The 72089-nt window shown below is 35.6% G+C and overlaps 2 protein-coding genes, 2 long non-coding RNA genes and 1 other non-coding gene across 6 annotated transcripts in view; 3 read left to right on the top strand and 2 right to left on the bottom strand.

Annotated features, from left to right (window-relative positions):
• LOC142161821 (uncharacterized) overlaps nt 1–5462 on the bottom strand; it is a 12948-nt gene extending 7486 nt beyond the window's left edge. The window contains exons 1-3 of one of the 2 annotated variants that reach the window (XR_012693476.1): nt 4987–5462; nt 597–764; nt 1–69 (exon numbers count right to left, since the gene is read on the bottom strand). The exon at nt 1–69 is cut by the window's left edge and continues 1412 nt beyond it. This is a non-coding gene — a long non-coding RNA (uncharacterized LOC142161821). The remainder of the gene's footprint in view (nt 70–596; nt 765–4986) is intronic. The other variant, XR_012693477.1, reaches the window with a different exon arrangement.
• A 20117-nt stretch (nt 5463–25579) lies between these two features.
• LOC107759613 (COP9 signalosome complex subunit 8) lies at nt 25580–29072 on the top strand. The gene is made up of 5 exons (XM_016577588.2): nt 25580–25739; nt 25851–25930; nt 26045–26226; nt 28147–28254; nt 28647–29072. The coding sequence occupies exons 1-5, from the start codon at nt 25656–25658 to the stop codon at nt 28784–28786; spliced, it is 594 nt and encodes a 197-aa protein (XP_016433074.1). The 5' UTR covers nt 25580–25655; the 3' UTR covers nt 28787–29072.
• Nucleotides 29073–29403: 331 nt separating this feature from the next.
• On the bottom strand, nt 29404–31182 carry LOC142182564 (F-box/FBD/LRR-repeat protein At1g13570-like). Its single transcript, XM_075256782.1, has 3 exons — nt 30345–31182; nt 30084–30248; nt 29404–29974 (listed from the first exon to the last, which is right to left on the bottom strand). Exons 1-3 carry the CDS (start codon nt 31158–31160, stop codon nt 29651–29653), a joined length of 1305 nt encoding a protein of 434 aa, XP_075112883.1. The 5' UTR covers nt 31161–31182; the 3' UTR covers nt 29404–29650.
• A 3057-nt stretch (nt 31183–34239) lies between these two features.
• LOC142182563 (uncharacterized) lies at nt 34240–51301 on the top strand. Its single transcript, XR_012711373.1, has 3 exons — nt 34240–34606; nt 36151–36274; nt 50627–51301. It is a non-coding gene; the product is annotated as an uncharacterized LOC142182563 (long non-coding RNA).
• A 3345-nt stretch (nt 51302–54646) lies between these two features.
• On the top strand, nt 54647–54749 carry LOC142162504 (U6 spliceosomal RNA). The gene has a single exon (XR_012693764.1). It is a non-coding gene; the product is annotated as a U6 spliceosomal RNA (small nuclear RNA).
• The last annotated feature ends 17340 nt before the right edge of the window (nt 54750–72089 follow it).

Genomic DNA, 72089 nt, shown 5'->3' with positions numbered 1-72089 from the left:
CCAGCCTCTGACGGCTGCAGTTGGGGGCGCGAGTGCCTGATCATCTCGGGTAGCACGTGTCCTCACCATCTGTGAGGGAATAGAAGACAAAAGTTTAGAATGATGATGTCAAAATATCACACGACAAGAAAATCAAATGAAGTGGAATTTTTCTAACAGTTACATAGCCTCTCATAGATAAGTACGGGCATCTTCGTACCGATCATCGAGACTCTAATAAACCGGCTTGTGATCCATGACTCCTATAAATCTAGAGCTCTAATACCAACTTGTCACGACCCCGGTTTGCCCTCAATGAACCATTGTGACAACACCTAGTCTCTACGACTAGGTAAGCCTAATTTGCGGAAGTAAACAATTTAAAATAGAAATAAAGCAGTAACAATGTTTAAATGTGCCGCTCGACATACATCATGTTTAACTCTCAATACCAAACATAAATCCAAGACCCTAAAACCCATGAATCACAAGCTAAGATCAATACTACATAGCTCTAACTCCAGAATGTCTAATAAGAACAGGAAGGTACATAAGGGCTAAATACTAAAAGCAGGAATAAAAAGGGACTTCTCGGTCTGCGAATGCGGTAGATGTACCTCGAAGTCTCTAGAGCGGTCGCCTCCCTCAAGGATAGTAGACCTGATCAGCGGTACCTGGATATGCACATGATAAACATGCGCAGAAGAGGCAAGAGTACACCACAGCGGTACTCAGTAAGTTCCAAGCCTAACCTCGATTGGGTAGTGACGAGGAAGGTCAGGGACCTACTAAAGTTAAATAAAATATAAAGATCAACAGTATAGAACGAAATAGTATAAATAAGTACAGCAGTAAAATAACACAGGATTAAAGAACAACAACAATTATACAGAACACAGTAAACATGGAAAGGAAATACAACTCAGCACCAATAGTAACAATCGGGGATCTCCTAGGATACCGTCCTATAGTCCCATCTTTACATATCCAGTGAATCTCCCGGGATACCATCCCGCAGTCTATCATATATATGTCCAAAGGATCTCCCGGGATCCTATGCCGTAGTCAAAATCATAGTGCGATCGGAATCTCCTAGGATCCTGTCCCGTAGTCCAACTCATAGTGCGCGGGGATCTACCGGAAATTCCATTCCATAGTCCCAAATGTAAATACCCAATACTGGGGGAATCTACTGGGTGCATTCCCGTAGTTCCATATAACTGTGCAGGTGGATCTACCAGGAATCTAACTCATAGTCCCAAAGTAAATGTGCAGGGGGATCTACCGGGAATCTAACCCTTAGTCCCAAAGTAAATAGACAAGGGGGAGCTACCGGAATCCCACATCTGTAGTCCCAAAATAAATACACAACAATAGCAGAAAGGTATACAGAAATGGCAAAAGTTCATATTAAGGCAATAAGTGATTCTAGCCTAGCATGCTGCACAGACAGGTTGAATCAATTAAAGCAATTAAGTCACTTAGACATGCTTTCCTAAGCTAACAACAGACTTAATAGTGTAAGAAATAAAAATAGGAAAGGAAACATACTAGTAATCACTTAAGAAAACCTGATTTCCAACAATTAGCACAAGTACATACTCGTCACCTCATGTATAAGGCATTTTAATACCACATATACCAATCCTAAGGGGAAGGTCCCCACGCAAGGTTAGACAAGCCACTTACCTCGAACTGACTCAAAAATCAACCCAACACCACGTCTTTTCCATGAGTACTCGACTCCAAATGGCCTAAATCTATTCAATTCAATTGCATAATATAAATAACCCTTCAAGTAACTGATTCTACAACTAAATTCTAAGCTAATACGCGAAATTATATAAAATGACCAAAACGCCCCTCGGTCCCACTTCTAAGAATCAGGTGAAATTTACATTTTCAGAAACCTCGTACTCTCATGAGTTTATACATAACAAGAACACTAAAATCGGAGTCCAAATGACCCTTCAAATACTTATTTAAATGTCTCTTAAACTCAAGCCCTAATTACCCATTTTCCCAAATTTCTCACCACTAATTAGGTCTTTAATCACATAAAAACGAGTTATGAAGTCAAGGATGTTACCTCCAAGTGACTCCTCTTTGTTTTCCTCAAAAATATCTCTTAAAAGCTTCAAACCCGGATGAAAATGGTGAAAGGATCCCTCAAATTCGCGAAGGCAACTATTTATATGTTCCGCCCAGTGATTTTCCGCATTTGCGGCCTTAGGACGCATCTGCGGTCTCACTTCTGCGGAACAAGTGTCGCATCTGTGACTTTCACTTAAGGACCCAGCTTTCGCATCTGCAGAACTCTAACTGCAGGAGCGGTTCTGCTTCTGCGGACATCTCACCGCATCTACGGTTCCTGGGGGAAATCCCAAATTTCGCTTCTGCAGTCCTCTTTGCCGCTTTTGCGGCTCCGCATCTGTGGTCCCCAAACCGTAGATGCAAAAATACCAGAAGAACAACTGTTACAGCAATTTCAACTCCAAAATTTCCTCCGTTAACCATCTGAATTCATCCCGAGGCCCCCAGGATCTCAACCAAAGGCATCAACATATCCTAAAACCTTATTCAAACTTGTACAAATCTTCAAAACACTTCAAACAACATCAAAACAACCAAAACACATTGGATTCAAGCCTAAGTTTCTAAAATCTTCCGAATTTCTCTTTCGATCAAGAACCCAACCAAAACACGTCCGAATGACCTAAAATTTGCACACACATCCCAAATGACATAACGGAACTACTGCAACTCTTAGAATTACATTCTGACCCTTGGATCAAAATTTCATTATCGAATTGGAAACTTCCAAAATTCAACTTTCGACATTTCAAGCCTAAATTAGCTACGGACCTCCAAAATACAATTCGAACACGCTTCTAACCCCAAAATCACCCAACGGAGCTAACAGAACCATCAAATTTCCATTCCGAGGTCGTCTTCATATTGTTCCGACTACGGTCAACTTTCCAACACTTAAGCTCTCATTTAGGGATTAAGTGTCCCGAAACTCAAAACCGAACATCCCGGCAAATCACATTAGCAGAAATAAACTTGGGAAAAGCAGTTAATAGGGGATCGGGGCATTAATTCTTGAGACGACCGGCCGGATCATCACACAGGTGCTACTTTGAGGAGGTTGTTGACATTGCCCGCAAGATTAAGTCAGTTCGTTGCCAGGAGCGAGAGGACAGGGAGGCCAAGAGGCCTCGGGGATCTGGCAGCTTTGGAAGTGCTCCTTCAAGAGGTCAGTTTCAGCACGACAGTGGCCGTCCATTCAAGCAGACTCAGTCAGCTCGCCCAAGTTATCGTGGGGCATCATTCGGCCATGGTTCTCACAGTTCTTATTAGGGCCATTCATCACTTAGTGCCCTTCCAGCCCAGAGTTCGTCCCGTACTCCATCAGTTCAGGGTTCTTCCATGCCAGGTCCTTCTATTGGTCATTCCGGTGCAAGGGGTTCCTTTTAGTCCCTGTCTCTAGTACAGGGGAGTTGTTATGAGTGTGGAGAGTTTGAGCATATAAGGAGGTAGTGTCCTCATCTTCTTGAGGGTCCGTCTCAGTAGTGGGGTCAGCCCTCGACTGTCACACCTCCTTTTTCTACCTGAAGGGTATATAAGGGAGTTTTTCCAATTAAAGTGACAATAATCGAAATGAGATTATTTTATTAAATTTCAGAGTCGCCACTTGGAATATTTAGGGTGTCCCAAATCACCGGTTTACTTTTAAAAAATCCCAATTCGAGGTTACTTTTAAACCAGAAATTTTAGATAAGGAATTCTGTTAACCCGCAAGAAGGTGTTAGGCATTCCCTGATTCCGTGGTTCGAGCACGGTCGCTTAAACTATTAATAATTGGCCAATTATCTGATTTACTACATGTTTTAAACCTATTGTGCATTTTTAGCTTTATAACCGCTTTTTAATTATTTTAACTGCTTTTAGAATTTTTGAAATTATTTCTTGAACAAGTTAAGATTGTCGTACACTTGCCATTTTGGAACACATCGCAAACCACGCTACATGAAATGCACCCACGATTCGCGACATGTTTATTTTAATATTATTAAAAGTTGTTATGATCGGGTCACATGAAATGCATAACCGAATTTGGAAAATTAGGCATATGTCACGGGAACCGTACCCATAATCACGATGGTTTATTAATTGCGCCTAAAGCAAGCTACGACATTCAAGAATTATTTATTTTCCTAAATTTTGAGATTATATGGAAACTAAAAGTTTGAGGTATATTATATGGGTTTCTTTTCCCCGTAACAAGCAAAAGAACAAGAAAGGAGAATCTTTGCTTGTGAGAATATTGTTCAGGCTATAGACTGCAATCTCCACATAGGCCTATGATTTTGCATAGGAGACGTAAAGCCTTACACTTTATATTAACAACTATGAAGGAGGATAAATATTGTTTCTTCCATCCTCACACTAGACTAGGGAATGCAATCTTCTTATTGCCAAAAAACAGAATCGTTCGCTGATGCCATAATATTACGGCACCGAACTTAGAAACAACATCAAATTTCAACTAATAACTTTTTTGCAGTTTTTTCAAAGGCAAACCTTTATAACACGAAATTCACCAACAAAGTAATAAACCATAAGGATCTAAAAAAATAACAGCTTTACTATAATTAATTAGTAATTCTTCAAAAACCATATCAAAATAGTATTGAAATCTATGAACAGAGAGGTCTTAAAAAATTGTCCAAATCTTAAAATACATAGAAAGTAGCAACAAAGAATTACCTAAAACAATCTGAAAAGGGCACTACTCTTTCGTTAGCTCAAACGAAGAAGGAGCCTATTTCAAAGTTAAAGATCATGCTGATGCAACTTTATTTCGAAAAGCAAAGAAGAAAACAGAAAATCGAACAAATACTCTCCCAGCATCTATTACAACAGAAAATCGAACAAATACTCTCCCAGCATCTATAACAAAATAAACTGCAAACCAAAGAATGCATAGGGTTAGAATTAGACCTCAAACAACCGCAACTTTCAATATATGTAGTTTCACTTGGTTCACAAAGCAAATGAATGATTGTTCTGAAAACTGCTCAAAAACCGAAACCGGAGCTCGAACAGAAAAACCTCACCTAGATCTCAAGCAGAATCGTGTACGACGACCTCGACTCAACTCCCAACGCTTCTGTTATATAATGAAAAGGGGGCTGTTTGGAGCTGCTTTTGGGAGGGTTCTTAGGTGACGTTTTGGGTTGATTCAAGGTGGTTTAAAGGGTAATTTTGGAGCTAAAAATGGTAGTGTTTTTGGAGGAAGAAGTAGATAAGTGGCGGTTGTGTGTTAATGTGTGCTGCGACGTTAAGATTTTTGGTTCAGGGGAGGGGATGGGGGTTCTGCCGCTGCTCCTATTTAGAATAAGAGTGAGAGATCTTTTATATTAGGGTTTTTATTTTTGGCTTCCAAAAATCTGATGGTTCTCCTTCAAAATGTAGTGTGTATCGTGCTTGGAAAAGAAGTTAGGATTTTTAGAAAAGTGTAGGGTCCCCACAATATAAAAAATGAGATCTCCAAGAATTTGTCTGTGAGAAATCATGACAAAATTAAAAAAAAAAGTCCACGTTTCTTCCTTCTTTTCTTGATATATTTTCCCTTTGCTTTTTTATTTTGCTTTTCTGTTATCTTTCCTTTTTCTTCAATTGTTTCTTTTATTATGAAGATGAATTAAAAAAATATCTTTATAAGATACATGTATAGTTAAGCTAATACAATATTAGGAGGAATCATAAAGTTACTATATTAATGAAATTTAAATACTACTCAATATATACTACAACCTACAACTTTAAAATTAAACTAAGTAAATATATTTTTTTTGAATTTTTTTTTCTTATATTTTATAAAAATAAAATAAAACTAAATAGACAAAGTACCAATAAGCTAAAATAATATTTTTTTTATAGTTTTCATTTTAAGATAAAATAAAGCTGAAAGGTCAAAATAGGCAAATTAACAATATTAGAACTAAAAGAAATATTTAAGCACTGAAATGGTATAAATTTCTAGGAAGAGTAAAAAATTACATGTCTACAACTGCCCCTCTTTGAATGGAAACACGAAGAGTTTTCAGACAAAAAATGACGGGACATGTTTTTTGACCTGACCCTTAATTAGAGAGACCAAAAACTAAAATAAAAGAGAATGTGACCGAGCTCTGGTATCTGAGCTGCCTACATATCCTTGGCTATAAAGGAATCAGGCCATGTGTAGTTTAGAAGTGAATGAGGTGATGGAGTGTGTGGAGAGGAAGAGAGAGTCGAGTGAGATACCGTTCCGCCGAGGTTCCGGTCTGCGGTCCTGTTATTACATCAAAATTGAAAAGACTAACTAAGCCTATCAGCTACGAGTTACAAGATTCCTATCTATGAGTCTTCTGAAGCTTGATCTTGAGTCTTGAATGGTTCTTCATGCGGACTTTAGACTTGAACCTTGGCGCTTGCTAGCTGTAGGTGCTAGTTCATTCTTCTTCACGTTTTGGATCTAGATCGGACATGTAGCACTCATGACCTCAACCACGTCTTAAGCAGTTCACATTTTTTTCTGCTTCTGCATTTTGGATTTACATTTTTTTCTTTTTTTTTTTTCTTTTTTTTTTTGGATTGAGACTACTTTTGTTGGTCATCTCGGATTGTTGACTCGCATTCTTGCTGCGAGCTTCTGCTACTTCTAACTTGAATTGAATTCTGAAATAACTTTCCTTGTTCTCTAGGTGGGCACCTGCTACTGACTTGAAACTTGAAATAATTTCGAAACGAATTCCCTTGTTCTCCAGGTGGGCGCCTGCTAATACAACAAAACAGACAAAACAAAAGAAACTTTTCTGTCCCAGTTTGGTACTGGAAACATCTATGAGTGTTAATCGAATCTTGTTATCCAAAAGAGTTCTATGAATTTAAAAGCTAAATCCCATTATCCAGGAGGGTCCTGAAAACTAAAATTAAATCTCATCTTAAGAGTGAAAATTTGAAAGCTAAATTCTATTTCTTAAAGGTAAAACTTACGCTAAATCTCATTGTCTACGAGGGTCCCGAAAACTTAAAACTACATCCCATTATCCAGGAGGGTCCTGAAAAACTTTAAAATTAAATCCTATTATCCAGGAGGTCCTGATTTCAAGACAACTAAAGATTGATAACTTAAGAAAACTAAAATTGACCCTATTTTTCAAATCAAGACTTCCTTTTCTTTCTTATTATTTTTTTTGAATTATTATCCTCGGAGAAAATTCATCGGACTAAATTTTTATCCTAGGAGAAAGTTTATCAGACTAGGTTTTCTATCTTAGAAGAAAATTCATCAGACTAAGATTTTTATCCTAGGAGAAAGTTTATTAGACTAGGTCTTCTATCTTAAGAGAAAGATTCATCAGACTAAGATTTCGATCCCAGGAGAAAATTCATCAGACTAAGATTTATATTGGGAGAAAAATTCATCAGACTAGGACTTTTATCCCAAAAGGCAAAATGTGACAAGCAAATGGCAAAATTGTATGCACACGAGCAAGATAGAAAGAGGCAAAGATTTGAGAAACTTCCCTTTGTCGGCTCTTCTCTTATTTTCATTTTCCCTTTTTTTTTTAAACCACTTTCCTTGCCCTGCTTTGTTCCTGTTCAAACAAAGAAAATTTTGTCAGTTTTAAAAGTGGTGGTCGGTTTGTGGCCTTAAGTCTTGAGCATCTTGGCTTTTGCTCGATCAGCTTGAGTCGGTCTCAAGAGACTTTTATTCTGCACCAACTCTGATTGTGTCGCACTCAGTACCATTTGTGTTTGAGGCTCAATCAACCTTATCCCAACTGGAGATCTCTGCTCAGGTGACTTTTTTTGATAACTTAAATGACTTCCTACTTTTTGAGCAATTTGTCTGTCAGAGAGAATCACAAGTTATCTTTGCTTGCGCCAAGTAGGCTGACAATAGTTTTTTTGGGGGGGAGCGTTTGCTTGAATCCTAAAGGCATGTTGAAAGTAACAACTGAGTGCGCTGGCCAAATTTATTTTGTGCAACTGAAAAACTGGTAGCAGATTTTGAAATCTTTTCTTGCTTGTTTTGACAAGGATTGACTCGGAGTGAAGGACGCAATGATGCAAAGAAACAAGTATTAACAAGAAATGCCCCTGTCGGAAGGACAGAAGGAAGAGTTTTTTTCCTTTTCTCTTTTTTTTCTTTTCTCTTTTTTCAATAACTAGCCTTAATGGTCATGACATGCATTTTGGACTCAACGGCCTGATCTATCAAACTAATCCAATCTTCCCTTTCGCCATTCTTATGACCTTTGAAGTCAGGCTTGTGCGTGCCAATCCTTTGCATCATCTTCACGACTCACTTTCGACTAGTGGTGCCCCGAGGGGTTTTCACCAATAAATCTCTCTCATTTGTTCATCTCTACTTACCGTCACCTTATAGTGCCCGTGAGGGTTTTCACTAGCAAGACTCTCTCATTTTTTTTGTTTTTCTTTTCTTTTGCCTTCTTGTGTGAGTAACCTAACAGTGTTCTATGTCGCGTGACAACTATTGCTCATTGCATGCTTCTCTTGGCATTCTTGAAGGCATATCAGGAGGTCTTTATTTGGAAGGATTTTGGATAGGGTTGGGAAAAAAAGACGTCATGAAGACTTAAAATAGACTCAAAATAAAGGGGGTTGTGGACTTACAACTCTTGAAATCGACTCTTTCAAAAGTGAAATAAAATCTCTATCCTAGTTTTAGCTATTGGGGATTTTTTTTGGGATTTCTCTTTTTTTTTGTTGCTTTTCTCCCTTTTTTTTCTTTTTTTTTATTTGAATTCTTATTTGGTTGGATCGAACTGTGAGGCTGCCTACGTATTCTTTTTTTAAAGGAATCAGGTCTAACGTAGTTCAAACATTTGACCTAACTATAATTTTTCTTTCTATTCCTCTGTCCTTTTTTTCCTTTTCTTTTTCTTCTTTTTTTTCTTTTTTTTTTCTTTTTGTTTGCCCTAGCTTCTATCTTTTGAGGGCATGGACTTTCGACCGTTCTTTTCTTCTCTCTTTTTTTAATTTGAACTTTTTAAGAATTTTCCCATTTTTTACTCTTGGGACATGAACTTTTTTTCCTTTTCTTTTTCTTTTTTTCTTTTTTTATTTTTTTACTCTTGACTCTAAACTTGATTCCAAAAGAGGGCTGTCAAAGAAATAATACAGGATCAAAGGGGTAGCAAAGGATATAAAATATTTGGATAGCAGAAAAAGGGCCTCCTAGCCTCGATAACGCCAAACATAGTATCCTTTTGCGATCACAGCATTGATGAACATGCCTATCTTCTTGGTGTGTCGTGGTCGAAAGACACTTTCCATCCATTAATGTCAAACTTTCGACCAAGATTCAATTAATTCAATATCTTCAAGCCCGATCTTCACAATGATTTGAAGGTGAATTTACTCGATCTTAATTCCAAAGTATTTCAACTCTTTATTCATCCTCAAACATGTCTTGTTCTCAGTTATCCAATTCAAGCTTAAATTAATTTTCTAAGATCTAGCCAAAATTTTTGCATGCATGTCATATCACTAAAACTAGTAGGAAAAGAACTGAGCATGGAATGACACAAAAGTAAAAACTCTATTTTATTGAGTACACAACAAGACAGACAACCTAAATTCCGAGTTACAACCCTAAAATAACCCGGCTAATGAAAATAGCAACAAAACATGCAGACAAGACTCACACGAACAAAATAGAGGGATAGAAGGGTTCGACTCAATGAAACGAATAAAATCTGGATCACAACCCTGAAATAATGCAGATAATAGAAAAAACATCAAAACAAGCTACCAAGATTCCTTCCTAGTGAGGGGGGAACGACTTTTCAATTGCTAAGCTTGATATTTAGCCACAAATTTGCTCATCAGAATCACCATGGCCTTCTCCAATTTCAGTCGACAAGTTCCCGAGAGGTTTCTCATTCTCCATGTCACCATGCATCATCCCCACAAAGTGTGCATCATCGTATGCAGGTAAAGGATTCTGCGTGATATTCTGGGTGTCACTGTCTTGGATTACAATCAGTTTTTCCTGAACCATCTTTTCTATTTCTCTTTTCAAATCCCGACAACTTTTAATATTGTGCCCTTGGGCATTGGAATGGTATTCACATCTTTTATAAGGGTCAAAGCTTCTTGCATATGGGTCCACATGATTTGGAGGAATGGGCTTGCTTCAGATGTGGTGATTACAGGTATTGTCTCAGTCTACCGCAGAGATGCCTCTGTGTTATTTGTTCCCGGTTCCACTTTTTCATATGTGTCATCATATTTTTCTCGTTATTTAGATACACCTTGTGAGTCTCTTATTTCATCTGTTCGTGTATCTACTCTGGTGGGCGATACTATTGTTGTGGACTGTATGTACTGGTCGTATGTGGTGATTAATTGGGGGTCTGGAGACCCGAGTGGATCTATTGTTGCTTTGTATGATGGAATTTGATGTGATATTAGGCATGAATTGGCTATCTCCGTGTTGTGATATACTAGACTGTCATGCTAAGACAGTGACGTTGGCTATGTCGGGTGTACCACGGATGGAGTGGCGAGGTTCTACTAATTTTTTCCCCAGTAGGGTGATTTCGTTTATGAAGGCCCGCGGATAGTTGGGAAAGGTTGTATTTCATACTTAGCCTTTGTGAGGGATGTCAGTGCAGAAACTCCTAGTATTGATTTTGTTCCCAGTTGTGAGGGATTTTCCCGATGTGTTTCCTGCAGACCTGTCGGGCATGCCACCGGACATGGATATTGATTTTGGTATTGATCTGGTGTCGGGCACTCAACCCATCTCTATTCCACCATATCATATGGCACCAGTGGAGTTGAAGGAGTTGAAGGAGTAGCTTCAGGAACTCCTTGATAAGGGGTTTATTCGGCCTAATGGGTCACCTTGGGGTGCGCCTGTTCTATTTGTGAAGAAGAAGGATGGCACGATGATTTGTTACAATTAAGAACAAGGTGATTGGTTACAATTAAGAACAAGTATCCCCTGCCTCATATTGATGACTGGTTTGACTAGCTTCAGGGAGCGAGAGTGTTCTCCCAGATTGATCTCCGTTCAGGTTATCACCAATTGAAGATCAGGGGCTCGAATATTCTTAAGACAACTTTCAGGACTCGATATGGTCATTATGAGTTCTTGGTGATGTCTTTTGGGTTGACCAATGCCCCAGCAGTAGTCATGCATTTGATGAACAAAATGTGTTGGCCTTATCTCGACTCGTTTCTCATAGTTTTCGTTGATGATATTCTGGTGTATTTGCGTAGTCAGGAGGAGCACGCAGAGCATTTGAGAGTTGTGTTGCAGAGATTGAGGGAGGAGAAGCTTTATGCAAAGTTCTCCAAGTGTGAGTTTTGGCTCAGTCCAATGGCTTTCTTGGGGCACGTGGTGTCCAGCGAGGGTATTCAGGTTTATCCAAAGAAGATAGAGGCGGTTCAGAGTTGGCCCAGACCGTCCTCAGCCATAGAGATTCGCAGCTTTCTTGGTTTGGCGGGCTATTACCGCTTTGTTTAGGGATTTTCATCTACCGCATCGCCCTTGACCAAGTTGACTCAAAAGGGTACTCCATTCAGGTGGTCGGATGAGTGTGAGGAGAGCTTTTAGAAGCTCAAGACTGCCTTGATCACATCTCCAGTGTTAGTTTTGCCATCAGCTTCAGGTTCATATACCATGTATTATGATGCTTTGAGGGTTGGTATTGGGTATGTATTGATGCATGAGGGTAGAGTTATTGCTTATGCTTCTCGTCAGTTGAAGCCCCATGAGAAGAACTACCCTGTTCATGATTTGGAGTTGGCTGCCATTGTTCACGTGTTGAAGATCTGGAGGAATTGTATGGTGTGTCTTATGAGGTGTTTACTAATCATCTTAGCCTCCAGCACTTGTTCAAGTAGAAGGATCTCAATTTGAGGCAGCGGAGATGGTTGGAGCTGCTAAAGGACTATGATATCACTATCTTGTACCATCCGGGGAAGGCCAATGTGGTGGCTAATGCCTTGAGTAGGAAGGAGGTGAGTATGGGGACTTTAGCATATATTCCAGTTAGGGAGAGACCTCTTGAAGTTGATGTTTAGGCCTTGGCCAATCGGTTCATGAGGTTGGATATTTCGGAGCCTAGTCGGGTATTGGCTTGAGTGATTTTTCGATCTTCCTGATTTGATCGCATCAGAGAGCGCCAGTATGATGATCCTCATTTGCTTATCCTTAAGGACAGAGTTCAGTAAGATGATGCCAGAGATGTGACTATTGGTGATGACAGAGTATTGAGGATGCATGGCCGGATATGTATGCCCAATGTGGATGGGCTTCAGGAATTGATTCTAGAGGAGGCCTATAGCTCGCGCTATTCCATTCATCTGGGTGCCACGAAGAAGTATCAGGATCTGAGACAATATTATTGGTGGAGAAGAATTAAGAAAGACATTGTGGGATTTGTGGCTCAGTGTTTCAATTGTCAGCAGGTAAAATATGAGCATCAGAGACCGGGTGGCTTGCTTCAGTGAATGGATATTCCAGAGTGGAAGTGGGAGCAGATCACCATGGACTTTGTAGTTGGGCTCCCACGGACTTTAAATAAGTTCGATGCTATTTGGGTGATTGTGGATCGACTGACTGAGTCCGCGCACTTCATTCTTGTATGTACTACATATTCTTCGGAGCGGTTGGCAAAGATCTATATCCGGGAGATTGTTCGTTTGCATGGTGGCCCAATTTCCATAATTTCAAATATGGGCACTCAGTTTACTTCACAGTTTTGTAGGTCTATGCAACGAGAGTTGTGTACTTAGGTTGAGTTGAGCATAACTTTTCTTTCTTAGACGGATGGGCAGTCCGAGCGCACTATTCAGATATTGGAGGATATGTTGCGTGCTTGTGTCATTGATTTTAGAGGGTCATGGGATCAGTTTTTACCGTGAGAAATGTTTGCTTATAACAACTGTCAGTCGAGTATTCAGATGGCTCAATATGAGGCTTTGTATGAGAGACGGTGTAGATCTCCGGTTGATTGGTTTGAGCCCGGTGAGGCTAGGCTATTGGGTACAAACTTGGTGTAGGATGCTTTAGACAAGGTGAAGGTTATTCAGGAGAGACTTCGTATAGCACAGTCGAGACAAAAGAGTTAAACTGACAGGAAGGTTCGGGATGTGCCCTACATGGTTGGTGAGAAGGTTCTATTGAAGGTTTCACCCATGAAGGGTGTTATGAGATTTGGAAGAAAGGCAAATTGATTCATCGGTTCGTTGGACCTTTTGAGGTGCTTCGGAGGATTGGGGAGGTGGCTTATGAGCTTGCTTTGACACCCAGCTTGTCGAGTGTGCATCCGGTATTTCATGTTTCTATGCTCCGGAAGTATATTGGCGATCCGTCTCGTGTTTTGGATTTCAGAACGATTCAGTTAGATGATGATTTGACTTATGATGTAGAGCCGGTGGCTATTTTGGAGCATTAGGTTCGAAAGTTGAGATCGAAGGATATAACTTCAGTGAAAGTGCAGTAGAGAGGTTGGCCCGTGGAGGAGGCTACCCAGGAGACCAAGCGGGAGATGTGGAGAAGATATCCTTACCTATTTGATGTATGTTTCTTGACTCGTTCGAGGATGAACGATTGTTTAAGAGAGGGAGGATGTAACGACCCGGCCGTCGTTTCATGAGTTACCGCTCCGTTTCTCCCATTTCTACTTCTTATTATTTTGTTCAGTTGTATTATATGTTATCGGGTGGATTGGTTCGAGTTCGGAGAGTTTTTTGTGAGGTTTGAGACACTTAGTCTCTTTTGAGTAAGCTTAAGTTGGAAAATTCAACCGGATGTTGACTTATGTGAACAAGGCTCAGATGTAAATTTCGATGGTTTGGATAGCTTCGGGAGATAATTTGGGACTTAGAAGCGTGATCAGAATGGGATTTGGAGGTTCGGAGTAGATTTAGGCTTGAATTGGCGAAAATAGAATTTTGGCATTTTCCGGTTGATAGGTGAGATTTTGAAATAGGGGTCGGAATGGAATTCCGGGAGTTGCAGTAGGTCCGTTGTGTCATTTGGGATGTGTGTGCAAAATTTCAGGTCATTCGAATGTGGTTTGTTAGACCTTTTGATCAAAAGTGTAATTCGGAAAATTTTGGAACCTTAGGCTTGAATCCGATGTGATTTGGTCGATTCGATGTTATTTGAGGTATTTTAAAGATTGGTATAAGTTTGGATATTGGTATATGACTAGTTTGTGCTCTTGGTTGAGGCCCCGGGGGTCTCGGGGTGATTTCAGATGGTTGACGGGAGGTTTTGGAGTTGAGTTTGGTAGTTGAAGTTTTATGATTGCTGTCATAACCGCATCTGCGGTCGGGAGGCCACAGGTGCGACTCCCGCAGATGCGGAAGCAAGACGCAGAAACAGCCAAGAGGCAAGTCAGGCGGAGCCGCAAAAGCGGACTTATGGATGCATCTGCGATGGCACAGGTGCGAGAGAATGATTGCAGGTGCGGTCATGAGGTTTTTAGTCATTTCCACAGGTGCGGTGGGTAGGACGGCAGAAGCGGTAGCGCAGAGGTGGAGAAAGGGACCGCATGTGCGAAATACTTGAGTCAGAAAGTTATAAGGTTTCCTTCACAAATTTTTGCTAAGTTCTTCATTTTTGAAGACGGGAAGTGAGCTAGGGCAGTGAATTTCAAGGGAAAATCGAAAATTATCAGTTGGGTAAGCTACCTAAGCTTCGTTACTTGAGTTTATGACCATTTTTCCTTTGTTTAATCATGGTATTAGTAGAAATTAAGGGAGAAAATTGAGGGATTAGGGCTTAATATCGGAGAGCTTTGAGTGGGGATTTGAGGGGCCATTTGAAGTCCGATTTCGATGCTTTTGGTATGAATAGACTCGTGGGAGGATAAGGATTCTATTGATGTGATTTTTATGAAATTTGGAGACATGGGCTCGAGGGTCGGGTTTGGATTAATTTCGGGATTCTTGGTATAATTTGATTATTTTTGCATGGGCTTCGTTCCCTTAGCATATTCTAATGTTATGATTCTGATTTTGGGTAGATTCGATGCGAGTTTAGGCTGAGGCGAGAGGCAAAGGCATCGCAGAGTAGTATTTCATCCGGTTTGAGGTAAGTAACCATTGTAAATATGGAACTGAGGGTATAAAACCTCGGTATTTCGTATTGTTTTGATAAATGAGGTGACGCACATGCTAGATGACGATCGTTTGGGCGTGCACCGGTAAGGATTGTGACTTGGTACGTCTCGTAGCAACTAGTAAGCCGCGTATTTGATTTGAAATCTTATGATATCACGTATTTTAGAGAGTGATACTATATTATGGGTTGTATGCCATGTGTGGGGCCTTGTACCGACCTGTTGAGACCCTTAGGGGGTATTTTTACTATTTTCCTCACTTCATTTGTTTGAAAACATATCCCCAGTCATGTTTTACCTGTTTATTGTTTAAACCTGGTTTTTATCACCCTACTTTCTACAATATGAAAACTGTTTGGGTTGAGTTTCCCTGATTTCCACTGTTATGCCCGAGGAGCTGTGAGGTTAATGACTGAGAGAGGTTGAGGACCTAATAGTGAGGATTATATATATTACGGATCGGGCTGCACGTCGCAACAATAGTATACGTATATATTATGGATCGGGTTGCACGCCGCAGCGATACTGTCATGACCCCAGTTCGCCCTCCATGAACTATCGTGACGACATCTAGTATATACGACTAGGTAAGCCTAACAAATGCGGAAAGGAAATAATTAAAAACTGAGATAACAAAATGAAACGGTGTTTAAGATGCCGCCTAGCATATAACAGTACAAGAATCTCAACCAAAACACTCCCAAAATCCGAAAACCCATGAATCACAAGCTAAGAGTTTACATAAAAAGCTCTAACTCCAGAAATATCTATCAACAAGGAAAATACAGAAGGGCTATACTAGTACTGAGAATAGAAAGGGACTCTTTGTTCTGCGGACGCGACATATATACCTCGAAGTCTCTACGAAAGTGCCTTGCCTCGAGTGTGATAAGACTGAGTGGAAGTACCTGGATCTGTACATGAAAAACATGCGCCGAAAGGGCATGAGTACACCACATCGGTACTCAGTAAGTGCCAAGCCTAACCTCGGTCGGGTAGTGACGAGGAAGGTCAGGGCCCTACTGAAATTATATGAAATATAAGGTATGACAATATAGAATAAGGCAGTAAAAACTAAATGCAACAGTAAGAAATAACGCAGAATAGAAAGAACAATAGCAACTATAACATAGACAGAATAATCACGGAAATGAGTACAACTCAACACAAAGGTAACGACCGGGGATCTCTCAGTATCCCGAGGATCTCTTAGTATCCTTAATATATATGTTGGGGATCTCTTAGTATCCCAAGGATCTCTTAGTATCCTCAATATGCGTCGGAGATCTCTTGGTATCCCGCACTACAGTACAAATCAATATATATGTGCAGGGGATCTCCCGGGATACCGTCCCGTAGTCCTAAAGTAAACACGCAACAACAACCCGAAGAATACTTAATTAAATTAAATTTCACACCCAGGTAAAACAGGTATTTTCTAACCTAGCATGCTTTACTTCCAAATAAGGCAGTTTGAGGAAATACAACAATTAATTCAATTATACATGATTCCCCAAGCTGACAACAGGCTTAAATTGCAAGTAGAATAAACAGGAAGGAAAAACACAATTAAAGTTACTTAATGAAAACAGGATTTTCAACAATTAGCATAAGTACGCACTCGTCACCTCACGTACAATACATTTCAAGTATCAACAATACCAAATCCTAAGGGGGGTTTCCTCCACACAAGGTTAGGCAAGCCACTTACCTCGAACCGGCTCAAAATCAACCCGAAACCACGTTCTTGCCACGAGTACTCGACTCCAAATGGTCCAAATCTATTCAATTCAATTGCATAATATAAATATAACTTCAAGTAACTGATTCCACAAATAAATTCTAAGCTAATACACGAAATTAGGTAAAATGACCAAAATGCCCTCCGGGCCCACGTCTTGGAATCGGGTAAAGTTTACATTTTCAGAATCCTCATACTCTCACGAGTTTAACCATACCAAAATTATCCAAATCCAATGTCAAATACCCAATAAAAACTCGAAATTTAAGTCTAAGAACTTTCCCCCAATTTTCCACCATAAATTCGAAATTAAAGGATAAATTTAAGTGTAGATTCATGGAAATTAGTCTAAATCGAGTAAGAATTACTTACCTAAATCACCCAGGTAAAAATCTCTACAAAAATCGCAATTTCCCGAGCTCCCAAGTCCAAAATATGAATTATGGCTTAAACCCTCGATTTGAGTTTTTAAAATCTGCCCAGCTATTTCCTTCTTCGCGAACGCGGAAGGACTCTCGCGTTCGCGAAGCACAACTCCGCTTGGTCCAGCTTTCCTCTTCTGCGAACGTGATGCCAAGTCGCGAACGCGATGACCAACCACCCTCCTCCTACGTGAACGCGGGACTACCTTCGCGGATGCGTATGTATAAGATACCACAACCTCGCGAACGCGGGAATACCTTCGCGAACGCAAAGCGTTAACCTTTCACCAGCCCCAGCTCCTCTTCATGAACGCGAAGAAGGAAACCAGAACTGACTGCTGCAACTTTTTGTGCAATTTTTTAAGTTCTAAAAATGATCCGTTGAGCATCCAAAACACACCTAAGGCCCCCGAGACCTCAACCAAACATGCCAACCAATCCTAAAACATCATTCAAACTTGTTCCAAGTTTCGGAACACTCAAAACAATATCAAAACACCAATTTAACATCGGATTCAAGCCTAAGAACTCCAAAACTCTCAAATTACGCTTTCGATCAAAAAGTCTATCAAACCTAATTCGAATGACCTGAAATTTTGCAAGCACATCACATTCAATACCACAGAGCTACTCCAACTTTCGGAATTCTATTCTGACCCCGATATTAAAATCTCACTATCGAATCGGAAACTTCAAAATTTTAACTTTCGGCATTTCAAGCCTAAATAAGCTACAGACCTCCAAAACACAATCCGAACACGCCCATAAGCCCGAAATCACCTAACGGAGCTAACGGAACCGATGAAATTCCATTCCGAGGCCGTCTTCACATTGCTCCGATTACGGTCCAAATTTTAAAACTTAATCTCTCATTTAGGGACTTAGTGTCCCAAAACACTTCGAAACTCAAAACCAAACATCCCGGCGAATCAAAATAGCAGAAACAAATACGGGAAAAACAGTTAATAGGGATTAGGGCGTGTATTCTTAAAACGACCGGCTAGGTCGTTACAGATACTTATATGGATCGGGATGCACGCCGCAGCGATATATATATATATATATATTGTGGATCGGGTTGTGCGTCGGGCTGCGCGCCGCAGCGATATGACGTTTGGGCTGTAGGAGCCTCTCCGGAGTCTGTACACCCCTAGTGAGCGTAGTCGACTATAAACTATGGATCGGGCTGCACGCCGCAGCGGTTATTATGATTATTACTACTATGAGATATTATTGAGCCTGAGTGCTGAGTGTGAGTACTGTGTGACGAGAGCTGAGTCATGAATGACTGAGAGGCTTGCCCGAGAGGCTATATTTATGAGTGATACCTTGCCCGAGGGGGCCCATTTATGACATTTTTGCTGATTTCACTCTTCTTTTATGATGAGCCTTGTCGCACCTCCTTTTTCCGTCCCCGCGTGGGGTGGAGGGGAGTTTTTCCAATTAAAGGACAATCGAAACGGAATTTGTTTATTTATTTCAGAGTCGCCACTTGAGAGATTTAGGGTGTCCCAAGTCACCAATTTTAATCCCGAATCGAGGAAAAGAATGACTCCATATTACAGTCTGCGCACCAGAAATCCGGATAAGGAATTCTGTTAACCCGGGAGAAGGTGTTAGGCATTCCCGAGTTCCGTGGTTCTAGCACGGTCGCTCAACTGTTATATTCGGCTTGATTATCTGATTTTATACAAATATGAACTTATGTGCAAAATTTTATCTTTTTACCGATTTCTTACTTATTGTTATTATTTTACGAGAATTGCAACGTCGTGGAAACATATCTCGAACCACGTTACATCAATGCACCCGTAGTTGTTTGGCATATCTCGACTCGGTTGAGATTTGGATTTGGGTCACATAAATGTGCACCCGAGTTTAAGGAGATAACATTATTAAATACGCGCCTAAAGCGACTAGCGCATGGTTATTTTGAGAAAAGGCCGTGAAGTTCACTAAGCGGCCGATCCCGAGTTCTAAGTAATTAACACATACATTTGTGAGGGCCCCGCAATCTATACATTTTACTAGGCGAGACTCATCTTATTTATTTTAAATGGACAAATCCTAAAGCGACTACATCTTTTCTATTAAAATTAGTCTCTAAAATAAATAAAGAAAATCCTAATTAATTACGAGCTTTTTTTTTTTTAAAGAAAGCATGGCATACTAATTGCTATATTAATACAAATATTGATGAACAAGAATTTTACTAAAAAAAAAATTCGAAATTATAAATAAAATAAAAATTCGACAACTAATATTCAAAAGAATCAAATATAGTTAGATTGAAGCTCGCATTGTTATACATAAAAAAAACTATTGGAATTAATTATTCACAACCATTTGAAACTGGATTTAACCATAATTACTAAAGCTTAATAGAAAGTTTATTAGACTTAAACGTTCTTCTAATTTTGTTTGCACTCAAATCATGCCTTAATACCTAATTCACGAAATTTAGTTCAAATTCATGTCTTAGCTAAGTTTAAGTACTTGTTCACGATTAACCTACTGTTGATAATCTTAGAACCTTCGTAGCTAGTGAATTAACCCGTTTTGCCAAGCCGATTCATTAAAGACTAACTTATGTTATTTTCTCTTATTCCAATTATTATTCAATAATACATAAAATAGCCTAAATACAATCAATAAAAGGAACAGAGAAAAAGCGAAATTAAAACTTCAAAATTCGATTCTTCATATGTATTCATGCTTCCACATTTTTAGCTTGCAATAACTAGTATTACATTTGTGTACCTGGTATTGGAAAACAAGAGAAGATGAAGATGAGAAGCAGCAACAGTAGTAACAATGCAGCACAACAACGACAGTCCAGCAACACAGGAATAGACCAGTAACAGTAGGAATAGCAGAAAACCCAGGAGACTATAAACGACTCCAAGTATAGAGAAGAAGTAAAAGGCAGGAAGGTTCTGACTATTTCAGATACTAAGCGAGGCAATGAAACAGTAACTATTCTTTTTCAACTTCAAAACTCTCCAAAATGAATTCTGCCCCTGTATATTCAGTGTATCCAGAATGTATATCGGGTGTATACTTCTCATTCCGCCCCCTCTTTTTTCTTCTCTCTATCTAGTTTTTCCTCTTTTTTTCCACCCCTTCTTCCTAAATTTTCTCTTCTATTTATAGCAAAATTTTTGAAATTTTCAGATTTTATTTTTATTATTTTATTATTTTTTTAATTAAAAGAAATCCCACTTACAAGTTGCTTTTATTTTTTTAGAAAAAGAAATCCCACCTTTATTTACTTTTATTTTTAAAATTCCAACTTTAATTACTTTATCTTATTTAAAATCCCACTTTTTATTTTTTAAAAAAGAGAATCTCACTTTATTTAACTTTTCTTTAAAAAACAAACCACTATCTTTTCTTTTTCTTTTAAAAATGCTACTTTCAATTACTTTAATTTTTTTTTTAAATTTTCAGATACCTTTATATTTATTTTTTAACTCCAACCTTCTTTTACTTTTAAATTTTTTTAAAACTTTTTATTTTTTTTTAAATTTTCTACATTCTTTTACTTTTTTTTTTTAAAATCATTCCCGAAATTATTATATATGTTTTTTAAAAAAAAATAAAAATAAAAAAATAAAATAAAATATTTTCGAATTTTTTTTTATATATAAAAAAAACAAAAAATAAAATTATTAATAGTGATAATTCACCTTTTATTTTTTATTTTTATTTTTGGTTTTGTTTTGTGTTGGACAAAAATGAAGAAGGGGTGTTGGGTTAATGGAGCGGACCGGGTCGACCCGGTTTGAAACGGACCGGGTCATGGGGAAAGTTGGGCAATTATTTGGGCCTGTGGTTTGAAATTGAAGAAGTGGCCCAATCCGATTTTTCTTTGTATTTTTGTTCTCTTTTCTTCTTTTATTTTTCTAAAACTAAATTATAAAAGTACTTAAATTATTATTAAGAACTAAATTAAGTTATAAAAGCGCAAATTAACTTCCAATAACAATTAACGCACAATTAAGTAATAATTAAGCATAAAATTGTTCATTTGGACATTAAATGCTAAAAATGCAAAAGATGCCTATTTTTGTATTTTTTTTATTAATTTAACAAATAAACATGCATAGACAAACATACAAATAGTTACACAAAATATCACAAAAATTGCACACCAAGAAAAATTATTTTATTTTTTGAAATTTTTGGGAGTAATTCTCATATAAGGCAAAAATCACGTGCTTACAAGCCTCTATTGAAAACTGTTAAGTAAATGATTTCAAAGTATCTCAATTGAAACTGAAGTTTTTACGAAGTAATTGGCTTTTAAACTGTTGAGTTTGATTTGATACTCTATTGTATACTCTTATATATGATTTTTAACTTCTTGTCACTGTATTCAAACCTTATTTACTTTAGTTACTTATTGAATTGGCATACTCATGTTACTCTCTGCACCTTGTATGCAGATCCAGGTGCCCGAGCAGTAGAGTGAGGGTTCCCAGCATTATCGGAGCTTACCGGAGACTACAAGGTAGCTGTACAGCGTCCGCAGCCCTGCTTTCCTCCTTCCTATCTTTGTTTTTCTACATTTTAGGGCTTATTATGTATTAGCCAGTCGGACTTATTGTATCTAGAGACTCTAGACTTGTGACACCAGATGGTTGAGCTGTGTTGGTTTGATGTTTTTACTGTTTTTCCGCACATTTCAGTGATTTAGATTTTTCTTATGAAAAATTAAGACTTAATCAGTGTTAGAAAATGGTTTTATAAAAGAATTTACTGTGGTTACTTGTTTGGGTTGGCTTGCCTAGTATTGTGATAGACGCCATCACGACCGGGAATTTGGGGTCGTGACAAGTTGGTATCCACAGGCGAAATAGTTGAATATAGAGTCATTGGGTGTCTTTTGAACTTGTAAAGATTAAAAATTTATGTAGGTTAATTATATAACTTTTATGTGTATATACACACACACACATATATATATATTATGAAGATAATACGATATGTTATGTTTTTTATCTGACCTAATATCTCTTTATAGACAATGTTCTTGGAGTAAAAAATACTACTCCAAGTATTAAGTAGTATATATACCATATAGTATGTATGATTATTCTTTGTAAAATATGTTAAACTATATGTTTTTTTTTGGATTTAATTAAGGTTGTTCGAATGAGTGAATAAATTATGGTAAATTTTTTTTCTCTTATTAATTTGTACTTTTATTTCGCTCTTCAAGTTTGATTTCTCTTCTCTATTATATTTATTTTATTTTATGCTTTTAATGATTTAAGACATGTTTAATGAAATTATTTCCTTTTGTTTTCTTCACCTACTAGGCTCCTTAAAATTTCAGATTTTAATAAATTTTAGTGGCTTAGAATTGAAAATATTTTTTAGACATGCTCATCGATTATATTCAAGTCTTTTCAAGTTATTTAATTATTTGCTCGCAAAATGTGACAAGTGGTACATGATACCTATAAAAAGTGACGATAAGACCATATTAAATTCTATATGTATAAAATAATTGCTCGCACTACAAAAAGTTATAAAATATAATTTAATACGTCTAAAATAAATTTTATGAAAGACTATAACATATATAACTGTCACAATTGGCTTCATATTTGCTTAAGTGATTCTTTCCAAAATTAATTTTATACTTGATGGACAACATATCTTAATTCGTATCTCAAGTTGATTAAAGGCTAATATCTAAATATTCAAAAATACAAGATATTCTTAAAAATATACTTCATGATTTTCAAGTGTTTAATTCTAAGACAAATTTTTTGAAGAAAAGCTTTCATTACTGTTCCTAACATTTTTAAAACTTAGAATCGTGATAGTCATTCAATTTAAATTTGGAAAAACACTAATAGAAGTAAAATCTTACTTAATTTTAAATTATTAAATATTAGAAGTTTTTACATAGTTCAAATAAGAAAAGATTTAATAAATAAAATTTAGTTAATTTTAAAGTCCTACATATTAGGAAAATAATTAAAATACACTTACAATTTTGTCCAATGTGAAATTCATTTTAAAGAGTAAAAAAGATGAACGACATTTCGCTAAGGATATTCGTGCTTTAATATATAGTATAGATAGATTATATTAACAACTTAATTATTTTTTTTATTAGCTTACACCGATTAATGCTTATATTATAGAGCTTTATATGTAACTTTGTGATATGTGACTTATTTGTGTAATATTTTATGTATTACAATGCATAGAACTTAAACTCTAAAATTTTGTATAACAACTTTAACCAAATAGTATCTTCCTAAACTGAACATGGAATATACAAAGGTCAAATTTAAAACAAAAATACTACAATCTGCTACAACTAAATCATTTATACTGATAATATAAATGTTATTTTACCCTTTCAAAGTAGATGTCTTCAATAGAATATAATATATATGAAAATGTTCTAATGGGTAGGCAGAAGGAGGTATGCACAAAGCCAGAAGTTAGTTGTTTTTAGGAATTTTTACCTCATATAGCAAATGTTAATACCTTATTTATTTTAAATAAATACCATTTAAAAAAAATTATATTCTATAGATATCTTTTAAAGTTTATAGCAAAATATTTAATTTTGGTTACTTCCTAGCCCTAAGCCACTAAATATGCTAATCAGTTACACTATTTTATTTCTCTCTCTACTTTGATACATTCCATTCTCTTCCCCCATCCCATTAAAATTTCCGATCTCCTCATCCTTCCACCGAATTTGTGCAAAGCCCACTTCAGAGCAGCCGCCGACATTAAACTGATTCTTGTGCAAAGCCTCCATCCCATTATAATAGATGCACCGATTCTTGAAGATTGCTATGTTCAAGATTCTCACCAACAACAACACATTAAACTGATTCTTGTGCAAAGCCCCCATCCCATTATAATAGATGCACTGATTCTTGAAGATTGCTATGTTCAAGAATCTCACCAACAACAGCAGTTGCCGACATTAAACTGATTCTTGAACAGCAACCGCCGACATATAATCCGGTTGGTTTGTTTTTGAACAAAGACGATGGAGTTTGGGGCTGAACAACTTGATTTTCTGTTAATATATTTCAATGTATTTTCATATATTTCATTGTATTCATTGTTTTTTTTTCCCATTGTAATTCAATGTGTCTCGTTGTATTCCATGTATTTCATTGTATTCACTGTCTTTTTTTCTCATTATATTTCAATATATGTCGTTATATTCTATGTATTTTATTGTATTCACTGTCTCGCTATATGCCATGAATGTATTCATAAGTTTTTTTTTAATTAATAGAATTTATGTATTCAGATGTATTATATAATTTCTTTGAAGATTGCTATGTTTTTGGGGTATTTTTCGGTTGAGAATCTTTTTTATAACTGAAAATACAAAATTTGTGTATTATAATTGAGTTTGTTGAGTTATATTAGGAGTCTATTATGTTAATTGATTCACTTTCCGTTTTAAAAACAGTGTAATCCCCTATTTCACGTCGTGAATACAGTCGAATACAATAATTTGTCCAGCTGTAATCCCATGTTTCACTCCATGAATACAGTCAAATACACTCGAATATACAACAACTGATTAGCTGGACTTCCCTGATTCACGCCTATTTTTGCTACTGTATTCATGAATACAATAGCTTAAATACATCAAATACACCTTATAACCACATAAAAGGTATCTATAATCCGTAATATAGCAAATGATATCTATTAACCAATACTAAAAGATAATGCTTTATGAAAATTTCCATTGTTTTTACTATCCCTATTTAAATAATGGCCAAACTTTATAGAGTATTTTAAATTTAGCTACTTCAAAACCTAATTGCAGACCTCATTATTGAATTTGCAAATTGAATTTTGAAGAACGCTGCAATTTTGAAATATCCTGCCAGAGTTGAAAATTATGGCAACATGCTTCAAAATTTTGACAACGAACTTTAAAATTCTGGTGCAGGACTATCTTTTTTAACATGGTCAAAATATAAATGGTGGTTCTAAAAAGGTCTATCTGGCGTAACTTGTGCCAAAAAAGAAAATGATACTGTATAGCCGCTGTAAAATTAATAGTAAAAAATATATATATAATTTATATATTTTTTGTATATATATTCTGTATGTTCTATGCAAAAGTTATACAAGTTTAATATATTTTTTCGGCTATCAAATATAAATAGTTTTTAGTACGGGCTAAAAGTAATAATAGTCCTTTAGTATTTAAGACCTCAGGCCCAAAGACCAAAAGCCCAAACTAGCCATTATATTGTAATTCTGTTCTCCCTGCAGAGAAGCAGTGACAGTGTTGAAGGAGAAGAGAGGCGAGAAAAAGCAGTGCCGTGCCCTCCAATGGATACCTCTCTCCTCAACGAAGCTTTGGCGTCCAAATCCTTTGACAAGATTGCTGATATCTGTGAAAACCTCTTACTTCAGGTAATTTCTCCTTATTTCCTCCCAATTTATTGCCACTTTATTATTATCTGTTCAACCGATTTGAAAAAAAGAAGAACTAATTGCTTCTATTCGCTTTGGTCATACTCATAGGGTGCCGCTGAGGGCATTGATTGTCAAGACGAATGGCCTTACGCGATTCACCTTCTAGGCCATATTTACAACAATGACATGTAATCCCTTATTTTTTACTAATAGCAACTTTAATTTTGGAATTTTAGGGTTTTAGATTGGGTGTTGTTAAAGAATTGATCAGGGTTACATTCTTTATTGTGGTACTTTTGCAGCAATAGTGCACGATTTCTGTGGAAGAAGATACCTGCCGCAATAAAGGAGGGCCGGCCTGAGGTGGTGGCGGTTTGGAGGATCGGGCAGAAGCTTTGGACGAGGGACTACGTGGGCGTGTATGAGGCTATTCGAGAATTCAGCTGGACTCCTGAGGTTCAGCCAATTGTGGCTTCCTTTGCAGGTAAGTTGGTGCATTTTCCTGCTCTTTATTATTATTAAAATTAAAATTATTTAATAATAGAGCAGATGGTGGAGATTTCGTTGATCATCTTCTGTTAATCGATGGAACTAGTCTAGTCAGTTTTTGTTGAATTCTTTACATAAGTTTCTGCATAAGTCTGTCATTTAGCAATAGGCCGACATTCTTTTTGTCCTTGATGAAAAATAGTAGTAATTATTTTGAAAGCTCAATGAAAATAAGTTTCTACTTTACTTGGTATTTTACAAGGGATCAGCATTCTTTTTTGTGCCTGTCGAAAACCTAGAAGGATTTGTTTTCTTTCCTGAAGGTTATTAAGATAGATAGTGGAATATATGAATGACTAAGAATTGGGACTTATAAGTGCCCGAGACTGTTACCTCTTTTTAATGTGGATCAAGTTACATGTAAGGATTGACAATGTATTGCCATTGTTGTGAATTAGAAGAATTTATGAATATGCATAAATCACAAAGTTGAGCTGCACTCCAGGATTAATCATTGGAGTTTGATAATGGCTTGAGACTAGAATGGTTTTCTATGAACTTATCTCAAAGTCAAATGGCCACTTTCAGTTAAACAACTTAAGTGGGCAGGGAGAATCGTTCTACCGTTCTGTATGTCATGGTATAACAAGGAGAAAATTGAAATGATATCTTCTATTACCAATGGGCCAATGGCTGGTTTGGTAAGAAACAGTCACTATAAGCAAGTTTTATCTTGTTGAGCTTATTATTTTAGGCTGGGTTTAGTGGTGTGATCCCCTAGAAAGGGAGAACATAAGGTGCGCCTTTTTCTCAATCGTGACGGTTAATTTTGTTCCTCCTTTGATCTTGTGATTGTCGGTTGGGGAGTATCAACTCTATGCTTGAATCTTGGCATTGAAAAACTTATTGATCTAGAAAATTGTGGATAATGTTCTTTTGAATAATGTCTCTGTGCTCCTATTTTCTTCCTTCTTAATTTTTCTCTGCATTCATGTTTGTCAGTTACTCTTATTTGAGTTGGGCGAGTTTAATAGGTTCCTGTTGTCGGCATGTTTAATTCTGACAAGGAATTGGATTTACTAAAACAAGGACTGTATATACTCTTTATACTAACATTTACTTTGTGAACTAATCAGAGTTCTGGGTTATTTTAAATAATTGGTACCTCTCCAGGCACATGAAATCTATCATGTACTTGGCTGAAAAATTGAGGAAAAATGTCTTTGAGGATATAAAGGATAATTTGGCGTGTAATTTTCTATATCAAAATTTAAATTTTCAAATGAGAAGACATTGGTATGTAGCTCTATCATCATATCTCTGGAGAGCTCGCAGATAATACTTGAACCATACCACCTATCAGAAAAAAGAAGTAATACCTAGAACCATACTACTACAATTTTGTGAGAGGTTAAGGATTAACTGATGTGGGTATATACCAAAGTATATGCTCTCCTCAGTCTATGTGGAGTTCTTCTGAATTGGGAATTCGTTGTCGGAGAGAAGAAGCATGGATGAGGTGCAAGAGCATTTCAAGGAGGCAAACAGTGTTTCAACAAGCTAAGTTCCAGCTCTTAGGATCTTCCGTAGTGTGGTTAAAAAGTAAATTGTCAACTATTTTTTGTGTATTGAAATTCATGCAGTTTTTTTGATGAAGTGATAGTAAATTTCATTACTGGCATCCAGTAGATGCAAATGTGAAATTTATGCATTTTTTTAATCTTTGTGACATTGGGTGAGACCACAATTGCTGCGAAAATGTCAATAGTTGCTAGCCATTTTTCTAAATTTATAGAGAAAAGCAATTACTCAAATATATGAAAGGAACCATAGTATGAAAAGTTAAACTTCAAGTTCTTGTACCTCATCGCTGTATGTTGGATTTTCATACCATTTTCATGTCATCCTTCTGCAGAATTATACAGGAAAAGGATGTTTGAGCTCCTGCTTTCTGCTTATTCAACCATTAGCACACAAGATACAGCTCAGTTCCTTGGAATGAATGAAAATGATGCTACAAACTGTAAGATTTTATCCTACAGCGTGCTTGTAGTCTCTAAGAGTTTATTTTTGGTACATAAGAGGACACTAAATGAACTGAAGTTTATCGAGTTATTGAATCACTTAAGAAGGTTTCACAGGCTATGGTATTCTAAGATCAAATATTTGGGTGAAGTGTTTAACAAATATAAGTGGGCATTAAATGTTAAAGAAGCACATACAATGAAGTCTTTAGAACACTTATCCATTTACTCTACATCTCGGGTATTCATAAGCTCTCACCTATTTGGTGTTTGTTGCTGTTGTGATTTATATGCAAGCCTCAGTTATACTTGGCAGAAAAAAAATCTCAATCACAATGTGTTCATGCGTTTTCACTGACTGGTAATAATTACTTTGTCATCTTCCTTTCAGATGTGCTGCAACAGGGTTGGGTATTGGACCCAGCTTCTCAAATGCTTACTGTGAAGAAACAAGCAGTTGTGACAGAACAGAAGTTAGACCCCAGTAAATTACAGCGCTTGACAGAATATGTCTTCCATCTTGAGCACTAGTCAATTTGTTGGTTCCGAGATTTCTAAATCTTAGTAGGATCAGTTTCTTTTTTGTTAGTCCACTGGTTGGAGAAATTAGAAGGTGGCCAAATTTTATAGCAACAGATCGAAACTTGGGTTCAATGATTATTGTCTCTCTTGAAAAGTATATTATTACCATGGCATAGTGGATTATCCTTTAAGGATTTAGATCGTTAATGAATTTGGTTGCGAAAGTCGTTTGTTGTTAGAAGAATATATTTTTATCTTTTCATAACAACTGGAAAAGGCTTATTTATACCTGAAAGTGTTTGAATTTAGATGCAGTATTCTAAGGTATTTGGGACTTTGCCATTAAGCTCGAGAGAGAGCACACTTCTTTGGAAAGATTTCTTCGTTAAAGTACATTAGTAGAAAACGAACATTGTTGAATGGCCTTCTTTGATTTGATTTTTCATTCCGTTCTTGCTCTGGTGGAAGTTATTTGGAAAACACTAATAAACCAGTGCAAAATTTTGTACGGTAACTGTTGTCTAAAATTAAAAATGAATTCAACATGCTACGAAATAATCAAATAGAAACAATTATCAAATGTGATTCGGAAAAAATTAAAGTTCCAAGCTAATAACAAGAGTCGAGATAGTATTTTTTGCATGGAAGAACTACACGTTTAATTCATTCCTGGGTATCAGTATATATACACTACCCAAAACATCCATCCTGATTCACTATGTTCCCAAACTTATAGTCTTCACACTACCTAAAAGCAAGGCAAAACACAGCCTTATAGGCTTATACTATTGCATCAACATTCATTTCTATTTATACTTGAGCTTCCAAAATATTTTAACAAAAGATCTTGGTCTGATTAAAGACTCGTGAACATCAAGCGAGATTGTAACCGGGATAAGCATCCACGTTATATACCACTTCCGCTTTAGGTGATGCCCGCTGAAATTTGGTTATCTTCGCAAGTACTTTGAGAGATTGATCTCCTACTACATCGGGCTCAATTACCATTCTCACCAGCACCGGAGACTTGGCCAATAAAACCTTGATAAGCTGCATTTCACCCCATGCTCCTGCTACACCTTTAATCTTAACTGCCCTCAGGTGAGTATACGTGACATCTGAGAAGCTTGCAGGAATTTCATCAACAGCGCTCCAGAGCACAGGAGCAAGTAATTTTCCAATAAGATCAAAAGGCCCCTAAGAAAGATCATGGAAACCATCATTCTGAACTTAAAACTGAAAATTTAACGAGTATGAAAATAAGAAAATCATAACACACATATGAATAACAAACATCATTAAGAACCTTAATTTCGAGTTCCTCTAAATTCGGGGAGCTTCTAATCAAGCAAAGAGCACATAAAAGCTCGACTCGTTCTTCCAGGCAAATTTCAGATAGGTAAAGATGTTTAAGGCAGTTGAGAGCTGAGGGAAGCCTTGTTGGTACTTCACCTGGTCCTGTAACCATGAACTAGGAGGAAAATGTCGGGAAAAAAAAAACGGACTGAGTTAAAGCCCAAAAAGATAGTACATCAATGAAAACACATTAAAATGAAGTCACGATTACCCGGAAACTATTGTAATTCCAGTGGAGATGCTCGAGTGCAGGAATAGAGTTAAAAAAATTGACAAAATCATTTTTTCCCGCTTTTAAAAGGGATGCTGTAGACTCATGTGAAACTTTTGCCAGAAGAGGGACACATTTTAGATGTAGGAAATGTAAATTGCCTGTGAAGACAAATGATCTCAGCTTGGGAGCATTAACCTCAATGTTGTTTGCATTATCTACGTATTCCAGCAGCAAATGTTCAAGCAACGGGCAACGGGAGATAAAACGTCCAAGAAATTCAGTACAAATTGTGACTTGACTTAGTTCTAGGCTAAGTAACCTATGAAATCCCTTAAAGACTGGTGGAGTACGTAGTATACATCGATGGAGAGTCACATGCCTCAACTGCAAACATGTGAAAAACGAGGAAGGCAATTTGTATGGGTTACCTATCGGGAATTGAAGAACAAGATGTTGAATGCCATTCCGAGAGAGGAAATATATCAAGTTGTCAATCTTAGGACAGTTGATAAGATCAAAGATGGAGAGGATAAACTTAGAAATATGTCCTACATGAAGGGTCAAAAGCTGATAGATAATGTCAGTAATTTTAACAGTAGGGGGTATTAAGTCATTTGTTGTTTCCCAAAGTGTTTGATCAAGTTTCAGCCGTGGAAGTTTGCACCACTTATATCTCCAATTCTTCGATAAGATGCATGTCCTCACAGCATCTCGTAAAGGCAAACGCAAAAGAATGTCATCGATTACATTCTCAGGAAGGTTGCCAAGTACATTGGGAGGTAAACTTTGCTTTTTGCTATTAGGAGGCATCATATTTGTAAAAACAGCCAGTAGAATCTGCAGAAAAAAACAAGAATTGTCTCCTCTTAATATATGGACCTTATTTGGCCGGATCCAATTTTTTATAACAAAATCAAATTTTTTATGGAACCAATTTTCATACTATGTTATACTAATATACTATATGTTCTCTATAACAACACTTTGGTATAACATAAAAAAAATCTGGAATAAGACTCTAATAGTTTTCCTACCTTTTTATTTTTAACTTTATTGTATGCACTAATCACTGCAGTACTAAAACTTGCATAGCCTAATTAAGTTTAGTGACAAAAGAGTTCACTATATAGGTACCACTTTAATACTTCCTTCAACGCCTAAATATTGTTCTATCTTTTTAAAAAAATGGGAGTGTTCTCTGAAATAGTAGCTAAGAACACACAAGAGTTTTATCAACAATGAAGAAAACAGTGAGTAAGATGAACCTGAGAATGAATTGTGAAGTGCTCCTAAAGTCGTCTGATGGCTAACTTGTAAATGGGGGTGTTAGAAGAATTAAACTGAAGAGAGAAGCATCTATATATGGTACACGCGTCAATGATAAAATCTAACATTACTCTGTAAGGCGACAACACTTATAGGATAACTAGCAATTACTCTCTCTTAGTTTGGTAAAACTACACTAGCCCTTGTATCATCTCTAACCTTTAAATTCAAAAAAAAAAAAACCCCATCAAAGTTGGTCAGTAGAGAATGGAACAAGGGTTTGTATCGTGGCAGGATACTATTCTACCACTAGATCATTGGTGCATTTTGTTTTAAGACTGTCTTTTATTTCATTTATACTCTTTAATTGTATTTTTTCATGCAAATAACCGACCAATATCGATCGATTTTATTAAAAAAATAAAATTACCGACCAAATTCGGTCGTTTTTTAAAATTAACCGACTGTTCAGTCGGTTTTTTAATATTAATTTTAATTTATTTTAAATGAAAAACTGATCAAAGTTGGTCGGTTTCTTGAAAAATAAATTTTGTGGGTCTCAAAAATAATTTCTCGCATTTTTGTGCCAAAGAAAATCGATCAAAGTTGATCGATTTCGTAAAAGAAAAATTAAAAGTAAATATTTTGAAAAACTGACGACAAACCGACCAAAATTGATCGGTCGATTGCGATCGGTTTGTGCTCGCTGGTGCAGTTCTGACGTGAGAAGTGCTGCCCTTTTATAGGCAAATTTCACAAGTTTCATTGGCCACCAAAATAGATTACCAAAACCAGACATGTTACAGAGACATGTTACCAAAGGAGGTCATAGGACCAAAACAAGGCCGCATAACAATTTTAATGCCTAAGTGAGTGGCTGCATATTAGAATTTTGTTTGGTATTTAAAAAGTTCTGTTTGAATATTACATATAGTCGTAACGAAGAAATTTTTTCTTAGTTTTGTTTAGAATTAAGCAAATTATAAGAAAACAAATAAAGAATTTGCAATCGAGTAAGAGTTGGGCAGATTGAGTTATAATACATCGTTTCACTCATTTTCATTCCATTTACTTTAGTCCAGTTTATGCAGATCATTAACTCGCCCATTTATCAATTCAGTTTATTTTGACATTTAGTTCAACTCGTTCATTAAAGCCCGTAAATTAGACGTTTGAATATACAGTGCATACAAATTTAGTTTTAACATATTTTGAGTTAGATGAAATATAGTTGCATCAATTCCATTCATTGTCTTGAGTTGTGCTGACACAGGCTAAATCAATGAGATTTTTAACAAGTTGGATTTCATCAACATTGGTTAGTTCTTTTTATCCTTCAAATTGACCGAAATTGAGGATTCTTAACAAAAGTGCTTACTAACCTTAAAAATGAATTTTCAAATTACTGGTTGTGTGTAAAATTAGTTGAGTGCTTCGTTAAAATGTTTGGAAGTACTATTAAAACGATAAATCTTCATGTTTTTTTGTTAATGTACATGTAAAGCAAAACAACTTCCTACCTCAAAAATTCTTCCACTAAATTTCTTATTAATCGGCAGCTGTTTTTCCTTTGCTTTTTTAAAATGGCGTAAAATGTTTCGTGAAGGAATACGGGGATCCTATCGCGAAATCAAATGATTACGAGATAAACAATGAAATAAAGGAGAACAAATATATAACACAATTCAGTTTTGAGTACATGAATTCTCTCAATAGCATGTTATAGTTTTTCCTAAGGGTTTTCATAATCCTCTTGCATAAAACAAATAATTTCCCACAATAAATTAAAATTCCTGAATAATGACAGTACTAAAATGGAAAGGTCTAAATTTCAAAATGACATGGGAAATTAAACCTCCTCAAAATTTGTCAAACATTCACTTGTGAGCTAATTAAGAACCACACAGTTGCATGTAATTCTTGAAAAAACTTGAAATTTCAAAAATTTCTGAAGTTCATTAATCCACAACTGTAACATCTTTACATTTACCTTAAAATCACTAGCATTAACGCAACTAGATAATTAGGGCTAAGTTCTACATGATAATTATTATAAGGTGTTTAATGTTTCCAAATTAAACTAGCCATGCATATATGCTGCTTCTAATTCTTTTTCATATTCATCACAGGCTTTGTTGCCTCATAGATATCAACCATCGATCGAAATTTGTGTTTACTCACATAGCCCGTTTTGTCCACTATTTCTCTATCTGAATTCATTTCTGGATAATTTAATCTGAATATGATCAAGTAAGAATATGTATGTTAAGACTGGTGGAAAATAATAGTCGTCCTAAAAAAGAGTCAAGAAATTGACCATATAAATTAAACATGAGATCAAGCAAGAACGATATGACGCCATAGGACGTTAAAAATTTCAAGAAATTGCCTATTCGATTTTAAGTACATCTATTTTTTTTTTTCGAAAAGAATGTTTTAGTCGATGAAATTTTTTCTTGTGTTTAGTAACCTTATTGTTAAAAATGTTTTCTTTACGAAAAATATGTTACTCCAATATTACTGAAAATTACTTAGACCACACAGGTATTTTTTTTAAAAAAACAAATAGCCCAACTCTTACTCCAAACACTTAGACATCGTTAAGCTTTAGCGTGCAATGGTATCCACTCAAATTATCATTGAAAAAACTCTATCCTCTACCATGTACAGTTACATATTTCATCGAAGTTTACGCTCACACAAATTGAAAAATAATCTACAGAGCTAAAACAGTTTTTTCAAGGTAAAATATTTCTATACAAAAATATATTTCATGGAAAACATTTTACACTATGCCAATGACAATTACATTTTTGCAATCTTGGAAGTGGAAGAAGTCGTAACATCCTTTTTCTCTTTGCCTTTTTGATTTTCTCTCCATTTTGTCTTACAACCAACATTATTTTTGTTGGTTCTGATGCTTGAATTTTCTTTGATCGAGATATTCATATTTGATCCGGCTGGGCGATTCCACTTATATTCGTCTTCTACGGGTGAGAGCCTCTTAGTGTTAGAATATACTATAAGCCATGCATATTGTTATAGTATTCTTTATGAACAATTATTTATTTACTTGTTTAAATTCAATAAAGTTTCATTTTAAATAGATCATGTGTTGGTTTGTGCGTCCATTGCTTACATAGTAGATGATTTAGTGTATAGAGTTTAGCTTATACACGGAAGATTAAATCATCGGTTCTTGTAAGACATAAAAGTTAATGTTCACAATCTAATGATGGAATTGGACAAATCATCGGAATGATTGTAGCACAAGATTAAATATAATTTATCTTGATTATGGAAATGGTTTAATTCCAACTTCTTGTGCTAGTACATTTTGTATGTATTGAACGGATCAAGTAGAGATGAGTATTTTATACTGACTTTATAAAATAATTTCTCTAGTCCATTTAATGTACTTATATTCTTAATCCTGATATAATTATTATTAGCTGTGTATGTCACTTGTTGTTTTGATTTATTAAAAGGCGAGATTCTTTCGCGAGTCAATAAGCCTGGTAAATTGGATAACAATGATATACATTGGCGAAGTAATAATTAGTTGATGGAATCCATGTCTCGATTTTGAGATTGATGATACTCCTTTATGAAAGATTATAAGTTTTCATGTGTAAACCCGGCCGGTGGATTTTGTATCCGACACATGAAATAAGTTAAGTGTAAGTCTAAAGGAAATAATCAATAAATTAAATAGTCAGTAATTTAATTTGATTGATTAGTATTTGAATCTTAACATGGGGAGTTAAATAAGGTTTTATGGAAGAATTTCGAAATTGAACTAGGGAGTGCAATTACGAATTTTTAGTGAAATAATTCGTAATTTATTATGATGGAAATTAGTTTCAGAATTTCGAAATTAATATCATAATAGGAAGCTTTGTTAATTAAATTCTGTGGTCTCTACTGTGCCTAAATAATAGAAAATAGTGGAAACTGTTACTTAGTGGGAAAGAAAATGTGGAAACCGTACGGTTTTTACCTAAAAACGCAGCTATATATATGGATATAAGGGTTGGACGTTTTTTTACATGATTCTGACTGCGGTTTCTACTAGAATTTTGCCCACCCAAAATTCTCTATTTTCGGTTATTGTTTGGGTAACACAGTAGAAGACTGTGGAAATTTGTTGGTGTGCTTTCAACTGAGGAACGACATAGATTTGTTGTGTTTACGCTTCAAGAGGTAATCCTAAAATCTCCATACGTGCTAATTGTTTAGATTACACGTGAATAAGATTTTGTTATTGCTTCCGTTATGGTATATATTCTTACAATTGGTATCAGAGCTTACTCACGTCTAATTAAATAATTAGGATAAACCATAAGGATTAATATCATGTTCTATATGAAAGTTTTGAATTACATGCAAAGTTTGTTTTTCTGAAAACCTGCACTGTTTTTTGGTGTGATTATCTGTTATGGGTTGTGTTGATTATTCTGAAAACTTGATGTATCCTTTTAATATTGGTGATGTTGAGTTAGAATAATCTGAAGTTGAATTTTATCATGTAAAACAGAAAAACAAATTTTGCTGAATTAGGGCAGAAAATCGGAGGTCAAAAAGTTGGCGGACTCCGATTGACCTGAAACTTGGCAGGTCCATGCGAAACGGCCCAGTGAAATTATCGTTTTCAGTTTAAGGTACAATCTAAAATATTTTTGCATAAAGTTATGAAATCATTTCCCCGTTCAGTTATGTTAAACTGTAAAATATGTTCTTTCTGAAGAAAATATTTTACTGAGAATTACTTATATCAAACTTTAATAACACTTGCTTCTATTGTATACCATACATTACATATTTCATCACTACAACAAAGTTGGTTATCGGTTACAAATTATTTCGTCACTTAAAATCCTTATTTCGTCACAAAAACCTTTTACGACGAGAAAAAAATTATCAATTATTCGCCCTTAAAAGTGGGTCACTAAAAGTATACAAAGACAACTTAGCGTTTCGTCGCTAAATAAAGATAGATTAACTACGAAACTCTTTTTTCGTCCCCAAATGCATAGTATTTAAGACGAAATTGTTTGTCAGAAAAAGTATTAAAAATTTGTAGGTGATAATGTGTTTTCGTCACTAAAAAAATTATTAATAACGACGAAACTACCTTGTCACTAATTAATTAGTGACAATGTCAATTGTCTCTAAAGTTACATGTATTTCGTAGCTGAAAAAACGTGATTTCATTACTAAAGACGACATTTTATATAAAAAAAATATTTCGTCCCTAAATAATAAATTAGCGAAGACTTTGCTTTTACAAAAATGATTTGCAATTTTGTAGTTAAAAAGTAAAAACTATCATGTCGTCGCTAAAAATATTATGTTTACCGACAATAAAATTGTCACCATAAAGTGTCATAATTAGTGACACTTACAATTGTCATAAAATACAACACTAATTCGTATTCAAATAATGAAATATATTATTGATAAGAGGGCTGTTCTACGACAAATATTATATTTAACAATTTTTTTTTATTGCCAATAAAAATGAATAAGGGACTTTCCCAACATTTCTAAAGCAGTTATGCCTATTTACATTCAAAAATAATACTAGTACATTTCATTAAATGTATCAACAACAAAAAAGTTAAACCATTCTAATCTAATAGTTATTGGTGTCACTTTGTGTCCCACAACTGGTAATAGCTACTATGATACTAGACGATACACGACGCATAACAGTTTCTCTAACTCTTTATCATAGTGAAGTCTTCCACATGTCAAATTTCTGAACATCATAGCATATGACCTGAAATGATAAAATAAAATTGAATATCAACATGATATGAACTTTTAAAAAAATAAAAAATAAATGAATAAAATGGAAAAAGAATTTAGTTGTATTGAAGACATAAATTTCATTAGTCTATCTTTTCACAGAAGGCATAAATCAGAGGTGGAACAAAGCAGGAATCTGGGAGTTTAAACAAAGAGACACGCCAATCATACCGGTATCTAAAATTCTCACAAGTATCCTGCAATAGCCAGAAAATAGATGTCACCCACAGTACACATCAAAATCCAAACCACCTTAGCTAAACAAAGGGAAGCATAATGATCTTGGATTCTAATTCTATGAATTCTACAAAGGTATAGATAATCATACCTGATTAGTACTTATGAGGTATAGATGAAAAGCAGTAAGACCTCCAACTCTAATATAAAAGTGTATACTACCAAAACAATGGAGGCAGGTGTTTTGATCATTGCTTTTCATATGGTTGTGTCTTCTAGAACCATGATTCTCTTAATGTATACCCAGCAGAAACCAAAAACATAGATGCAAAGAAGTGTTGTAGAGAAGACAAACATGGAAAAAAAAACGATAGTTTCGCTGGAAAAGTTTCAGAAGTCTGTGCAATGTAAAGCACAAATGCAAGACAGTAACCGTAGATAAACCGTTTCTAAAGAAGCATTAGTTACAGAAAACTATCAGTGCAAGCAAATGAATAAAGATATTTCCAGAAATCTAATGTGGACGTTGAAGTTGACTGGTAAATTGACCAGCCTGACCTCATACCTTTATAAATTTGAGAGTCAAGACCGCTGTAAGATGAGAACTTAAAATTGTGGATATGTTTTCTAAATCCTCTTTAACTTATTTCCACCACAGAAGAATGAAAAGGGTTTATCACAGAATATGACAAAACTAGAGTTGATTATAAGCTATTAGACACTTACAAAATATGTAGTGAGGAGCTAATTTGCAATCTTTGAATAGCCAATAACTTGTCATTCTAGTTGAAAGTTTTTCTTTTAACAAACTTGTAAAATCCTAACTATCTTGATTTCATTATATAAAATCCTCCAAGCACCCTCTTTATCTTGGAATGGAAAGACTTGCAATGGCTAGACTAGCAGTAAGACCACACCACCTTTGAATTTAACAAAGCTATAACTTGTAGCCTACTCTAGTATCAGAAATATGACTTGCAACCCAAGGATAAACTTTCTAGACCTTGTTGATCCATACAACCATCTGCATAGAATATCTCCTTCACAGTTGAGATTATGGAATGATGTTCCAACTAACTACCATGTCATTTTAATGTTCTACATTATTCGCACTCTAACTTTATCAGCCAAACCAACAAGCAAAAGATCAGTCAATTTTTTTCCAAACAAAGTACGTATGATTAACAGTAGTATAGGTGAGAAATTCTAATAAAACTGCTAGAAGGATCAATTGAGTCACATAGAAGGAGGAGCTAGAGAAAGAACTACCAAAGACAAGAGTATTGTAATAGAGGAAAGAGTATAAGCGAATATTGAAAAGGGAAAAGGAGTTACCCAACATGCTAGATGCAACAGCAAGTCCACCTCAAGTTATCTATCCCCAGATTTAGATTTAGGATTATAGCTTAATGTTCTCCATTTTCTTGTTCCTACGCACAACATTAACAACAGATTTCACAAATTCGCTCTCCAGACGAATATATAATACTATATCTAAATTGCAAGCCATATTAAAAAGATGACTTTCTCCACATTGTGGCTCAAAATCATAGCCTAAATTTGGATATCCAAAGTCCTACTAACTACTTAACAAGCCATCATTCCATCTAGCTAAGAAATGTCAAGAAAATTTTAGTCATACTTGGTTGCAGGAAACTCAATTGTTGAAAAGTAGATTCCAAATTGACATTAACTATCTTCAACAAATGTACTATAACAGAGAGCATGATCTAGTTCTAAAAAATCCTTTAGAATTTTTCTTGTTAAAGATATTCCATGAATCATTACATATAAAGAATGAGAATCTTGTTACCTTAAATACCAAAGCAGGTTCGGAGCTCCGTAAAGCACCAAAAAGCTAAATTAAAGAGTCTAGCACAAGAAAAGTAAATGATATTTTGTTATCTTATAGTGGTGAGCAGTAGTGGAGCTAAAGGGAGCCAAGGGCATTCAAATTAATCCCCATTGCCGGAAAATTATAATACGTAAATCGGATAAAAAAAAAGTTTAGGTAGATATGAATTGTTGAATTCGCTTGATATAAGAAAAGATTCTAGTGTAGTGGTAATGAGATTATAGCAAAGAAAAGGAAAACAAAGAGGAAAAAAATTAAATTAATTCTGTGCATTCTAACAGAGAAATAAAGATGAAATTCCAGGAGAAAATCTAGAACGCAAGTATAAGCACTCGTAGGAGAAACTACATCCAGATTTTACTTTATACAGAAAAAAATGCCATTCAAAAAAATCTCGAAATAAACCCAAAATTATAAATTGAACTCATCTATAGAAATTATATCATCAAAGTAAACAAGAGTTGGAAGTTTACTTCACCTAGACAAATCTAAGACCTATCCGTTTGCCACCATCTTGACCTGTGCAAACGATAAGATATAAGAGATTCAACGATACTTTAAAATTAAGAAATAGGAATTTTCTGGATGAAATTGTGTGTAAATGAAGTGAAACCCCTATAAACTTTTTCTAATAAGTAAAAAGGTTCTCAGCCTCAGACCTCGGGACTATTCAATTGTTCAAACGTATAATCGAAACCACAATTCATCTGTTCGCTGAAAAATTGGAAACAAAACAGAATTGTTTCAGGATTTAGAACCAGATTAATATAACAAATTAGTATATAAAAATCTCTTTGTACCCGAACAAAACCAAGCATCATGAAAAAGGAAAGGGGAATGTATGACGAAGAACAAACCTTTGTTGTTCCGATTGTGGCGACTTGCCCTATAGAGAAGATGATGAAGAGTGGGCGTCCGCAACTTGCTCAGTGCTCTGCTGAAAGATTTCCTGAGTTAGAGGCACGGGAATTGAGCCCTAATTGATATTCATAACTTCTGAACGTGGGTAAATAAGCGGGGATCTGAAAAATTTAATCGAATTACCTAATTACTCCCCAGTGTGTGAAGTAAAGTTGGGGATGATGTGTCAAATATTGTCATTTAACTTTCTTTTTTTTTTCCTTTTTTTCACAACTAGTATCTGTGCTCGAAGAATATTAAATATAATTTTTTCATAAGAAAATATTACTTGAAAAATATGGTAGACATAAAGGAGCTTTTAAATGCTATTATTTTATAAATATATAAATCCACTGGATATTCATACATTGAAGTAATAAGAAAACATATGTATCCATTAGAAAATAGGTAGTGAGGAAATCATTCATAATAAAATGCAATCTTGGATCCAGTTTTAAACCGTCAAGCATTGATGGAATAGTCCTTCGAATATCATCCACTGAAAACAAAATAAGCTCTTGGTTAACAAATTCAGTTTTACGAAATGTACTTTTCTTTCTGGTCTAGATGGGTATCAGGCTGCATAGTATAAAAAATAGAGAATGATGAGTCAAATTAGAAATATTTGATGCTAATCAAAATAAAATAAAAGTATTAATGGTCTCAACCTCAACTTGTCTATGTCAATTCTTTGTTGCTTATATCTTCTTCTGACTGAAAGTAAGTTCTATGAATTCCCCATCTTATTACCCGCCAAAATAATTTTTACTATATTTCTAAAGATCTTGAAAGTACTCATTTCCTTATTTTAAAGTACTTGTTCCCGACTCTTATCAAAACAATAAAGAGAATAATTAGTAGAAAGCCAAGTTTGATGGTTTTATAAAATGTTTGGTGTAAAGTCTTGTAGTACTTAATGGACCAATCACTTTAATTGGCACCCAAACTCTATCTTTATGACTCATACCAGACATGATATAAAATGGCATATCTTCACACTTGTGTAATTAGCATCTGATTAAGCCATGAAATAATTATTTAGCTATAGCGAAGATACATATTATAAATAGGGATTTGATTTAAAGATTAAAACATGTCCTCGGATGAATTAAAATTGATAAGTTTGTTATGCATAATAGAAATGATACAATCAAATATAGCTAGGAAGAAGACTTCAGCCTAATCCAATTTGTTAGAAGTAATTATTTAAAATTGAAGCTAAACACTTTCACATCTATTGCAAAATTTTATCTTTTTACTTAAACTCAAATTTTTCTTTTGTTATTCCACTTCAATTTTATATTAGAGTTTTTATAAATTTTCTTTTGTTATTCCACTTCAAAGTTATATTAGAATTTTATTAATTTTGCCCTAAGGTTTAAAAGTATTTTATAGTGCACGAAAAATTCTCTTGAATATGAATTTTAAAGAGAAAAGTAAAATCATAGATTCATAATCTTCAAAAAAAGAATTTATTGATTAACCAGTGTACCCCATATTTAGTTAAACTTAAAGCCTTGGTATTGAATATTTTTACAAAATATATTATTGTACCTTTTCAGATTGTGATTTAACATATATTATTGTGACGTACTCACACATACAGTAAAAACTATTTTTCTTAAATTTTTTTAATTATTTATTCTTTCTTTATACTAAGGAATTACTACTCAATTAATCAGTATTGTGAAGGAATGTAGAAACACACTTTGGTGGTATAAGATAAATCATGATTAATTAAAAGAAAAAGGTGTCAGAATAAAGGACTCTCATAATCAGTAGGAAATATTCCATACATGAATATAATTTTTCAAGGAAAATCAAGAAAGCATAAGTTAATCAAGCAAAGAAATAACAAAGAAATATCAATTATTAGTTAAGCTATATAAATAAATAAAAAGTACTAAAATGAATTATGCATCATTTTTATCGTTAAGCAGTATAATAGCACATATGAAATGTTAAAGAAATTAAAAACTCAAATTGGATTCTCATAATATATAGACGTCAATTAATTTAGATAATACTTTCACTATAACACAAAAGGATAAAGAAAGTAGAGTTGGAAAATTATGTACATATTACAAAACTTTATGATAGTCAGATAATAATTCATCTTTAACCCCCAATTTATTTTTTAATAGAAAATATCAATTCACCTTTTAAACATGCTAGGAGATTAATTATGTACAGTAATCAAGATCTATCAGACGATAAAGAACCCCAAAAAAATGCATTTAAAAAAAAGGCAGAAATAATAGGATTAATTTTATGCCTACAAAATAAAGCCAACACGATTGAATCACTATAAAAGAGTAGAAAGCTAGCTTTTCACTGTGATATTGCATAGAGACGAAGTCAATTTAACTTACTAAAACTAAAAGAAAACATAATAAAATAACATAAAATTAACTTTTAATTGCGCTTTTGTTCCATGTGTATTCGAAAACTCGGCCCAAAAAATAGCAAAATGCCTATAAGAAAATATTTGAAGCAACATACTCTATTTCAAAATGTTTCATAAATATAAAATTGGAATAGTTTCTTCGATTATGTTACTCTATAATAAAAAGAAACAAAGAAGAAGAAATAGAAGACATCACAAAAGAAGAAAGTGAAAAGAGAAGGAACAGTTACCAAAAAAAAAAGACATCAGAAAAGAAGAATGTGAAAAGAGAAGGAACAATTACCAACAAAAAAAAGGACTTAAAAACGATGAATACTTCAATGATAAAACATTATTTACAAGAGGGGTTGCTCTGATGGTAAGCACCCTTCACTTTCAACCAAGAGATTGTGAGTTTGAGTCTCCCCAAGAGCAAGGTGGGAAGTTCTTGGAGGGAAGGATGCCGGAGGTCTATTTGGAAACAGTCTCTCTACCACAGGGTAAGGTAAGGTCTGCGTGCACACTACCCTCCCCAAACCCCACTAAGTGGGATTATACTGGGTTGTTGTTGTTGTTTTTTATACTCAATCTCCTACTTATAACCTTGACCAAACAAAAGAAGAAGATAAGTAAGGAAAAAAAGGAATTAGAGAAATGAAAACCATAAGAAATGTACTAAATTGGTGAAGATTATTACCAACACAAATCAATAATTTTACTTATTTTTTTGCTCCAAGTTCTTTTGTAATCACAACCTGTTATACAAATCACTCATTGTCCTAAATACATATGTAGATGAAAAAGTGGGAAAAGAAAGCTTTCTACCTTTAGATCATCTTCAGTGGTAAATTTCTTCTCCTTTGTTGATTTTTTCCTCTGCCTTGAGTGCCACTGTAATTGAAATTTGAGGCGTTTGGAATTGAGAACATATGCGTTTGGTTTGAAATAGTACCTCATAAGGATTGTAACTGTTGTCTTGTCTATCTCCTTATTATTAGGAATTGTAATTGTAATTAAAGTAAAATCGTGAAGGCTTTGACTTGAAAGAGGACTTCAAAAAGATGGTAATTGTTGCCTTGTCTATCTCCTTATTATTAGGAGTAGTAAGTGTAACTAAACGTGAACTTTTAAGATAATTGATTGATTATTCTTAACCAAAAAATCTTATTTCCAATTATAATTCTAAACCTAATAAATACAGTAATAAATAGCTGCCCAACATGGGAGGCAGATCCATTGTCCACGTTTGAGCCACGATCAATCGTGGATTTTTTTTTTTTTTTTTGCTTTATTACTATGTCTATGCAAAAAGTTTTTTGATGAATTTTTAAAGTTTTTAATAAATCAAATAAATAACTAATGAAAAACATGGGAATTAGAATTGAAACAGCTATTTTTTTTTAATTTTCAGTCTTACAAAGTATGTGCCAAAAATGTGGGACTCCATGATGTTAATAACTGAATTGGTTAATATTAAAATTTTGTAATTTCTTTTCTATGTTAAAACTTTTTGAATTCCAAAAATATTGGAGTTTTGTCCTAAAATATGACAGGTGTTGATATTTCATTTTGACACTTGGCACAATATTATGAATTTGCCTCTCCTTTTCTATATTAGTTTAAAAAATTTTGAATTCCAAAAATATTGGAGTTTTGTCCTAAAATATGACAGGAGTTGATATTTCATTTTGACACTTGGCATAATATTATGAATTTGGCTCTCCTTTTCTATATTAATAGATTTAAAAAATTTTGAATTCCAAAAATATTGGAGTTTTGTCCTAAAATATGACAGGAGTTGATATTTTATTTTGACACTTGGCACAATATTATGAATTTGCCTCTTCTTTTCTATATTAATAGATGCCTATGCAAAAAGTTTTTTGATGAATTTTTAAAGTTTTTAATAAATCAAATAAATAACTAATGAAAAACATGGGAATCTAGAATTGAAACAACTATTTTTTTTTAAAATTTTCAGTCTTACAAAGTATGTGCCAAAAAACGTGGGACTCCATGATGTTAATAACTAAATTGGTTAATATTAAAATTTTGTAATTTCTTTTCTATGTTAAAACTTTTTGAATTCCAAAAATATTGGAGTTTTGTCCTAAAATATGACAGGTGTTGATATTTCATTTTGACACTTGACACAATATTATGAATTTGCCTCTCCTTTTCTATATTAATTTAAAAAAATTTGAATTTCAAAAATATTGGAGTTTTGTCCTAAAATATGACAGGAGTTGATATTTCATTTTGACACTTGGCACAATATTATGAATTTGCCTCTTCTTTTCTATATTAATAGATTTAAAAATTTTTGAATTCCAAAAATATTGGAGTTTTGTCCTAAAATATGACAGGAGTTGATATTTCATTTTGACACTTGGCACAATATTATGAATTTGCCTCTCCTTTTCTATATTAATAGATTTGAGAAATAGAACTAATTTACTTCAAATTGATAAAGTGATTTTTGGTCTTTTAAAATTGGGAATGAAAATGATAAGTAACAACACAAAGTTCTAAAATGACTCATGTTGAATTAATTTAAACGAATGCAAAAAGAAGTAAAAAGAAAACTAATTTAGGATACATTTTATTTCCTACTATTTCATCAATATTGCTTCATATTAGCACCATTATCAATCTGTGTTGTAATATTATATTAAGAGTTCGTTAAGTTAAAAAATAATTCTATTCATACGATGAATTTGGAAAAGAATCCAATTGAATTTTTTTACCTAATAAGTTATTTCAAATACTTAGTTATTTGTTCTCAACATTATTTTTGTTGATTAAAATTCTTAATATTATCTCATCCCAGGTTTTAAATATTAAGTAATTTTAATTACATGATAAATTTGAAAAACTGAATTGCATTCTTTTGCTAATTAGTTAATTTCTCAAGTTACATAAAAAAAACTTTGAAGGAGAAAATTGCAAATTAAATTGCATTCATAATCAAGGATAATTAATATTACTGATAAATAATAAATTTTAAATAGATAATATTAAACAGAAAAGTACTTGAATAAGTTTATCACGACTTATTATTAGAGTTATTCAATTCTTTAATTGGGTATTTAGTATTACGTAATAATTTGGAATCACAATTTGTCACTGATCACGTATCACAATTTACCAAGGTATACAACAACAACAACAACAACCCAGTATAATCCCACAAGTGGAGTCTAGGGAGGGTAATATGTATGCAGACCTTACCCCTACCCCGAAGGGTAGAGAGGCTGTTTCCAGGAGACCATCGGCTCAAAAAAGCAACAGGAGCCAATATATTAGTACCATAAAAATGCATAATAAAATAACACAATATAAGATATATGAAATACAGAATACGAAATACGAAATAGATGGCTGGTATAGTAAAACTAGCAGGTAAAGCCCCGCATCAATAGCCGACCAATGACATTCTTAGTCTAACTCCTAACTGGCTAGTCTCACTCTATTGTGTTGTAGAAATATTCACAACTTTCCCCTAACCTACAACTTTAATGCTCGACCTCCATAATTCCCTGTCAAGGGCCATGTCCTCCGTAATCCTAAGTCGCGCCATGTCCTGTATGATCACCTCTCCCCAATACTTCTTAGGTCGTCCTCTACCTCTCCGCGTGCCCACTACAGCCAGTCGCTAACACCTCCTCACCGGTGCATCAGTGCTCCTCCTCTGAATGTGCCCGAACCATCTGAGTCTTACTTCCCGCATCTTGTCTTCCATGGGGGCCACGCCCACCTTCTCTCGAATATCTTCATTCCTAATCTTATCCATCCTTGTATGCCCGCACATCCACCTCAACATCCTCATTTCTGCTACTTTCATCTTCTGGATGTGTGAGTTCTTTACCGGCCAACATTCAGTTCCATATAACATGGCAGGCCTAACCACTGCTCTATAAAACTTACCTTTTAGTAACGGTGGCACTTTCTTGTCACACAAGACTCCCGACGCTAACCTCCACTTCATCCACCCCGCCCCAATACGGTGTGTGATATCCTCGTCAATCTCCCCGATCCCCTGAATAACCGATCCAAGGTACTTGAAACTACCCCTCTTGGGAATGACTTGAGAGTCAAGCCTCACTTCAACTCCCGCTTCCGTCGGCTCAACTCCAAATTTGCATTCGAGGTATTCCGTCTTCGTCCTGCTCAACTTGAAACCTTTAGACTCAAAAGCATGTCTCCAAATCTCTAGCCTCTCGTTGACGCCGCCTCGTGTCTCGTCAATTAGAATAATGTCATCAGCAAATAGCATGCACTATGGCACCTCCCCTTGAATATGATGAGTCAGTGCATCCATCACCAGGGCAAATAGGAATGGGCTGAGCGCAGACCCTTGGTGCAACCCCGTAATAACTGAAAAGTGTTCAGAGTCGCCTCCTACTGTCCTAACCTGAGTCTTAGCTCCAGCATACATGTCTTTAGTTACCCTAATATAGTCAATCGGGACCCCTTTATCCTCTAAGCAACTCCATAAGACCTCCCTAGGAACCCTATCGTACGTTTTCTCCAGATCAATAAACACTATGTAGAGATCCTTCTTCCTATCCCTGTACTGTTCCACCATCCTCCTAATAAGGTGGATAACTTCTATGGTAGATCGCCCCGGTATGAACCCGAACTGGTTGTCTGAAATAGACACCGTCCTTCGCACTCTCATTTCTACCACTCTCTCCCAAACTTTCATTGTATGACTTAGTAATTTGATGCCCCTATAGTTGTTACAGCTCTGGAAATCACCTTTGTTCTTATACAACGGGACCATTGTACTCCACCTCCACTCTTCAGGCATCCTATTAGTCTTGAATATAACACTAAACAATGCAGTAAGCCATTCCAAGCCTGCTCTACCCACACACCTCCACAGTTCAACCGAAATTTCGTCTGGCCCGGTAGCCCTGCCCCTTCTCATCTTACGCATTGCCTCCATGACTTCGTCGATCTCAATGTCCCTACAATTACTTAATTCATGGTGGCTGTCGGCATTCCTCAATTCCCCAAGTATAATATCCTGATCCCCTTCTTCACTTAGAAGTTTATGAAAGTAGGTCTACCACCTCCTCTTAATCTGGTCATCTCCCATCAAAACTTTGCCGTCATCATCTTTTATGCACCTCACTTGTTCCATATCCCGAGTTGTCCGCTCTCTCGCCTTAGCGAGTCGGAATAACTTCTTCTCCCCACCTTTGTTCCTTAGTTCCTCTTACAGATGAGCAAAAGTTGTCGTCTTAGCCTCCATCACTGCCATCTTCGCCTCCTTCCTAGCTACCTTATACCTTTGACTGTTCTCTCTCTTCTCCTCCTCGTCAGTGCTCCCTACTAACCGCAGGTAAGCCGCCTTCTTTGCTTCTACTTTACCTTGGACAACTGCATTCCACCACCAATCTCCTTTGTGGCCACCATTGTGGCTCGTAGATATCCCTAACACCTCTCTCGCCGCCTTTCTTATACAGTACGCCGTCGTCGACCACATTGTGTTTGCGTCCCCACTACTTCTCCAAGATCCCATTGCCGATAACCTTCCTTCCAACTCCTTAGCTTTATCCTTAGTTAAGGCGCCTCACCTAATCCTGGGGCGTCGTTGTACTGACCTCTTCTTCCTCCTTATCCTAATACAAATGTCCATCACCAAAAGCCTATGCTGCGTCGACAGGGTCTCACCTGGGATAACCTTGTAGTCCTCGCACAACCTTCTGTCGCATCTCCTGAGGAGGAGATAGTCAATCTGAGTCTTCGCCACCGAACTTTGGTAAGTAACCAAATGTTCATCCCGCTTCGTAAAACTCGAGTTCGCAATGACTAGATCGAAAGCTTTGGCAAAGTCCAACAGTGAAATGCCCCTTTCGTTCCGCACCCCGAAACCAAAGCCGCCATGCACCTCAGTGTACCCACCTACAGATGACCCAATATGACCATTGAAATCTCCTCCTATGAATAACCTCTCAGAAGGCGGTATACTACGAACAATCTCATCCAACCCCTCCCAAAAGCGCCTCTTAATATCCTCATCCAAGCCTGCTTACGGTGCGTACGCGCTAATGACATTTAAAGTACCCTCACCCACCACCAACTTAATAGTCATTAGTCTATCATTCACCCGCCTGACCTCTACCACGGACTCTCTAAGATGGCTATCTACCAGGATACCCACTCCATTCTTACCCCTCAGGACACCAGAGTACCACAACTTATACCCATCCACGTTTTTCGCCCTCGATCCGACCCACCTAGTCTCCTGGACACATGCTATATTAATCTTCCTCTTCTGCAGAATTTTCGCCAACTCTATGGATTTAATCGTTAGTGAACCTATGTTCCATGACCCGATTCTCAACCTATAGGCTCCCTTGCCCCATCTACCTCCCCTGCTACCAGACCCACCCCTGACCCCAGCCCCACACTCTGCCCCACCCGAGGACATGCCCTTATTCTATCATCCCAGACTGCAACCACTACACCTACAACAATCTAGAGAAGACTCGCTAGTGCACAACGGACAACAAATCAGACTAGAATGAAACAAGTGGTAACTAGTATCCTAGTTGAAAGGTTTAACTATTGAGAAGTAAAGTAACAGTAATTTAGCTAACACCAAAAGGGAAACAGTAAAACAGGAGGTACCAACTCTCGATAACAAAACCTGTGGCTGATTTGCTGTACTCGATGTAGTTGTACGCTCACGCACCACTTCCTACCGCCCTTTGCTAACACTCGCCCAGGTTGCTTTCCTTTGCCAGTGCTCGTGCACCCAACTTGTCTCCAATACTCCAAGAATTCCTGAAAACACAGAAAATACCACGACCCAAAAACTAGAAGGAGTTATCACCGCTACCACTGGTATAGCCCCAACAATATAAAATGTACCAAGAAAGGAGAAGAAGAAAACGAGAATATATTATGGGGTGGGGGCAGATTTGGGATCCACTGACTCAAAAGCAAATTTTTCTCCTAAAACAAAGAACCGACTAATTCTTTACACCGAGATCCACTGAATCAAAAGCAAAAAACTGCAGAAAATGTTAGAAAATTTCAAACAAGTCAGGTAGCAAATATACTGAGCTACTAAAATTCCCGACAGCTTGATGGTTATGTGATTATTATGAGAGAAAATAATTGGTTAGTTGACTAGAAGAAGGAAAGAAATAAAAATGGTGAGAAGACGCTCAGAAGCTCAGAAGCTCAGGTGGCGAATATACTGAGCTACTAATACCAATTATTAGTAGATCTGAAATTACCAGATAAAGTTGTATAAATACTGAAATTACATAAATAAAACCAAAAAAGAGTGAAAAACAGAGTATGACTTACCAGGGTATCTCATATCAAATTATTAAAATAAGTCATGTGTTTGATAGGTATGACTTACCATTAGGAATTCTTATTCGATTATAAAATTCTAATATTGGGAGTCCTACGTATTTCAAATAAGAAAAATTTAATATAAGGTAAAATTTTAATTGATTTGAAAGTCCTAAATATTAAAATTTCTACATGATTCAAATAAGGAAAGATTTAAGAAATTATATTTTAGTTATTTCAAAGTTCTAAATAAAATTAAATTACGATTTTGTCCAATATGAAATCTATTGATAAAGGATAAAAAAGTAAAAAAGATATTTTGCTAAAAAGCTTAGTTTTTTTTTTTGGTCAAAACAAATTTTTTATATTTAACTAATGAAAGTATGTACATCCGCTTGCCCATGGACTCTAAAGCTAGACCTTTTACAATACTACTATTACTGTACTACGATTCCATATCTTTTCCTAACTGACTAATACTCTGTACATTGTCTCAAGTAGGAAATCTATTTAACCGTTCTAATAAGGTCTTTCACTTACTCCTTTTTGGCCTTTGATATGCAGCTGCAGTACAATCTCTCGTATTCTCCCTGCATATATAGTGGAGTATATTGTTTTTGAAACCTTCTCTTGTTCCTTTCCAGCCATGTGTAGTAGATTGTTGCTGCAAATAAAAATACCAAAACTTGAGCTCTTGGTCAACCGTTATTAGTTCTCTTAGTTAGCCACTGTAATTCCTTTTCCCAGCTTTCAATTGAGTGTCTTTCCCCCAACCAGTTTAATAGTATAGCCCTCGATTTTGCATATTCACACTCAAAGAAGAGATTCAAGCGTTTCTTCCTTTTGACTGGTACATAGTACACAGTCCTTTGGCATATCTATCTTTCATTTTTCCAATCGATCAACTGTTGCCAGTCTTTGATTGAGAGTTAACCACAAAATAAATCGATGTCTTGATATAGTGTAATCTCCCAGCACGAGTCTCTTTTATGGAGCTACAAAATTCACGTTTCGTCACTAAAATTATGTGGCTCGTGTATTTGTATACGAAATGTAATTTTTGTCACAGACAATAAACAATTAGTGACGAATTTTTCGTCGCAGCTAATAATTTTGTGGTTAAAAATCACATTTGTTGTAGTGCATCTACCTTTTTGGTCATCCAAGCTGGAGATTTTAATGACCTAGAGAACTGAAATAGTTTTGTAAAGTATTCTTTAACAAAAGGGAAAAGATTTTATTGTATTACCAAATACTTACATTTTACAGTCATGGAGGTGGAAGAAGGCGTAATATCCTTTTCTCCTTTGCCTTTTTGATAGCCCCTCAATTTTCTCTTACAACCAGCATTCTTTTTGTTGGTTTTGATACTTAATCTTCTTTGGTCGAGAAAATACTCATATTTGGATTTTCTCCAATCGGAAGATTCCAATTATATTCATCTTCAACTGGTGAGAGCCTATTAGTACACTGTAAAGTGCAAGGAAACTCGATAAGATAAATAACCAGCTTAACATTTTTTTTGGGGTCAAATTTCTTAGCTTTGAGAAAAGGTTAGTGATGGAATAGACATACGGCATAAATCACCTCGTAAAGGTTAGTCATGCAATGAAATTTTATACTCCTCGGAATTCCTTGCTTGATATAGTATTTTTTTTATTTTTTTTGTCTCTTGTCAAAAGTTTCGAGCTATTATTAACGTTATAGTCAAGATCATCGGGAAGTCTATCTTCACATGTAACTCCATTGACCTCAGGCTCACCTGAAAATCATATGTCAAAACTTGTGACAATGTTTAGATTAAATTCACCAGAAAATCATGCATAATCAAATGAGAGGGTCTAATACATCCCAATATTTAGAAAATTTAATATAAGTCAATAATGAGATATAATATTCCTTAATACCGTTGTCTTCCTGTTGTTGTTTTTCAGACAGTTCCTCCTCGAAAGAGCTCTCTTGCTCCTTTTCATTTTTGCTTCCACTCTGTTCTGGAAGTCTTTTATTTTGTATCACCTCCTTACAGCTTTCTTCTTCATTTTCGTTAGGTGGTTGGAGATAGAAAAATATACTATATTATATTAAGAGCATGATCAATGAATCATGAAAAATCAAATAGTCATAGAAAGTAAAATCTTTTCTCAATATTAAAAGGTTCATAGTTTGAAAAACAAAATAAATATTGCCTCGATATTAATAGATTCAAGTTTAAAAACAAAAGTACTATAATGAAAAAAGTCCAATTAATTATGTTAAGCACTTCTTTTTCTCTTACTATTTTGATAGAGGAGACTGTCACACTGAACACCAACCCAAATCAGTACGCTAAACTCGATCATTCCACAAATGTGTGGCTTGTATTAGAAAGTAAATAAGTTTTGGATAATATTATACATTGCACAAAACCAATTCTAAAAGTACTGAAAAAGATACTTGTGCTTATTGTACTTCAGATCTTTGGTTCTGAACCATCTTCTTGCTGGTATCCTTTATGGATGCAATTTGAACATATACTGTGGAATACAAAAGGCAATATCAACGAGTTATTTAAATTTAACAAAATATGCTCGCACAAAATAAAATCTTATTCTCCTCAACATTAATGTGTTCAAAGCTGGAAAACAAATTAAAAGATTGAATGAACAAAGAGTTTAACTAATTAATTAACCACTATGTCCAGCTTTCTACTCGCAAGTAAAGCAGATTTGGATATATCATGAATGAAAATATTTTCGACCAATTATACGATGTGACAAAAATACTTGCGGTTTTCTTTCTCTTGAATAAAAAATTTAAATTATTGTATTCCCTGGTATAGATTATGGACCAAAAAATGAGGAAATTCATTTTTTCAATTATGGTTATGTTTTGCGTATCAAACATAGATCTAGCATATATTTACATGAAATTTTGGCAACTCAAAAGACACTAAAAAAATAATAAATTTATTCCCTGGTATAGACTATAGATTATGGATAAAAAATAAATAAAAAAACATCAATTTTTTCAATTATCGTTCTGTTTTGCGTATCAAACATAGATCTAGCATATACACAAACGAAATTTTGGCCACTCAAAAGACACTAAAACATGGATACGTGTTGCTTTCAAATCAAAATCTAGAATTGAACATTAAAAAGGAAATTAAATGAATTCTACTACAAAGGCAAGGAGGCAAAAAGTGGGACCAAAACATTTGCTAAACCATTTTGTGTGTATGTGTGAGATGTGTATCAATACCTGTTATGTTCTAATCCAATTTTGACAGATAAAGAAATTTTAAAAAAAAGATTTCAATGTCTGAAGAAGAAAGAAAAAGGAAAACAAGCTTCTGTTAATCTTGTTACTCAGAGATGGTCCATAAATTCAGATTAAAATAACATAAATTCAGAACCAAGAAAAAATGTAAAAGAAACCAAATAAAAAAGAATTGCAGACCTTAGCCAGTATTGCTCCCATAAAGCACAGTAACATTTGCTAGTTTGAACCATCATTTATAGGTGCAAAACCCAAGGGGCAAAAGGGGAAAAATGAAATGACAAGATTAGCTAGATTTGGGAATAATCAAATTCACCATCACATAATCACTATCTTTCATTGTGAAAAAATGACTACTAAAAATGGATTGAAATAAGTGAAAAGGCAAATTTGTGGCGTCTCTTATTGTGCTTATATGACTCTTCTTGACTGTTGAGTTATTCCCGAAAAATTTTGAGTTAAATGAAAAGAAAAATAGTATTGTCTCTATCAGTTTAAATATCTTCACGCTGAGATATTCCCTTGAATGGTTGAATATAACGAAGAAGCAAACTAAGCAATGTCTCGTATTTATATATATAGTTTTGGTCGCTAAGTTATTTCCTCGTAAAATATTATTTTAATTTGGACAACTCAAATTTACTGCTTATCGATTAAAGATGAGAAGGCATTTAATTAAAGTGCAACGGTATGAATAAACGAGAGTTTAAACCAATTATCGCCAAGAATTTTTTATTATTGCGGGAATAGTGATGCTTAACGCTAATTGAGAAAGTTATTAAAATCTAATCATTTATTTCTTACACATTTGGCACTTAATTATGTTTATTTTGAATTTTTATGGTGTTTCAAGTGCTTTAACTTTAACAAGAATACGCGATATTCTTCTCAATTTTTTATTGTTTCACTTTGGAGATTAAGATTCTAAAATTCATATATAGTATTTTATTTCTTAATAGATTTATTCTTTAGGAAAAAAATTAAAAATGTAGTAGTATTCTTATGTTAATTCAATAAGTTTCTACGATTCTTAGATTATGTCAAGACGAATTCAAATAGTTCTTAAAAAGTTAATCAGATTTGCTAACCAATTTGAACAATCGGATTCACTGCCTAAGTATCTACAGTTGTAGAATATGACAAAAGGAATTCAAATAGTTCTCAAAAAAGTTAATCAGATTTACAATTCAATTTGAACAATCAAATATACTATCCAATTCAAGAAGTGTCCACAATTCCTAGACTTTGACCAAATAAATTCAAATAGTTCTCAAAAAGTTAATCGGATTTGATATCCAATTTGAACAATCAGATTCACTACAAAATGTCCCTTCGGGGACATCCGATAAAATTGAATCGATACAAAGAAGATTAACATGGCTCCAACGCAAGGATGATATGCACAATTCGAGAAATGGTCCAAATTAAAAAAAAAAGAAAGATTCACTACAAAATTAAAGTTGCTCATGACTCGTAGAACCTACAAACCTAGTGCTCTGATACCACCTTGTCACGACCCAAAAACCACAAGTCGTGCTGGCACCTAACTCAACCCGCTAGGTAAGCCAACTAAAAAAAAACACAATCCAACTGAGGTTATAAGAGAAAAGAGAATAGATAACTGAGCATTTACGAATTTACCAAGACCTGATGGTACGAATCACGAACTTCTAAGATTTGGAGTTTCAAAACTGATACAGATAAATACACGTTCTGTTTGAAGGTTACATAAACAGATTAACAATAATCTAAACTACCAAGGACAAGTGACAGTTATAACCGAACGCACGAACATCTTCCGAATCAACACCCGACGTAACCAGTAGCTCCGCTCCAAAATCTGCACGGAATGTGCAGAAGTGCAGTATCAGTACAACCGACCCCATGTACTGTTAAGTGTGAGCACGCGATTTTTGCCTCATACGAATTACTTCAAAAGAATTTCCAAAATTAGGTCTTTTCTTTAATTATGTGTTATTTTTAGGAATTATTGTGTGATTTCCCTGATTGTTCGCATATATTTGTGTGCATGTTTAATTTTGTTAATGCATTAAAAATACAAAAATATAGCATTTTCATTTGAGATTTGATTTTTACATTTTTTGGAATTAATTAATAATTAAATGTTTTACAAAACTGAAAATTCAAAAAAAAAAAATATAACATATTTTTGTAATTTTAGTCAAATTGTGTGATTTTCTTTTAATTTGGCATTTAATTATTTGTGATAATTATTAGTTAGAATTAATTAGTATTTTTAAGTTAATTTGGTATTTTATAATTAATTAGGATTTTAGTTTTAATTGTTGAAAAGAAAAAGGAAAAGAAAATTGAAAAGGAAAAGAGAATAAGAAGAGGAAAATCTGGTTGGGCCAATTTAGCCAGGCCCAAAACCAAAACTCAGCAAAACCCATTGAGAATAAGAAGAGGAAAATCTGGTTGAGTCAATTTACTAATTGAGAAGCTCCTAATAGTGGTAGGTAGTATTTGCATTATCAAATTAACTAAAAGCACTAATTGAGTGGACAATTAAGTGAATGATTAAAGAAATGAAAAGTTAAATTGGTAGTGGAAAATGCACTAATTGAATGCCCATTTAAGGGAGCTGAAAATCAGATTAGAGAAAAAAAAGAGGGGGACGGAGAGAGCGGTATACACTCGATATACACTAGATATACAAGGCAGAGAGCTAAGAAAACTTGGAAGAGATTCTGAGAGAGGGAAACAAGAAAACATTCTGAAAATACTAGAAAAAAAAATGGAATTTACTGTTTCATTGATTTCTATTTTCTGGTTTTCAATTTTGAATTGGCTGAAACCATCTTCCATATACTGTTTCATTGAACTATCTGAGGTTAATAGCTGGATTAAAACTGGGACTGTTTTGCTGTTGCTGGTGATTACTGTTGTTTTTACTTCTGATCTCACCCCCTTTTGACTTTCATTTCCAGGTATTCCTTCATACCCTTTGCTAACAACTAAAGTGCCACAAGTTGGAACCAGATTGAATTTGTATACAGATTTGGATGTTCGAATTGGAATTTGAATAAGAGTCTTGTTTGAATGTTAAATTCTATTAGCTTCTGCTGTTTATACTTTTGTTTTCTTGTTATGATTCATGTGTTAAGTTGTCCAACTGTGCTCAAGGTATAGATTGTATACAACAATAGCTTCTGCTGAAATTTTGGCTATGTATGTATAGATTGCCTGGTCTTAACTGTAACCAATTGATGTTTCCATATAGTTTATGCCTTAGTTTAAAAGGGGATTATTGTTGATTGATATATATAAAGTTCTTATTCATGCCCCGACTCGTTTTTCTCCCCTCCTCAACGGTTAAAAAGATTATGAGAGATCACTGGTAGGTATGGCTTCAGGGATTCGATCCTGAAGTCCTTGCTTGCAGCCGGCGTTGCCAAAATATTCAGGCCCTTCCGCTAATAAAATGGTTTAATAAAGCCTTGTTGTTTGGAAGGGACTTCTCAAGTACTTTAGTGTTAAATAATTAGGGTCTTAAAAATGGAAATTTGAGGCAAGCCATAGTTAGACACTTAGTAACAAATGACTCTTGTGTTAATTTCATAATGTAGAGGTAAAATAATAAATATTCCTAGAGAAACCTTTAGGGCCGTTTAAAATATTATCGTGATTGTGGACATGTTCGCGTGACATAATTACAAATTTTCAAAAATAAATTAAGGTTCGCGTCCGCGCGACTTTGACTAAATTTTTTTTCTTAAATAAATTAAGTGTTGTGAATTGTGTACACGTACGCGTGACATGACTCTTGACACGCCAAACCATACGAGTATACGTATGCGTAACTCGATAATTCTTTAAGTACGAGTAAATCACGTAATTAAAAGCGGTAAAGGTAAAAATGCATGTAGTTTCTAAACACATAATTAAATAATTTAAGCCAAGTATAAATGGTTAAGCGACCGTGCTAGAACCACGGAATTTGGGAGTGCCTAACACCTTCTCCCGGGTTAACAGAATTCCTTACCCGGATTTCTGGTTCGCAGGCTACAATACAAAGTCAATCTTTTCCTCGATTTGGGATTCGAACCGGTGACTTGGGACACCATTAATTATCCCAAGTGGCGACTCTGAATCTTTAAATAAGCGAATCTCATTTCGAATAATGTCACTTTAATTGGAAAAACTTCCTTATATACCTTCGGGTGTAGGAAAAAGGAGGTGTGACAACTCTGGCGACTCTGTTGGGGACGCAAACCCAGAATCTTTGGTTCATGGTTCAAGAATTCGAGATTAGAATAATTGTTATAGTTGGCTTTATCCATTATCTGATTTTGTTACATGATTTGGGCCTAATGTGCTAATTGATTGCTTTTACCGCTTTGATATTCCATGAACTGTATATAAACTGTTGCGAAATCCCTCTTCTCTCTGAGTCTTCTAAATCATGAAGAAGTGTGCACTTCGTGTAACTTCTTTTCTGTTAGAGTCATATTCCAAATTTAGAACGAGGTTCGGACAAGTTGCAAAGCCGGCGAAGCTTCTGTATTCCCGGTATGCTGCCTCCCCCCCCGGCTCGAGCTGTCCGCTCGGGTAAGCCAGGTCTAGAACAAACACCCAGGTTCTGAACCTAGAATAACTCAACTTCATGCCGGATCCCTAGTAGGAACGCTTATTTGCATCATGTGCATTTGACTTAGGGGACTCAACACAGGGGTTGGGTCCGTCTAGGACAAGCAACCTGAAAATAATAAACCATCTTGATGCATCCTGTGTGCTACATGTTGCATTCCTTCAAGGGTAAAAAGGTCACTTGGTGGACCAATGATAATTGAGGGCGAATGAAAAAAAAGGAAAAAAAGAGGAAAAAAGAGAGAGAGGCTGAAGTGTGAGGATGAAGCGAGTAGGTCCCAATTATATTTTTTGTTACATTTTATTAAGAAAAAAGAGCTTGGAAACTTCAAAAAGATTTTGAATTTTTTTTATCATTTTTTCAAAAATCAAAAAAAATCAAAAAAAATCCAAAAAGATTTTATATGTTTCATCATTTTTCGAAAAAGAAAAAAGACAAAAAATGTGTTTTCTATATGTCAGTTATTTTTTTTTATTATTATTCTCGCTCGTATCCAATCTGCCCGAACTACGCATACCTGATTCTCGTCTTTCGGGACGTGATACGTAGGCAACCCACATAAGGTCCGGTCTTCCTAGTAAATCGTAGGTTCTTGGCTTTGCGGGGTCATAGCTAAATTTTGCACTTTTAGCCACCTTTTGGCCAAATAAGCCATTTTGCAAAAATAGCCTCAATCATGTCTTGCATGTGTCTTAGGGAATGTTATTGTCTCACATAGTGCTAGTTTAAATTTTCTCATATAGGTGTGGATCTACTTACTGGAGTTTGAGCATGACCAATACCACAGGATCACTGCATTCAGGAGCTGCTCGAGGAGCCATTTTATGTTTTTGAGTCAATTGTTTTTGTTTTATTTTCTAGCCCTGTATAGTAGTATTTAGTCTTTTCAGTGATGTTAGAGTTTGTAATAGTCAGGTTAAGTTTACCGAGTCTTTTGTTATTGCATTTCTTATTTTGTTTGTGGAAATGTGTTACAAGTCGAAAATCCAAAAAAAAAAAAGAAAAAAGAAGAAATTTTGCATTTTTGTTATAAGAAATAAAAAAAATTCTCCTTTGAGATGGTTTTTCCTTTAGGCATTTAATATCTAGGACTTAAAATGAATTGTTTTTATATTTCCTCTATTATATTAGGACCAAAATTTTTTTTAAAAAAAGAGAATTTTATTTTAGTGCTTCTTTAAAAAGCTTTCTTTAAGGTGTTAATTCTAAAATTCAAAAAGATTTTCTTGTGAGGTGTTTCTTTGGGAAATTAATGAAAGATGAAAAAAAATCTTTTTATTTTCATTAGACCTTTAGGATATTGTACATAGAAAAAAAGCATACTTTATCTTTTGTTTATCATTAGAATTTTTCCTTTAGGCCATCAAAATTGAAATCCAAAAATATTCTGTTTTATCTTTTTCATTGCTTGTTTCGAAATCTTGCGTCAGGATATCAAATGAAAATTCAAAATATTTTTTCTGTGGTTTATTATTTAGATTTTCTTCCTAAAAAAAAGAATAAAAAAAATATTTTTCTCTTCTAGGATATTTCCTTAATAGAGTATTTGTGTCAAAAGGATATATACAAAAAAAATATGCTCCTTAATCTTGAGTTTAGAATAGGTCATAGAACATTTAAGTCTAGAAAATTCAAAAAAAAAAGGATTTACTTGTTTTATTTCTCTTTTCTCATCAGAGTAGTCGCTAAGATAAAAAAGAAAAAAAAGAGAATGTCAGTTTGTTTACTTTATTCCGGTTCTTCACGAACTACGCAAAGATCTGATTCATGCGGCGTCATGATACGTAGACAACCTACATAGGGTTCGATTGAATCATTTTTTTATTATTAAAAGAATAAAAAAAGAAGAAGTCATGGGATGTAAGAATGAAAAAGAAGAAAAAGAGCGATCATCAGAAAGAAAAGGGGAAGGGAAATGAACGAGCTAAGAAGTACCAGAAAAACAAAGAAAAGAGTGGATGTACAAATTGGGATGATGCCAACTGACCTTGTACCCTCGAAGTCATTTTAGAACCGATAATTGTGGCTAGGTGCATTGCACATAAAGTGAGATTATCTTATGTTAAATGCCCTAACGCTAGCGTGATGGCTTCATTTTGTTATATTCATAGCAGAAGGGTGGTTGGTTTGTAGTTTTTAAAGTGGTAACTCTTCTCTACAACACAAAGTCAAAAGGCAATGATAGGCAATAACAGAACTGAGTTGGTTGATACTGGCGCTCGAAAGCAGTTGGTTGAACAGGACAATGGGTTGGTTGAAGAGGTGAGGATGTTAAGACAACACATGGCAGACATGCATCAGGCTTGGATGACTAGGAAGGCACCACCCCCGCCACCATCTAGCTTCCTAAATACTACCCTTACCCAAACACCGGTCACAGTGCCAGATGATCCCCCATACTCCCCAAATCTACCTGCTTATCATGGCTTTCCCAACCACCCTTGTAGCTCCGTCACTCATCTTCCAATTACCTTTCATAAAAATTACCCTCCTGTCATTTCCACCATCCCCAACAATGAGCACCCACTCAAAGCTCACGATGCCCGATATTACCCCTCAGAGGTTGCCCACAAAGTTCCCAACTCATACAAACAGAGCCCTCAGGATAAGTTTCATGTTGAAAATGAAAGGTTCACAGGAAGAGAAAGGAAAGAGGGGATACCCAGGAGGCTGAAAGGCATAGAACAATCCTCGAAGAACAAACAAGGAAGGGAAGATTAGTACAGTATGTCCTACAAAGAACTGTCTGTATCCCCTGACGTTCGCCTGCCCGCGGGGTTTAAAGTGCCAAAGTTTAACTTGTATGATGGGTGTGAAGATCTAGTAGCCCATTTGAGGAATTATTGCAGTAAAATGAGAAGTGTTGGCGAGAAAGATGATTTGTTGATAGCGTACTTCAGTGAGAGCCTGACTGGGGCAACTTTTGACTGGCATGCTCATCAAGATGTTGGTAAGTGGCCTACATTGGGTGACATGACTCAAGATTTTGTTCGGTGCTTTCAATACAGATCAAGTGTTACCCCAGACCGCTCCTCCCTATCTAGGATGGGAAAGAAACTGCAGGAAAGCTTTAGAGAGTTTGGGCTCAGATGGAGGGAGCAGGATGCTCGAGTCAATACCCCGATTGGTGAAGAATAAATGGTTGAGCTTTTCCTACAAGCCCAGGGACTTACCTACTTTAGTTGTTTGATCCCGGCCCTGGGGAAACCTTTCAATGATGTGTTAAAAATGGGGGAGCTAGTAGAAGAGGGAATCAAGTCAGGCAAAATCATGAGTTGTTCGAAAAATGTTCAGAACATCCCAGTAAGCTTGGGTGGAAGAAAGAGAAACAGAAAAGATGATCCAATGGGCTTTCCCGATCAACACTTCCAGCCTCGACATCGTCCCCGTGGATATTCTTATGCACCATATGATCCTCCCCAATGCCACTTCTCTCCACAGAACTCCCAAAGTGGTATATCACTCTCCCAATACCTAGCTCCACAAAATGCCTATCCACCCCCACGAGCCTATCGAAAACCCCCTGGATCAGGTTTCCGGCCCAATCAAGCATTTAAGAATGAGAGGTTGCTGAAAAAAGAAAAGGCTTTCACCCCATTGGGAGTGTCATATGTCAGTTTGTTCCAAAAGTTGAAGCAATTGGACATGTTGAAGCCGATCCAGATAAAAATGCCGAACCCCCTGTCAAAGAAGTTTGATTTTTCTCAAAGGTGCGCATATTGCTCAGATGCCCCGGGGCATGACATAGAGAAGTGTTGGAATCTGAAGAATGCAATTCAGAAGCTTATTGATGCAGACGACATTGTCGTGCAAAATCCAGATGCAACAGACACCAGCCAAAGTCCATCGCCTGTGCATTATGAGACGCATATGGTGGGTATGATTTATTTTGAAAAGAAATGTGAGAATTATTCTGGGAGCCTCGGAGGCTCACATGCTACTAAGCTTTCAGCGCTGTCAGAGGTTGATCTTAAGAACGAGCCGGCGGAAGGAACCCAAAAGTAATTTGTTAAGAACAATGTGATGAAGACGTGTGAAGTTCCTAGTATTGTTGATGCAGAAGTCAGTGGCTAAGATGTTGAGTTTGAGGATTGGAAAGATGCTCTTTTCTTGGTGAGCCAGGGAGGAGCTTTGGTGGCTTAGTTTGTTGTCATTTCTATTGTCCGGGTTATTTCAGGGTTGTAATACGGATATTGTCTTGTGACTCAAACCCTTCTATCCTTTTATTTTGTCTAGTTCCTTTAGTCGTAATATCTTATTTAGTGCTATCTAGGTTTGTTCTAGGGTTGTATCCCAGTTTGTTTTACTTGTTTTGTTATTCGAACCGTTTCACCGTCTGTCTAATGCAATGTCATGTCTTTTGTTATTTCCAGTCGTTTTCTTTGTTTAGTTCTTTTCTATCCTTTCATTTTGTCTTTTGTCTAATGCTGGTTCTAGTGACATGATATGCATGCAAAATTCTAGGCCTAGTCTTAAAGTCAGTTTAGATATGAAGCAATGGAACAATTTTGAAGATGATAGAGATATTTGAGGGAAATAAGTAAAGATATTTTGAGATCACTTCCAGCCCGAATTGTGTGAAACTGGGGCAGGTAGAACGTAAAGAAAACCCTATTAAAATGCATCATGCCGCATCGGGTTGAAGCTAAAGGCAAGTTTGCCCAAATTGACAGGAGTCGTTCGTGGTAATGAGAGTGAGAGTGTTGTCCAATGGTGCTTTATATTTAACAGATGTAGAAGGCGAATGTGTATATATGGTTATCAAGTCTGGTACAATCAAAAGATGTTACGATTGTTTTCCTTGGTTTGTTTAATTGTGTTGTTTGTACTTGGCATGTTTTGAAGATTGGAATGACGAAGGCATTTTGTTTTTCTATCTAAATACCTTATCCTTCGTTACCCGTTTGAGCCTCATTTATTTTCTTTCATACCCCTCTTTCGGAATCAGTAGCAAAGATCAGAAACACAAACGTGAAAGATAAGTAAAGGAAAAGGAGAAAAGAATAGAACGAAAAGGGAGAGAAGAAAAATGAAAATTGAACAAAAAAAAAAGAAGAGAAAAGAAGAAAAAGAAAAAAAAAGAGGAAAAAGAAGAAAGAAAAAAACAACAACAAAACAACAAAAAAAAAAAGAAAAAGGAATAAAGAATAGAAAAGAAAAGAAAAGAGAAAAGAAAAATCACAACAACAGAGCAATTCATATAATATGAACTACGTTCGACCTGATTCCTTTTAAGGATACGTAGGCAGTCTCACGATTCGGTCTCATCAAAATAAAAATCCAAAAGTCCCCAAGCAAAGAAACTGGGGCAGAAGTGGTGGCTGTGGTAGGAAATCTGATTCCGAAAGTTGTAATTTTGAACCCACTCAAATTGTTTTGAGCCTTTGATATCCTTTCTTCCTAACCCCATCCAAAGCCCACATTATGGTCCAAAGAAAGACCTTCCAACCAGTTTTCGAGAGATGCCAAGTCAAGCGAGTAGAGGTGAATCATATCAGGGGCAGCACTCTGGTCCAAGCAGAGAAATAAAATGAGAGTCTTAGAGGTGAAAACCTTCACGGGCAACGTAAGGCAACGGGAGCTGAGAGAAATAAAAATGAGAGAGTCTTATTGTTGAAAATCCTCACGGGCACCGTAAGGCGACAGTAAGTTGAGAGAAAGAACAAAATGAGAGAGGCTTGATGGTGAAAACCCTTCGGGCATTACAAGTCGAATAAGGACCGTGAATCAGATTGGATAATCAGAGCATTGAAGCCCAGTTTCACGGTTTAGGGGTATAACAGGAGTTGAACATTAGACTTGCTCAACAGAATAGGCCACAGGTGCATGTCATGGTCATTAGAGTTGGTATCCACATCTAATAGGTTTCTACTTTGTAATTTTCTTGTTAGGAATCATCTCTTTCCTTTGTCCTTTACTCTGTTCCTCCTGTCTTATTTACTTCCTCTTCCTGAGTCTGTTGGGTTAAAATAAGTGAGAAATGACTTCAAAATTTGCCACCGACTGTCCAATTGCACAAAACGGGGTCTGGCTAACACATCGAAATGTCATAAGTCAGAAAAGAACAACAAGCGCATTGAGCTAGTAATAATCAACATGCTTTGGGATCCTTATGAAATACAAAAGTTTGGTACATATCAATTCATGGACAATGCAACAGATGGAGGGTGTTAGGTGAATAGATTAAGGGTATTTTTCTGTGATAAGATTCACAAAAAGTGGTTAACCAGTGGCAAGCGAGGTCTTCCATACAGAAATCAAAGTTATCATGGCAAGCGAGGGAGCAATAGACTTCAAAGCCAAGGCCAGTAGTTTAAGTCAAGGAAGAACAACATACACACTGAGTTGGTAACAATCAACATGCGTTGGGATCCATGTGAATCACAAGGGACAAAAAAGGTGGTAAACCAGTGACAAGCAAGATCTTCCATGCAAAAATCAAAGCTATCATGGCAAGTGATGGAGCAATAGACCTCAAGACCAAGGCTAGTGATTTAAATCAGGAAAGAACAACGTGCGCATTGAAGTTGGTAATAATCAATATACCATGGGGATCATGTGAAACACAAAGGTTTGGTAGATGTCGGTTCATGAGCAATGCAACAGATAAAAGGTATTGGGTCTGAATAGAAGAGGTATTTTCTGTGGTAAGGATGACAAAGAAAGTGATTAGTCAGGGAACAAGCAAGGTCTTCGAGTGGAAATCGATTATCATGAGAAGTGAAGGATCAACCGCCCTCAAAGTCAAGGCCACAAACCAACCACCACATTTTAAACTAACAAGATATTTCTTTGATTAAAATAGGGGCAGGAAAAGTTCGTTTGTTTCGGAGAAACCCTCCGTGCAGAAAGGCAGTCACCAAACAGGTTTGATTTTTAATTTTCAGGACCCTCCTGGCAAATGGGACCTAGTTCAAAGTTCAAAAATAGCATAATCTAGCATAAATATATCCCAAAGGAATATAAGTCGGTTTAGAAGTTTGCATGTTCGAGATAGGATGCAATTAGGAGTTTTTAGGACCCTCCTGGATAATGGGATTTAGTTTTAAGTGTTCAGGACCCTCCTGGACAATGAGATTTAGTTCTAAGACCTTCATAGAAAATAAGATTTAGCGTAAGTTTTACCTTTAGGAAATATGATTTACAAGCAGAAACGCCATCTTCTGCCGCCTTTTCCAAATTTAGTCGGAAATTTTTAGGATCCTCCTGTAAAAGGGGACCTAGTTAAAAAAAAATCAAAACAATCATAAGTAGCATGAATATACCCCAGGGAATATAAGTTGGTTTCAAAGTTTGCATGTCTAAGATAGGATGTAATTAGGAGTTTTCAGGACCCTCCTGGATAATGGGATAACTTTAAGACCCTCTTAGATAACAAGATTTAGCGGAAGTCACACCTTTAGAAGATATACCTTAGATTTAAAATTGTCGTTTAGGTAAGAATTGTCAGGACCCCCCTGGATAATGGGACCTACCTTTCGAATTCTTAGTAATATTTGGTAATATGATTCAGTTTAACACTCACATATGTGCCCAACCTCCAAACGGGGGCAGAAAGTTTTCTTTGTTTTATCTGTTTCATTGAAGTCAGGAGCCCACCTGGAGAGCAGGTAATACATTCAAGTTCAGCAGTTAGGAGCCCGCCTGAAGAGCAGGGAATACATTTCAAGTTAGCAGTCAGGAGCCCGCCTGGAGAGCAGGGAATACATTCAAGTTCAACAGTCAGGAGCCCGCCTGGAGAACAAGGGAGTACAATTCAAGTTTTAGTTTTAAAGTTCTTATTGATATTTGGTAATGTGATTCGTTTTACACTTACATATGTTCCCAGATACCCAAACTGGGGCAGAAAAAGTTCCTTTGTTTTCGTCTATTTTGGTTGAATTCAGGAGCCCGCCTGAAGAGCAGGGAATACATTTCAAGTTAGCAGTCAGGAGCCCGCCTAGAGAGCAAGGAATACATTTCAAGTCTAGCAATCAGGTACCCGCTTGGAGAACAAGGAGAAACAATTCAAGTTTAGCAGTCAGGAGCCCGCCTAGAGAGCAGGGAATACATTTCAGTCTTTACATTTTTCAAGTTTTGAAGTTGGGAGCCCGCCCATATAACAGAGGAATACATTGAAGTTTGAAGTCAGTAAAGCGGAGGGTTACAACAAAAATCCCCAGCAGAAATCAGAAGGAAGACCACAAATTGATCCAGAAGTAAAGAAACAGTGGATGAAGCACAAATCGACAAGGCAACATCAGTCACAAGATCAAGTTTGGAAATAAATCTTTGTAAAACATAGATTGTAGCTTAGTCTAGCTTCTTCATTTTTGTCATGGTGTAATAAGGAGGTCAGTAGGCAGTATCAGCAGCAGTAACAACAGTAACAGCAAAACCGCAGCTTCATGGTAGTCCCAGCTACCAAAACTTCTCGAACTACATTGACCTGATTCCTTTATAGCCAAGGATATGTAGGAAACCTTTGAAGTAGAGGTTCGGTCAAATCTTTCAAAAATGCTTCCCCATGGAGTATTCAAACAGGCAAAAATCGCTCGTATCCGCTCACTTTATCTTTGCACGAAAACTCTTCATGTTTCCGGAAAAGAGGGGCAGCTGTGAGCATGCGATTTTTGCCTCATACGAATTACTCCAAAAGAATTCCCAAAATTAGGTCTTTTCTTTAATTATGTGTTATTTTTAGGAATTATTGTGTGATTTCCCTGATTGTTCGCATATATTTGTGTGCATGTTTAATTTTGTTAATGCATTAAAAATACAAAAATATAGCATTTTTATTTGAGATTTGATTTTTACATTTTTTGGAATTAATTAATAATTAGATGTTTTACAAAAATGAAAATTCAAAAAAACAAATATAACATATTTTTGTAATTTTAGTCAAATTATGCGATTTTCTTTTAATTTGGCATTTAATTATTTGTGATAATTATTAGTTAGAATTAATTAGTATTTTTAAGTTAATTTGGTGTTTTATAATTAATTAGGATTTTAGTTTTAATTGTTGAAAATAAAAAGGAAAAGAAAATTGAAAAGGAAAAGAGAATAAGAAGAGGAAAATCTGGTTGGGCCAATTTAGCCAGGCCCAAAACCAAAACTCAGCCAAACCCATTGAGAATAAGAAGAGGAAAATCTGGTTGGGCCAATTTACTAATTGAGAAGCTCCTCATAGTGGTAGGGTAGTATTTGCATTATCAAATTATCTAAAAGCACTAATTGAGTGGACAATTAAGTGGATGATTAAAGAAATAAAAAATTGAATTGGTAGTGGAAAATGCACTAATTGAATGCCCATTTAAGGGAGCTGAAAATCAGATTAGAGAAAAAAAAGAGGGGGGCGGAGAGAGCGGTATACACTCGATATACACTAGATATACAGGGGCAGAGAGCTAAGAAAACTTGGAAGAGATTCTGAGAGAGGGAGACAAGAAAACATTCTGAAAATACTGGAATTTACCGTTTCATTGATTTCTATTTTTTGGTTTTCAATTTCGAATTGGCTGAAACCATCTTCCATATATTGTTTCATTGAACTATCTAGGGTTAATAGCTGGATTAAAACTGGGACTGTTTTGCTGCTGCTAGTGATTGTTGTTGTTTTTACTTCTGATCTCACCCCCTTTTGACTTTCATTTCCAGGTATTCCTTCATACCCTTTGCTAACAAATGAAGTGCCACAGGTTGGAACCAGATTGAATTTGTATACAGATTTGGATGTTCGAATTGGAATTTGAATAAGAGTCTTGTTTGAATGTTAAATTCTATTAGCTTCTGCTGTTTATACTTTTGTTTTCTTGTTATGATTCATGTGTTAAGTTGTCCAACTATGCTCAAGGTGTAGATTGTATACAACAATAGCTTCTGTTGAAATTTTGGCTATGTATGTATAGATTGCCTGGTCTTAACTGTAACCAATTGATGTTTCCATATAGTTTATGCCTTAGTTTAAAAGGGTATTATTGTTGATTGATATATATAAAGTTCTTATTCATGCCCCGACTCGTTTTTCTCCCCTCCTCAATGGTTAAAAAGATTATGAGAGATCATTGGTAGGTATGGCTTCAGGGATTCGATCCTGAAGTCCTTGCTTGCAGCCGGCGTTGCCAAAATATTCAGGCCCTTCCGCTAATAAAATGGTTTAATAAAGCCTTGTTGTTTGAAAGGGACTTCTCAAGTACTTTAGTGTTAAATAATTAGGGTCTTAAAAAATGGAAATTTGAGGCAAGCCATAGTTAGACACTTAGTAACAAATGACTCTTGTGTTAATTTTATAATGTAGAGGTAAAATAATAAATATTCCTAGAGAAACCTTTAGGGCCGTTTAAAATATTATCGTGATTGTGGACATGTTCGCGTGACATAATTACGAATTTTCAAAAATAAATTAAGGTTCGCGTCCGCGCGACTTTGACTAAGTTTTTTTCTTAAATAAATTAAGTGTTATGAATTGTGTACACGTACGCGTGACATGACTCTTGAAACGCCAAACCACACGAGTATACGTATGCGTAACTCGATAATTCTTTAAGTACGAGTAAATCACGTAATTAAAAGCGGTAAAGGTAAAAATGCATGTAGTTTCTAAACACATAATTAAATAATTTAAGCCAAGTATAAATGGTTAAGTGACCTTGATAGAACCACGGAATTCGGGAGTGCCTAACACCTTCTCCCGGGTTAACAGAATTCCTTACCCGGATTTCTGGTTCGCAGGCTACAATACAGAGTCAATCTTTTCCTCGATTGGGATTCGAACCGGTGACTTGGGACACCATAAATTATCCCAAGTGGTGACTCTGAATCTTTAAATAAACGAATCTCATTTCGAATAATGTCACTTTAATTGGAAAAACTCCCTTATATACCTTCGGGTGTAGGAAAAAGGAGGTGTGATATTAAGTATTTTGTCTAACCTCGTCGAGGTAGTGACGGGGTTTTAGTTGAAAGATGCTTATTGTTATAACCTGTACATTAGACTAACAGTATAGGCAGTTTCAAACAGAACATATAAAAGTACCGTATACAACTCTGCGAAACAATCAACAATTACTAGCAGTAATCACAGTAGAAGATTTACAATCCTTCCTGGTATGCGAAGTATATCTAAGATATCAGGTCAAATGCCTGGTAACACCCTTCGTGCTTCTATCTTATCCTCACCATATATAAATAAATTTATGTGACAAATCAATTAGCACGACAACACCTTTCGTGCGTTCAACTCATCCTTCCCAAATGTACGTATAGTATAACCAACCAGATGACAAAAACACCATAATAGGAATTACAAATTAGGAAATATGCAAGTAACAACAATGACGAGGATATACATGTGGGCAACAGTAAAAGACTAGGAGGAAAGCACATGAGTAATAACAACCAATAGGAAAACAAAGAGTATTAACTTCAATTAACTAGCATAGTGGAGGCCTAAGTACAAATATAGCAAACAAGAAGGAAACACAAGATCTTTACAAGTTAACAAGTAAGGTCATGAATGACTAGCATGGTGGAAGGCTTACACTAAGGTGAAACCGAATAGATACAACATGAGTATAATTATAAAAGCAGGAAATAAGCATGATATTTGCAAGTTAAGCAAGTAGAAGGTATGAGCAACACAACAACAAATGAGATGGAGATCATGACAGAACAATAGCAGTAAATCACATCAGATCCATAATTATGACAATAACAGTTCAAGGTAAAGACAAGAACATATACACGGAAGACTGATATCAAACATAATGCATTTCCCTTATCCTCGACTGCACGGAAACACCCAGTGTGCCATGACCTCACGATAACATACAAGAATAACGATATAAACGAAATGGCACGACATCACCCTTCGTGCTTTAACTCTCAAATGATATGGCACGACATCACCCTTCGTGTTTTTACTCTCAATAATGTGTCACGGCATCACCCTTCATGCTTTTACTCTCAATAATACGGTACGACATCAACCTTCGTACTTTTATTCTCAATGATATGTCTCAACATCACCCTTCATGCTTTACACTCTCCCTCACATGATAATGTATAAAAATGGCACGACATCACCCTTCGTGCTTTACACTCTTCCTTACCAAGCATTTGAGTATCAATGACAAATAAGGCAGGAAGCACAAATAACATCAAGGAGAGTGTTTTAACATATATTTCAAACAAATCCCAATCACATCTTTCCAAATCAACAATGATTCAACAACCCTCGAGAACTATATTATTCAAATACTTTCACAATTTTCACAATGATTCACAATACAAGCAAAGAGTTTAGTATCTCATGAATTTGGGCCGTAGTAATATAATAATGATTTCACATAGAGATGACTGAATTAGACACATCAATGTATTCTCAGAATTCTACCAAATTCGATCAAGTTATATTTGGCTAGTTCTTGATTACTAACACTTTATACTACGTTCTTAACATTGCTAAATCAAGTGATGCATGAAGCAAGGAAGTTACATAATCCTACAAGACACAATTATAGCATAATCTAATCCCGAGCATGATTGACCCCAACACATATATTTATGCTCGTCACCTCATAAATGTATCACCCCCGCATGTAGCAAACAATGACAAATAGGAGGAAAAATTCCCTAAAAAAAAGTTAGGCAAAATACTTACCTCGAACAAGCCAATAACAATACCAAACAGGCCAAGTGATGCTCCAAAAATGCCATCACGCGCGTAGTGACCTCCGAACGGCTCAAGACTAGCCAAAAGCAACTCAAAAACATCAAATAAAGCCCAAGGAAATAATTCCAAATGATAAAGATCGAATCCTAAATCAAATCCCAAATCTCGCCAAAAATCACACCTGGGCCCATGCCTCGAAACCCGACAAACTAACAAAATCTGACAACCCATTAAATTTCGAGTCCAACTATACTAGTTTCATTCAATTCCAACTCCAAATCAATGTTCAAAACTCAAAAATTCATATTATGAAACTTTAGGCCAAAATCCCCAATTTCCTCTTTTAAATTCATTAACCAAAAGCTAAAATCGAAGATAGATTCATGGAATATAACCAAAACTGAGTAGAGAATATTTAACCTAATTCATATGATGATAATCGTCTCAAAAATTTCCAAATTCCGAGCTCCCCAACTCAAAATATGTTAAATGAACAAAACCCTCATTTTAACACTGTTCTGCCTCATTTCTTATGCCAAATAATCTCGAAACTTATTTTTGATGCTTCCAATGGATTTCTTGTGAAATTCTAATCAAGTTAGGCTCTTGAATCACTCCATTTGACCTTATATTGAAGGAGATGTGTTGGTTTCGATATTTGGAAATAGTGCAGATTTTTAAAAACGAAATCAGTGGCAATTTCGTAATTAAGCTGAACAATCTGGTAACCCAATTCTTAGTAAAATGACCATAAACTTCTCATACGATGTCCAAATGCAACGATTCTTTTTGTTATGGTTCCGTAATTACGATAAGGATCTAACGCTTCAATAAAAATAGAAATTGGAGCTCATTTGCTTAATGTAGTACCATTTATGCTTGAAGAAACAACGTCGAAACATTTAAAAAACGAGCGCAACACAACCCAAGTCTATCCAAAACTCACCTGAGCCCCTCGGGACATTACGAGCTTGCTCCGACTTCCATAATTGAAATCCGACCCCAATATCAAAGAGTCTACTCAACTTTTGCCATTTCAAGACTAATTCAACTACGGACCTCCAAATTACAATCCGGACATGATCCTACGTCTAAAATCACCCAACGGAGCTAATGAAACTAACGAAACTCCATTTTGAGGTCAAATGCTAAAAAGTCAAACTCGATCAATTCTTGCAACTTAGAACTTAAATCTTGAAGTTCATTCTTCCAAATTGATTCAGGATAACTTGAAAACTAATACCGACGATTTACGCAAGTTATAATACATCACGCGGAAATACTCGAGCCCTCAAGAAACCGAGCGAAGTGCAGATTCCCAAAATGACCAGTCCGGTCGCTACATCATCCATCACTTAAACACACATTCGTCCTCGAACGTGCTAGGAGTCATTCCAATGGTATCAAATCACGGTGTAATCATACTAAGCATAAACCCGGGGGTGATTCCACGTCACCTTGATCCACATAAGCCCGCCAACCCAACATAATTAGAGATCCTT

Source organism: Nicotiana tabacum, chromosome 7 (genome assembly GCF_000715075.1).
Source record: "Nicotiana tabacum cultivar K326 chromosome 7, ASM71507v2, whole genome shotgun sequence".
Classification (NCBI taxonomy): Eukaryota; Viridiplantae; Streptophyta; class Magnoliopsida; order Solanales; family Solanaceae; genus Nicotiana; species Nicotiana tabacum.
Note: the sequence above shows the minus strand (reverse complement) of the source record. Positions and strands in the feature narration are given on the sequence as shown.

Bases quoted from the DNA above. Each gene is read 5' to 3' on its own strand.
- LOC107759613 (XM_016577588.2), top strand. From the start codon at position 25,656: ATGGATACCTCTCTCCTCAACGAAGCTTTGGCGTCCAAATCCTTTGAC. The intron at 25,740-25,850 runs GTAATTTCTCCT...TCATACTCATAG, and splicing joins GTGAAAACCTCTTACTTCAG to GGTGCCGCTGAGGGCATTGA. The intron at 26,227-28,146 runs GTAAGTTGGTGC...ATCCTTCTGCAG, and splicing joins AATTGTGGCTTCCTTTGCAG to AATTATACAGGAAAAGGATG.
- LOC142182564 (XM_075256782.1), bottom strand. From the start codon at position 31,160: ATGATGCCTCCTAATAGCAAAAAGCAAAGTTTACCTCCCAATGTACTT. The intron at 30,249-30,344 runs GTAATCGTGACT...TTTTCCTCCTAG, and splicing joins GGAATTACAATAGTTTCCGG to TTCATGGTTACAGGACCAGG. The intron at 29,975-30,083 runs GTTCTTAATGAT...GATCTTTCTTAG, and splicing joins TAGAGGAACTCGAAATTAAG to GGGCCTTTTGATCTTATTGG.